Here is a 72,089-nt window from a genome sequence, read left to right on the forward strand (position 1 = left end):
AACAAAATTGAGATCTTTAAAATGTCCCAAAAGAGCTAATAGATTATTTATACTTAGTTAGAATTGTTGCAAATATTTGAAAAAAAATTTCCAGTAGTTATACAAAGTATAGAGCGATTGCTTTTAACGTAAAAGAAATCAGAATGAAAAGAGTTTCATTTAGTTTTGCTTAGAGAAAATCAACTGATCAGTATTGTGCTGAGTATTCTTTTAGTAACACTGTCTGTTGGAAATCAACCAATCAGAACCGAGCCTTTTTTAAAGGTGAACTGTTTATCATTGTTTAAAAACTTTAATCAATAATTGGAAAATATCTATCAAAAATATTCGAGTTTCCTCGAGTTACTTTATTAAATAATAAATAAAATTCTAACTTGATTTTCTCATTGATGAAATAGATGTTGACTCTTAATTTTCCCACAATTTTTTGGACAAATTTATAGTACATAACAGAGTTTTCCGACAAAGTGAAGGTCTCTTCAGAGAAACTTACTCAATCAAAGCCTTTACTTTTGATCCATATATTACGTATCAAAGCTTCAAACTTACGGCTGAATTACACCTAACAAGGAATGAAATTTTTTTATTCTCGAGAATTCGAAATTAATCAGAAAGTTTTAGGATAACATATCAAAAACTCTTTTTATTCCTTACCCGATACCCAAATTTACAAAAACTGACCAGCAAAGCTCTTTTTTCCTTCAATTCGTTAAGGATTTTTAAAGCTCAAAATCCAGCTTGATCCGGTTTGGAATCAGATGTCCAGAGATTTGCTTTGAAAAATGCATCAATTTTGATTTATCATCCCAAATTTAAATCAAATCAAAAAACTTGACTATCTACTCAAAAGTCAGCAACTTCTCATACAAAAAATATCATTAACTTGATGAAAACAATTGTGGAAACGCTACTTGTCCTAATCTTCTTTCTTTTGTTGCTTATACCGGCAATAGTCCTCAATTTTACAGCAAATGACTTTTGGTCATTTATTTTTACTATTGCTTTTTTTATATATTTTTTCATAATTGGAAGATTTAAGTCCCTAAAAGGGTCCTCTGATTACAAACGACAATTAGAACAAAAATGACAATTTTTGTGATTGGAAACGACAACGTGTAAAAAAATCCTAAATTGGAACTTTGTTTCCGATTGGACACGACTTTCATCTGAGAATTCCATAAATTAAAGCTGAAATCTGATTGAACACGACTACAATCCAAATAAGGAAAATTATTTCTGATTGGTTATACCCACACTTTCGAGTTGAAGGTTCCCCTCACTCCTAATTAAAAATCATTTTAAATTCAGCTAAAGTACCGTCAACTGCTTCCTCTCTCAGCACTAAATCATTTAATTTCAACTTTTATACCGTCAGCTACTTCCTCTCTCAGCACAAAATCATTCTTGTTTCTACCCTTTTACTCAAATTGTTGCTCAAAATGATCTTCTCAGTGCAAAACAGCAACCTTATGTACTCTGTTGAATTTTTGCCTGATCTAGTACAAACTCAAGTACAAGAAACAGATTCTGGAGTTTTTGTGGCACGAATAGACATCCCAAACCAAGTCTGGCACATGGTGGAAGTGATGCGAAGGGATTTCAAGGAACATCATATGACGCAAGTACCAATGACAGAGAACCAACTTGGAGAAATGCAAATGATGGAGGAAGTGGTTGAGCATGTGGGAATGAACTACCGCGAGATTTTTGACTCAAGATTTGTGGTTCAACTAGTCGACGACTTCCTCTTTCCTTGGGAGGAAGCAGGATCAGCCGAAAAACCCATCACAATAGATGAAGATGAGGGTTTCTCAGAAACAATGGGGCCTCCAGCTCCACAACAACCACTACAACCTCGTACAGCTCTCCGTTCTATGGAAAACCTCCAGAGCTCTCAATGGCTCTTTGATTAAAAATTTTGTAAATAAAAGTTGCTCGTTATCAACTTCGTTCTTTGCAATTAATTAATTTCTTCAATTTCATTTTAATTATGAGATTAGATGATAGGTTCAGGGTTAAAACGATTAGAACCTAATTTAGTGCTCCGATCTCGCATACATAAAAGTTTGTACACAAGTAGAAAAAACCAGATGGTTTTCACATATTGTCAAGTAAATTGAAACATTTTTTGCCTTTTTTCGAAAACAATAGAGATTTTTTGCATCTGGCCAAAAAACTGAAACGTTTTTGGCATCTTGCCAAAAAAATTGAAACACATCTCGCCTTTTGTCAAAAAAAATGAAACATGCTTCGCATTTTGTCGAAAAAAAGGAAATGTTTTTTCGCATCTTGTCAAAAAAAGTGAAACATTTTTGCATCTTGTTAAAAATAGTGAAACACTTTTTTGCAATTTGTTAAAAAATTTGAAGCGTTCATTGCAACTTCTTGATAATCAGAAGAAATCATGCTCATATTTTGAGTTTTTTTTTCTACGGACTCTTTTGAAAGATGCTGAATCGATAGTTTGTGTGGAAGCTAGTTTCTGGTTAGAACATAAATAGTGACGTTTGAACTTTTTGCGTGACAGTCTTTTCTTTGCAACACTTGGCGATTTTTCTGCTCCTTTCCATTTCAAATTGTGATGAACAGCGCGGTAAAGTTGATTGAGAAGTTCGCCAATTGATCAAATAACATTGAACAAAATCTGTAATTGTACAACTGATATTTTGTTATGTGAAATGAAAAATACCCAATCTTTGTCAAACTTGATCGAAAGGTGAACCAATCAGAAGTATGTGGAAGTAACAATTTTTCAAAGAACAGTAAGAATTGTGGTTAGAGGCACAAAAAACTTTGGTTACTATACATTTTTCGTAAAAATCATTGGAAACGGAAATCATAAGCGATTTTTGACAATAATCTGAATAAAAGCTGGGAAGAGCTTGACACGTAGCTGCAGCCATCTGGAACAATGATTTTTGCTGAGAATTGTGGATTTATATAGGAGCACTAACACCTACACAATTCCATATTTGGAAACTTCACTCAAAAACTTCAAGTATAGTTCTATTTCCTTTTATGATTAATTGAATGACTCATATTGTTTACTTCTATTTTCAATTGATCTCAAAATCGTTTTTCTTATTTCTTTTCATCTGATCAAAAATCACAAAAGTCTCAAAAATCAAACGTGAACTGGGAGATTTGCTTGGTCGTAAAAATCCTACAAGAGGAAATTTTTTCGAACACTGCTTTCAACTATTCAAGAAAAATGAGTTGAGACAACTCGAAAAAAGACGGCAAGTCCAGTGTGGTGAAAACGAAGGAGAAGCAACCTCGGCAATAAGAAATACTGTTAGTCACAATGCTGAATACCTTGGACTCGTTCCTGTATTGAACTTCACTTCTGACGAGGCGTCAACTTTGGATCAGGAGCTTTACAACTGTAACAAAGTGTACGACATAGCAATTTTCATTAGACGACAAGTTTGTGTCACGATCAAGAAGTACAATGTTAACAAACTCCTTGCATTCAGATTTGACTCTTCACTGCAAAAGAGAATGAAGCAGTGAAACAAGCTGCCGATGTCAATTATACTTTGAATAAATTCAAAGAACTGTCCCAAGTTCTGAGAGACATTATGTTTGTTGAGAACTGTAATATACAATAAATTGTGTAATTTGTGTTTTTTGTTTTTTAATTTAAATATTTACCCCCAAAACCCTTTTTTTAGTATTCGCGTTGAGCAGTGTGAAATGGAATATTGGTTTTTCAAGAAATTTAATCTTAAACCTTGACAATAAATTGGGTTTTTTTCATATTGTTCTACAAGAAAAGTCCCAAAAAACTTCACTAACGATTATAGAAGCACAAATTTTACCAAACTTGCAGATATTGGACGTAGACTTTTGAGTGGACGTAGTCATTTTGAGTGGATTCTGCATAATGAAAGAAGAAATATTCACAAAGGTTACAGATCCGATACCAAAAAAACAGAACTTTTAGAATATTGTAGATATGGAAATCAATGGGAAAATAATCGATATTTACATCTACAAAGAGAAGAATATGATAAATTAATTGATAAACTTCATCATTACTAGGTAATGTGGAGACATATAAAAAATCTTGCATCATTATTGACGAATGCACTGTAGAAAATGAACGTACAGAAAATGAATGAAAATCTAAGAATTTTGAGATTATAAAGCAAGATTCTTCGTCAAACACGAAAAGAAAAATTTTATTTTTTCGCACCTGTATTGTTTTGGACCCGGAAATAAATTCGAAAGAAATGGACCAAACTTTTCGTTCGTACGTCTAACTGGATACGGAAATTACTGTATGGATTATTTTTTTGCAAACTACAAAATCTTTAGACTACATGCAGTTCTGCATGACTCAGCTGGACCTGTAAAAACTACTACGAAAAAAGGACCTGGGTATTGTTATGTTGCACCTAGTCTCCCGCGTTCATGCTTTCTTGGTCATGTGACTGGAATAATTTTCCGTTTATAGGTTGAAATATTTGCTCACATACCAAAAAGTTCCTGAGAAAAGAGTTAACAGAATGAGTCAGTTTGTTTTGGATATTGAATGTATTGAAAACAATATAGTGTAAGATTTTGGACATTATAAAGATGGACAAACTGTACGATATTCTTTTCCTCCTCCGAAAAAATTCAAACCAACATCCCAGTCTTCTTGGTGTACAAAACATCTTCATGGAATCAGTTGGAACAGCGGTTACAAAAAATATACTGAAGTAGAAAAAATATTGAAAAATCTAGAAGCAAGAGAAACGGGATTTTTTTTGCTAAAGATTATGAAAAATTTAAGCTTCTGTCTGAATGTTTGGAAACAAATATTATCAAATTGGATGATTACGCTTGCTTAAAAATTCAGTCTTTGATCTTTAAAGATGAAGAAAATGATTGGAGCTGTAGCAACTACCCATTCCGACATGCATAAACTCTTCACTATGCAGAAACAAAAGCATTTGCATAAGTAATTTTGAGATTATAAAGCAAGATTCTTCGTCAAACACGAAAAGAAAAATTTTATTTTTTCGCACCTGTATTGTTTTGGACCCGGAAATAAATTCGAAAGAAATGGACCAAACTTTTCGTTCGTACGTCTAACTGGATACGGAAATTACTGTATGGATTATTTTTTTGCAAACTACAAAATCTTTAGACTACATGCAGTTCTGCATGACTCAGCTGGACCTGTAAAAACTACTACGAAAAAAGGACCTGGGTATTGTTATGTTGCACCTAGTCTCCCGCGTTCATGCTTTCTTGGTCATGTGACTGGAATAATTTTCCGTTTATAGGTTGAAATATTTGCTCACATACCAAAAAGTTCCTGAGAAAAGAGTTAACAGAATGAGTCAGTTTGTTTTGGATATTGAATGTATTGAAAACAATATAGTGTAAGATTTTGGACATTATAAAGATGGACAAACTGTACGATATTCTTTTCCTCCTCCGAAAAAATTCAAACCAACATCCCAGTCTTCTTGGTGTACAAAACATCTTCATGGAATCAGTTGGAACAGCGGTTACAAAAAATATACTGAAGTAGAAAAAATATTGAAAAATCTAGAAGCAAGAGAAACGGGATTTTTTTTGCTAAAGATTATGAAAAATTTAAGCTTCTGTCTGAATTTTTGGAAACAAATATTATCAAATTGGATGATTACGCTTGCCCAAAAATTCAGTCTTTGATCTTTAAAGATGAAGAAAATGATTGGAGCTGTAGCAACTACCCATTCCGACATGCATAAACTCTTCACTATGCAGAAACAAAAGCATTTGCATAAGTAATATGGACTCGATGCTTTTTTAGCAAGTTGTAAATAGTAATAAACGTAATGTACTAACTTTTTTAAACTTAAATTTAAAAAATTGTCAACTTTTTCTTTCTAGAGTTATTATGGTCGATCATTTAGGAAATTTTGTTTTTGATGAAAAAAAATCATGAACAAAATCATGGAAATTGTTTGGACGTACATGTAATAGATCTCTTCTAATTTTTATATGCCAATTTTTCATTATAGTTTTGATGCTAGTATGTGCAATTGTTCGAATTATGTTATCCACAACATGTGAAGAAACGACAGTTGGGGTATTTATCTTATCAAGTACAGTCGGTTATATTCTTTCTTCCCCAAAGCTATGAATAAGTTAATATCTACCAAAAAACGAATTTTTATTTCCTTAGTTGTTCCAAGTGGATCTGGAAAATCTCACCTTATTTTGATTGGTTGAAAATTGGTACTTTTCAAGCAGCATTCGTCAAAATTTTTTACTTTTATCAACGTTATCAACCTCTTTATAGTCTTTATTACGAAGAAAAAACTTTAAATTTGTTTAAGGAAAAGGTTTTGACCTGATCGAATTTCTTCCCAAGAACGGAACTAAGTATCTGCTTTCTTTTGATGGTTCTTGTGAAGAAATTTCAAACTCTAAACAGTTTGTAAAAATGGCCACTGCTGGAAGTCACAGGGGTCTGAACACAATATACATCAAACACAATTTGTTTCATAAAAACAAATTGGGAAGAAATGTAGAAGTACAAAATACGCACATATTCTTGTTCAAGTCACCGAGAGATGTTTTACAAATCGAAACATTAAGTCAACAATTAGGTCTAGGATCTCAATTAAAAGTTATTTTAACAAGAAAAACAAAGCAAAAGACAGAAGAACTTGGATCCTTTTCAAAATCTGAAAAGAAAAGACTAAACATATTGTATTCTAAGGGTAGCGCTACGTACGGTTCTGTTCAAAACTTGAGTAAAGCAAGTGATTTATCCAAAAAAAAAGTAGAACAGTTCTTACAAACCAAGACATCGTATACAAAATTTGGTCCACCAATCAGGCGTTTTCGAAGACTTGAACTTTTTTCAAATATATCAATGAAATTTAGTGTATGGACTTGGCTTTTGTAAAGAAGTTTGCAAGTCAAAACAATGAAGTGAAGTTTTTATTAGTTGCTGTAGACAGTTTTTCGAGGTTTGTCAGAGTTCAAGCAATGAAAACAAAGTATGCCAAAGACACTTTAAAAGTTTTCAAAAAAAGATTTTTCGAAAAAACACTCTTGAAAAACTTTAGGTTAGTAAAGGAACAGAATATGGAGGAGTTTTAAGAAAAATTGCACGGAGAAAGACATTAATGTTTACTCAACATTGAGTGAAACAAAAGCTGCATTTGCCGAGAGCAATTCAGTCTTTAAAAAAATAATACATCGTTACATTGAAGATCACGGTGAAAAATTTGTTCCAAAACTGCAGCAATTTGTTGCTACATTGAACTGTCGCAAAAATCAGTCAATTGGAAAATCTCCGAAAGATGTGGAAAAAAGAGATTTCTATCCATTGTGTATGACAAATCGTTCATGAAAAATACTAAACCAAAATTCAAAATTGGCGGTAGAGTTAAAATTTCGAAAATTGATACTCCGTTCCGAAAAGGATACAAGCCACAGTTTGCAGATGAAATTTTTAAAATTTCGGCAATATCTACAAAAAAATCTCCTACATACATCATCAACGATCTCGAAAAAGAAGAATTTCCGGGAAAATTTTATGAGAAAAGCTGAGAAAATGTTCAAATGAAAGGTAAGTCTTTTTTAAAGTGAATTTGTATTGATTAGTTGTCACGGTTTCTTTTACTATTGAGCTAGTTTCTAATGCTTCTTTTAAATGTAATCCGAATAGTAGCCTTAGTTTTTTTACAAATTTTCTACCGGAACAAATACATCTTAAAAGAGATTGGGATGTTGCTATTTCAGAAATATTGTACCTGTCATTGTACCAAAACGTTACTGAGGGAAAAATTACTTTCATAGATGGGCGAGAAAGCCCCGAGGAAAAAAGAAAGATTCAACCAATGAATTTTGAACCTGGACTGTATCCAAGTAATGTTGATATAGTTGTAGCCATGAATGACAACGTTCGAAGTCGTATAGGAGCCCAAAAATGTGAATAAACGGCATTTAAGTTTCAGTAGATAAAATTACACAAGAATTTGCCATTCATTTACTTGAGGATCAATCAGTGTTTATAAATCAGTGTGCTGATATGAGTAGCATACTTGGTTGTGATTTAGAACAAAGCCAGACAGGGGTTATAATGAAAGGAAAAGGTCCACATTTTCCTCAATTTTCCTACGACATTAAAAGAATACATTCCTTAATGATTTATAGTGATTTTTTAGAATATAAAATAGTAAGCGATACAAGCAGATCGTTAGGTACTTTTTTTGACTCTTAATAAATTTAGGAATTGTTTTAGCCTGAGTCGACAAAGAGTAGGGGCTCAAGTGAAGAAGTGAGTAACCGAAGATCTTCAATGTTTAATACACTTGAAATGGTTAGTTAATTGCAAAACTTAAGTCAGTCATGTGTCGTTTGTAAGGGTTTGACGTTTGAGATCGTTAGACACTTGTATTAAGAGGTGGGAAGACCAAAATTGTTTTAATTCATCCAAGGAAAGCCTTGATGATCGAATGTTTTTAAAATGTTTTGAAAAACAAAGTTAGAATAAATTTTAAAGATCTAAGGATAACCTGGTTTATAGAAAAGTTCAGACAAAACAAGGATATGCCTTGACAAGATTTGAATTAAAAGTTAAAGATTAATAGAAGATTAAGAAGTTAAGAGCAAAATTTTGTTCGAAGTTAAAGATTTAATTGATATTAGTTTTTATTAGTGATTTTGAACTACATTTAGATGAAGAAAAAATGAAGCACGACGGTGAGAGAATGAAGATATGAATCCCTGAGAAGCGAAAAAACTTTCTATCATTGTGATAAAAACTATTTTAATTTTTTATACTAATAAATTTTTTGTATTTTTATTCAATTTATTTTTAATTTGACAACAAGTTCAAAGTTACTGCAAATTTGAAATAAATTGTTTTTGTAGTCTTGGATCTTTTGTATTGGTATTATATAATACTGGTTACACATGAATGAAAAATATATGTCTTGGAAATGAATCCTACTGCTCCTAGTAATTTATTTCATTTGAAAATGTACTGCATTGATGTTCTTGTAGAGAAGTAGTCATTGCAGTCAGCTTTTTTTTGTTTTACTTCGTAGAAACTCGGTCCACTAATTGGGTTTTGACCTGGTGTAAGCTTGAGTAATTGTTGGTTTTGATTAGTTTTATTAGGACGTGGAGGTAATTTTTCAAAAATTCTTAACATTTTGTGTTGTGTTTGGATCTTAGATCTTATGTCTATTTTGAGTTTGCCAAATCTTAAATTGTTAAGGTCTTGTTCGAGACTCATGTCGCAGCAGATGAATTTTCGTCCGGGGTGGCTCACTTATAGAGTAATTTCAGACAAGGTACACCGTCTATTCGTCATGCTATCTTACTTTCGGCCGGATATACTCGTGCAACTTCTTAGTCGAATGCCGATCTAATTTTAACTCTTATATCTCCTACTCTCAATAGACCTAGTGTATACTGGTATTTGCGAGGTAAGATACAAGGAGCTGTTCTGGAGAAGAGCAACTGCTGGCCAAGTTAAATTTATTTTGTTCTGGCTGAAACTATAAATAGTTTGAGCCTTACAAATTATCGTAGGTCTTTGTGATGGATCATGATTGGTTAGTGAGGTTTTTTAAATGAAATAGTTTTATCAATAATACAATTGGATATAAATACTAGTTTTAAACTGTTTCCACCATACCCACGACCTCCGACCACTTTAACATCAGTAAAACCCGACCCCTCTGCATCCCCTTCACTATATCCCCCTTCTATGAAAAACATGCAATAACAAACATTATTCTATTCTTTTTTGACTACGTGTGTTTTTTTTGTACATATCTTATTTCTGGTGCGATACAATTACAAATTGGTATGGACGCAAGCCATGCACTTTTAAGCGTTAAGCAAATTGACCAAAAGTGTCATTTTGAACAAAAGAATGAGCAATCTGATTGGACTTTCAATATGACTGTTTTGTGGTTTGAATCGACTAAACTTAATGAGTGAAGAAATTGACTGTGAACTGTGCAACTGTTCACAATTGGAGCAGATCAAAACTGCACGATCTTCAAACATGTCTGCAGGTTAGCTTATTTTCACTTTGATGACCTTCTGCAGAAAATCAAGCTTGTTTTTCTGAAAAGGCTGTTTGCAAAAGTTTCAAGGAAGACTAAAGATTTCAGAGTGAGGTCTTATTAGACGCCTGGAATTAAAACACTGCCAGCACGCGTCAAAATCCGATGAGCGCTAACTGGCAGCCGACTGATCGCGCTCACTTCAGATTGTTTGCCTCTCTGACTTGTAAACCAGCAAAAAACTAGTTAAAAAATTTTTTTTGGGTTTTTGTCCTCTTAAAACCGTCCAAAAAATGGATAGCACAGGGTGATTCTGAGAAAAACAGAACCAGTTTTGACCGGGTGATTATTTTCCCATTTTTTATCCCTAATATTGTTTGAGAGTTTTTTTGAGGGAATCAGAATTCAGCATTTAAGGAGTTTATCTATATTGCATGGTTTCTTGATTGTTATCCGCACTCAGTAAAAAAAATCGATTATATTACAATTATAATTGTTTTTTCATCAAAATTATAAGCGCCAACTTTCGATGTTTAAACGATTTATAATCCATTTTACTGATAACACTTTTCCAAACAATATAATAAACTATAATCAATTATAATTGATTATAATTTTTCCGAAAATCTCTTATAATCTCTTATTATCTATTTTAATCTATTATAATAGTTAATAATCTTTTTTTCTGTCAAAAATCTCTAAAAGTGAGATGTCTTGTCACTCTTTGGTTCATCTGAACACAAAATTTTACCATGAAACAGAAATTTCGTGAGATCCCTTCATTTTATTTGAAAGAATCCTGCGGAAGGTGAAATATAACTTTTCTATAAAAATCTGGAAACTAAAGCGGTGTGCTGACATTTTGGTGGTAAAACAAACTCAAAATGTGCATCATGAAACAACTATAGTTGAGAAGAAATAAAAAAAGGTCTCAATTTTGATTTGATTTGCAAACAAATAGAACAATTTTCCCATTTTCACATAAACCAAAGTCTACGACAAGCATGAAATATGAGCAACTGAGTCGCAAGGTCGAAGACGATTTGGGCAAACTAAAGAGATTATGATCAAACATAATCGATTAAAATGGATTTTTTTCTGCAAAACAAAAGAATTAGAATTTCGGATACAAATAATCGATTATAATGTATTATAATTGATTTTATTTGCTTTCAAAAAGAGAGATTATACATTACGAGGCCAAACTGTGCACTGGTTAGGAGCACAATTTTGTGTCTGTATATTCCTGGATTCCAGAGACAAGTGTTTATACATGTTAAAATATTGTCGAAACGATCCAAGAAAATGAAAGAACAAAAGAAGAACAAAGGGAGCGTCCTTGTTGCGGAATCCGCTTACAATGCACAAAATTCACAGTTTGGCCTCGTAATGTAGTCAATTATAAATTGATTATAATCGATTTTTCCTCAATTTTTGTAAGAATGGTAACAACATCAGATTATAATCGATTGTTAACGCTTGAAACTGGAAGCAGTTAAAAGAAGATTGCTCCTGCGGTCTTTATGAGGGAGAAATTGTTCTGTTGACCTCACCTCTTTGTGGTTCCCAAAATAGGTTCCCACCTTTATGCGCTTTTAAAATAGACTCTTGAAAGGCTCACTCTATTTTTGGAAAACTTTCAGTCAAAGTCTGGTCAAAGAACTTTTAGTGTTAAAGATTGAGCAGCCGCTTAGCTGGCACACTTCAGGGAGACGGCCGTTGAGCTGCCAAAAGAAAAAAATTATACTTAGAAAAAAAATAGAGCTGCTAGGCTCTATTCTTCAAAAGAAGAAGCATAAAGCGGCTAAGGCCGTACAAACTAAGCCAGAATGGTTTAAGCAAAACTGAAGCAAAAAAAATAACCGCTTACTTTGCAAATAGCACAAAATGTTTTGGCCATGTCCTAGTCGATCAAGGGACGTTATCTTTCAAGAATTTGGCAAGCTTTTTTGAAAAATTATTTTTCTCTTTAGACGATCTTGAGAGAATCTTTCAAGATACTGCTGGTTAACCTTCTTTAAAGAGAGCTTTTTTCAGCAAGATCTAATCTAAATTGATTTTGTGAGAACAAAAAGATGTGCACGCAAAAGCAGCCAATGTAGTTTGAGTAGGAAGTGTAGTGCTGACTTTTGAATATTCAAACAAATGAACAAAAACGAAAACGAGAAAACTCTAACCGTATACTATGAAAACAAAATTGTTTATCGTATTTATGTGGTTGCTACATATAAAACATCTGAAGCTAATTTACTCTTTTTATCACAACAATGACTAAAAATTTGAAAAAAAAATCAACCATTATAGTTGCAAAACTAGATGAATTGAATTAATTCAAATAATCAGAAAACTGAGTTTTCGGAAATCTCATTTCAACATGCATAAATTATAACCAGAACCTGAAAGTTTTCATTACATTAGCGAAAATGATCACATAAATGAACAATTTTAAAACAAGGTCATACTAATTCTACTATCTGAACTTGATTTAAACTCGGAACTATTTGTGAACGTAGTCGACTTGGATCTCAATGGTGTTTTTCTGCCACCCAAAATGAATTATTGTGAAAAATTCATAAACGGTTATCTTAGAAGATTCTTGCAAGATATTCTCAATCTTGTAGGATCTTGAAAAATCACCTCCATCTAGCAAAAAATTACAGGGTAACCTTCACTCGCAAGAATTTTGCAAGAACGAAAACATGGAACTTCTGCATAGTCGGCAGTCGTAGTACAATAGTACAATTAGAACTCAGTTTTTTCAAAAAAAATTTGTTTCTTTTTTTGCACATTGTTTTTGAATCTTTGAAGCTTTTGATTCCCAAAATATTGCTGGAAAACTCAAAAACTAACTTGACTTGACCAATACTAAAATTTTTGCGGCTTATATTTTTTGTAAGCCTGCTCGCTCGTTTTTATTTGCTCGAAATTAAACTGTTTCAAAATTTCTCGTTCGCATCATACCTGAAAAAGTTTAATTTGATATATCACTCGATCCTTTCCGATGATAAATTTTGGACCTGATTTTGCGTGGAAAACAAAAAGAAAAAGCAAAAACTCAAAAAAAAAGAGTTCAAAGTTCCTTCCCGTTTTTTTGAGTGTTCGGAACAAAAAAGAGCTCATCAAAGCAGAGTTAGAAAGTCCGCAAACAAAAAAAAACGAGGATAGTTGGTTACTGTACATGTAGCACAGAATACTCCTATCATAGTCTTTAAATAACTACAAAATAAACTTTTTTTCAAATTAGTTTTCCTGCATTGGGTGATTAAAAAGTCAGATGTAAAACTATACTTTAGGCATATTTGACATCCTTAGAAATACAGGCAAAATAGACAAAAAGTTCAAAAAAGTGACCAGAAAACCAAAAATTTCACATTTTTCTGCAGAAGTTTTTGGTTCACAGAATGGAGCTACAAAACTGCAAAAACTAACTCTACTTGCTTAAAAATAAGCGTTTAGGGCTTAAATTTCTAACAACTAGGTTGTTGTATGCCTGATTGCTCGCTTTATTGGCTCGAAACTAGAAGAAAAATTGAAAACTTCAAACCGGTTTCTCTCCGCTAGAAAAAAAATTAAGAAATTTTTAATGTACTTCGAATCATGATTGAAAGGAAGGGTTTTAATATAATATAGCATTCCACCCAATACGATGATTATTCGTGTTACCTGATTTTGCGTGGAACAAAAACTTAAACACACCCGAATACAAAGTTCCTCCCCATTTTCAACGGGCGGAACAAAAAACTTTACATTATTAAGGAAAGAATCAATTCAAAAAAATTTTATTTTTTTTTCGAATATGAAGACAAAAAATTGATTTTCTGACAATTCAAAAGCTCAGAGAAAAATTTCCATTTCAATCATTAAAAAAAGAGTCTGTCAAAAAAAGAAAGAAACTTTTATTCAGTCTTTAGGATCGAAAAGCGGGCGTTTTACTAAAACCATGTGGAAATGGGGTCGGAGGTTGATGAGGCTCGGTTTAGTTGCATTTTCCGGCTCCGGTTTAGTTCCGGTTTAGAATTCTTCGAGTTCCATTTTCTTACTGCTTGGTACAAAAGCTATTTACGGCAGAAAATTGTTTTGTTACGGTCACTTCGTCTCACAAGTGAAAAGTGAAACAATCAAATGAATCTGAACCAGTCAACTGAAAATGACTTGAGATTTTGCTAAATCGGTATCATAATTTACAAAAAAAAATAAAGCGGGTGTTTACCAAAAATATTATGTTTAGATTAGCAGAAAGATCAATTTTTTGGCAGTTCTATAAGTGTTTGAGTACTCAAATTTTGGTATTTTTGCTCGTGGATAATTTGTGTTAAGCTTGCTCACAATTGTTTGTAATATTTCCATGAGACACAAATCAATGTTTTTCTATGAAAAACATTTTTATCCATTCCTGAAGCTACAATTCCTAGACGGTTGCATTTAATTTTTAGGAAGAGCAGATCCAGACTCTTTGCTGGACTTGTTTTGGGACCCTCTGTCGCAACCGTCCAGGTCTGTGAAACTGTTCCTTGTTATGTGCGGGATCCCACATACTGATCGTTTTGTGCACATCAAGTATGGCGAGAACTTAGAGTCACAATTCAAGGTATGTCATCGAAAAAATTCCATCACAAGTAATGCCAATCTTAGGGTTTTGATGTTAACCGTGAGTCCCAAAAACTTGAGATGAAAAGTTTTGAATATTTGACGTCAAAAATAAAAATATCATGAAAGATGGAAAATTACACAAAATGATAAATTGATTTATACAAACAAACTTCAGATGGGGTGGGTCCTTAAAAGAATTCAACCCTCTCTGCCATTGTAAAATCGGTGTTACTCTGTCGCGACTCGATTGTGTTTTTTTCTCAGCGTCAAGGGATACAAACTTTTTTTTGTTTGACAGTAAAAATCCGCTTCTAGTTTATGCCTAGTGGAACCAGATCTGTACTAGAATTTATCATTAGTTAAAGTTATGATATTTAATCTCTATAAAATATTAATTACTTACCAATCATACTCCATCAAACTAACAACCAACTTATTTGTAAGTGTTGAACCTACTTGTAGTTTCAACACCAGAACAATTTGAATTAAACTTAGAATACAGTTGTGCTCATTCTGGAACTAATTCGCATAAACCGGTGTACACTAGATCTATTGAGACTAGGAGATTAAAGAGTAAGATTAAGGTTGGTATTAGACTAAAAAGTTGCACGAATCTATCCGGCCGAAAATAAGATGGCGTGACGAGCAGACGGTGTACCTTATCTGAACTTACTCTATGAGTATAGTATTCCATACATAACTCATCTGGTGCGATCAAAAGTCTCGAACAGACCTTAACTAACCTAGATTTAGAAAAAATAGATTAGAATTAGACAAATACAACATTTTAAAAATGTTATATGACAAAAACTAGTAGAAATGTCTCTACGACTCAATAGATCAGATCCAATATTCCGAACAATACGAGAACTACCCGGTATTGAAGAAGATCTCGAACAAGAGACGACGTACGACGAGGAAGAAATCTATCAATCGATTTCATGATTGTACGACAAAAATCAGATCAAATTTTTATATTTAGAATACTTCCAGCAGTAAATTTAAATTTTCATTTAGTGACATAAAATTTTGAAAAAAAACATCTTCAATAACCTTTCATGGCGCTAAACCTAATAATTATACAATAACGACCGATAAAAACAACACTAGTAGTTTTCAAGGAGAACTACTCTTGTTATATCAGCTGTAAATTAAAAACATCTTGAAAAAAAATATTTATTGAATATAAAAGTACAAAAATTAGTTAGTATAAAGCATAAATTGTTAGTATAAATAACTCATCTCTTCATCCCAGCTTCATCACCTAAAACATAACAGCAAATCTCAAAAACTAACAATCATCAAAACTAAAAACTTGACTTTTTAACTTAAACTTTTATCATAAGACTATCAAGGCTTATCCTTGTTTTCATTTAAATTAAATTCCGTTAAAATAACAGATCATCAAAGCTTCCCTTGGATCTTTAAATTAAAATTAAATTGTATCTAAATTTTTGATCATCAAGGCTTATCCTTGGATCTAATAGAACAATTTTGTTCTCCCCTCCATATTGATTAGTCTAACGACCTCAAACGTCGATTCACTACCTAACTCTTATGAAAGACCCAGAATTAACAGAATTTTTTTTTTAAATAGCTAACCATTCTAATTAGGATAAACAGTGAAGAACTTCGTTTACTCATCCTTCACTTGATCCCCTTCCTCTTAAATGACCCAGGCTAAAACGCTTAAGCTTAGTAAGTCATAAAATAGTATCTAACGAACTACTTGTGTTCTAATTATACCTGAACCTTGTGCATCAATTTACTATTCTTGAACCCTTGATCACAAGTCACAACCCCTAAGTAAGATTAGGTAAGTCTATCTTAACTTAGAATTATTCACGAGAAAGTAAAAATCAGACTAACGAATCGATATATGCTTTTCTCTCCAACCCTACAAATACGCCCCAAGTTAAGCTAACCACAAAAAATCGTAAGAACTATCAGGTTAAGAAACTAAAAATCACTAACCCCAAAATTGCATCCACCATCCTAAACCTTATGTCAAGAGACAACTTAGGAAACAAACAAACAACTATATCACACAACTGTCTATTTAACGACGAAAGATACGACCTCGTAATCACACCACACAGACAAACAATAGGATACAAAAGAACAAAAATACAAACACTGAGAAACAAAATTATTAACAAACAAAAACAAATTATTAGCAAACGATTTCCAAAACGAAGAAACGCAGTCTCAGAGTCAGAAACAAGCGCAACACAAGAACTCCACAATTCAAAAGACTCAATAAATAAAAACCATCAAATTGACGATCAATTGTATTTTTCTGACTCAGAAACCACGTCACCAGCATCAATAAAAAGAAAACGTAGAATAAAAAATTGTTACACAAACAAACCAATACGTCTGTACAATTGGAATCAACCAATAAGACACATTGAAAATTACACGGTAACAGTGATACAACACAAAAATGATTCGAAATGAAGAAAACCTAGAAGATTCAAGACTCCCATTTTTAATACATCCACAAGCTGAAGCTCAAGGACAGTTACAATTTTGCCAAAGTTTAATCACAACTTTATTCGAAAAAGGAGATAGTCCATGCAGAAAAGAATTTTCCGACGTAAAAGTGAAAAGACAACTTCTTGAACACTATCTCAAAAGCATATGTAGTCTCACATCACAATATGGAATCTACACAAAAGAAATCAATTCACCAAACGCATTTCATGACAAATATCTCATTCAAACTGATGAGGTAGATATTGAATGTTCAAAAATTTTTACAGAATACATAAAAAATATACAACATCAAAACTCACAAAGAGCAAATTCAATATTCACAAAACGATGTATTTTAGCACTAATAGCAATAAAAAAGAGAGCATCGCATCCTTCCTCAATCCGAGAACTAGATTCAGACTTAAGGAAACTGGTAGATAAACTAGAACGAGCAAAAATCACTATGAAATTAGAAACAGAAAACTAAAGCGACAATATGTCAACAACATGCAAACCACTACTTCACAAGTAAATCATATTCTTGACTCCGATACAGAATGATCTGAAAAAATCACTGAAATCTTAAACATCTACGAGAAAAATCCAAATTTCAAAGGTAAACCATGATTTAAAAAATGGTGCAGTTATTGCCGAAGATACGGACACACCATTGCCGAATGCAGACAAAAACAACAAGACAATCAAAACAAACCACAAAAAAATAGAGAACCAAATAAATCATTATATCAGTACATGAAAAAAGATCAAAATTTATCCAACAAAAACGTTTAGCTCGTTTTGTCCGGTTAATTTAAATCAGCACTGTACAATGAAAAAACTTTAACAGTACCTAAAAATCAATGCAGATGAACTTAACACTTTAAATTGAAATAATTGGGAGTCAAATTAAAAATACCATTTGTTAATCTGCTATTCAGAGCAATAATTTTTTGAATGCTTCTAGACATTTATAATATTTTTGGGACACCGTAGCTCGTAGTTTTCTTTTCCGTTATCAAAACGACAGACACTTTGGGACGTTATGACTGGCTTCTTTCTTGCAGAATCACCCAACTCTGTAGATTGGCCATTATTTTTTGGCAGAACGAGAGCCAAATTTGCATCAATGAGGTATTTTTTGATTTTTTTGAGGGCAACTTAAAAAATTTAGAGGGAGACAATTTATCGCCACTACCAGTCCCACATATTTCTTAAAACGGCTCTTTTTCCTACACCCCCCCCCCCCCCCCCCACCTCACACGAGCATCAACTTTATGGTGTAAGTTGTTTTAGAAGGTTAATCATGAGAGACCAAATATGTTTGTCATGGGCCTAATTACTCCGTAAGCCAATTTTCATAACAATCGAATAGGGTGAATAAATTTTTCATTTGTAAGTTTTAGCAGTGGGGGGGGGGGGGGGGGGGGCTAGGAAAAGAGCCCTTAAAACTTCTTGATTAGCCCTTTGAATAGTGTGAAAAATCGAATCTTGTTTTGAATAAATTTTTTAAAAGAAACACCGGCAATTTAAATGTCGAACGATAGCAGTAAATTGATTAGCTTATTCAAACTTTTTTTCAGAAAGTTTCTAGTCTTGGAAGAGTACCAGTTATAAAAAGTGGAGAATTTGTTCTGAGTGAAAGTGCAGCAATCTACGATTACCTGTCTACCAAATTCTCTCATCTGTGTCCTGATTGGCTGTTTCCCAGCCAATTAGAGCAGAGATCACGAGTCAACGAGTACTTGCACTGGCATCACAATAACTTGAGACTCAACAGTGCGTTGCTGTTCCAAGAAACATTTGTGAAGCCGAAATTCAAAGGAATTCCAGCGAGCGAAGAAAAAACTTCACGTTACGAAAAAGGTACGTTTTGCTCTAACTCTCGCAAAAAGATCTACCGATTTGTCGAAGAATTGAAACTTTTTTTAATTCTAAGACAATGAACAATCCAGCTAAATTCTCTGGATTTGAACATGATACTTAGATACTTCGCTACAGCAGAATGTTTCCAATGGGTGCGCCAGAGTACTAAGGAGAGAAAAAGCATACAAAATTGTCATCAATCAATCCAACCAACCCACCCAACCCCTGATTTCAAGCGCTGTACAATTGAGACAATCAAACTACTGTACTTAGAAAACCTTACACGGCATTGATTGGGGGTTATTCTGATGATGGAAGGACCAAATGGTGAAAAAATTTCAACCAATCAGAATCAGTAAAAGTTTCTATTCGCTAAAAAAACTCTTCCAGTTAGCCGAAGTGAAAGTTAGTAAAAAAAAATATTTCTCAATTCTGATTGGCTGAAAATTTTAAGTAAACAATATTCGGCCCCTCCAACTAAAGGGACATCACCGTATTGATTCATCAGTTTTTACCAAATGTTTTGAACAACAACCCAAAAAAGTGTCAGATTTGGTCTAAACGAAGATTAAAATTTATTGAAAGGCGATAAAATATGTCGGCTGTTTCTGTTTGTTTTCAAGTATTGTTGAAGTTTCCGCAGTTCTCTACGGTACAGAAATCTTAACTCTTAGATTATTTTTACCCGGAAATCTTTTCTCAGATTCATTACAATTTATCCAATCAGACTGGTTGAGAGTTTGTGGTTATGATTCTAACGTCACAGTCTTTGGACTTTAGCGCAATTTGACTCGAAAACTTATTCTCAAATAGTTTATTGTTCCGAATTTCGATACGAAAGTAACGGAATATTTGTGCTCGGGGTGGGTTTTTTTTCTTCAGACAAATTTCGACTTCTTAACTAGCCATTTTTGACGAATTTTTTTTTTATATCATTCAAAAGGTATTGTTGCCCTGAGCTTAAATTTGAAAAGATTCTTCACCTGTGATCATTTTTCGTAAAGTTATGGGGGTTTAAAGGTTGGCAATTTGGCCAATTTGGGACAATTAACGCGCAATATATTTCGCGCTATTAAAGCGTAAGCGGAGATTTAATCCGTCTAATAAATCGTTCCAAATTGGTTGAAGGAAGCTTATTTGCCATAATTGATTCGTTACTAGAAGCGAAATTTATCACTTTGTACTTTATGTGGCGTGTAGATAATTTTCACAAAAAATCTCAAATTAAAAAAAAAAAATTCGGTTTATTTTTTTTTACATTAAGTTTTTTCCAGTTATTACTGCTTCATAGACCTTAAAAGGCAGTCGGAACATTCAGGGCTTCTCCCTGATATGAGCAGTCTTGTTTATATTTCAGGTCTGAAAAAAGCTTTGACAGAACTCGGTTCTTATTTCCTTCAAGATAAAACTTTCATCGCGACCGAGTTACGGCCTTCAATTGCGGATATTCATGGAGTTTGTGAATTGATGCAGCTGAGAGCGATTGGCTTCAACTTCACACATGTTTCCACTAAAATTGAATTTTGGATGCAGAAAACGATTGAAAGTTTAAACCCACATTTCGATGAAATACATGAAGAAATACTGAAACTAGGAAAACCTACCAACAAACTTTGAATTATTTCATTTGTCATTGCAATTTATGAAAGAAAAGAACCCATGTGAAGCAGAGGTAGTTTTTAAGATTATCAAGAATTGAAGAAGAAAAAAGACGATACGAATCTAGCTAGGATGCTCGCGATACGAGGAATATCAAAAAGTCTGAATTTTGTTAAGAATCTGCTTCACACTGCATTTATTTTTACTAACACTAGCCACCAATAAAGCAGCTACAGTTTCTATCAAACTGCCAATGTTATACGGCAAAAATTCGACCAAAAAATATTTCTATTGAAATGTTCCGGATTTGAATATCCAACCTGTTGAGTAGAAGTCTCACGCCCTCACATGTGCGCCACGATCTCTTGTAGGTAAACTAGTGACCCAGTTAATTGTGGATCTATCTGTTCTAATACTTTCAATAATATATTGTACAGATACCGAAATGCGTAATCTTCAGAACATCAAAAACAGATTTAACGCTAAACCATAATATTTCTCAGCTTAAGTAGTGGATTAAGCGTTTATTTAAAAGAGAAACAGCTTATTTAAAGGCGAAAGGTTCTGAAAATCAGTCAAAAATTCGAAAACTTGATTTTTTCAAAATCCATAAACTTTTCTCTATGAAAGCTTGGGAGTAACTTCTGCTTTTCACAGCCTGATTTTTGGATTGCAGATTTCCGCACCCTGATATTTTAGATTTAAACCTTAATATCAGGTTTAGCTAGTAGTAGACAAAACTTCGAAAGAAAAACACGATAAAAATTGGAAAAGGAAACATTCCGAAGACAATATCAGCTTTTCTGCGAAAAAACAGGGTAGAAAAGATTACACAGCGAATGTCTAAGCTCCATGCTAGTTTTAATGAACAATGAACCTCAGAATCAGCAGAATAAATTTACAAAGAAAATAACTTTACAAAAACGGGCAAAATTTCATAAATTGGACAACTTCTTAAGCCATATTTTTTTCCAAACTCAAGTCATAGCCGTTTGCGCAGGTAATATTTGCATTACTGCCTTTTTTCTTTGGGTTAGAATCTTAAACATCGATTTGGCAGAGTAGTTTTTGAAAAGTCAAACGAGTTTAAAAGATAACCAAAAGGGCAAAAATGAACTTGTTTGTGGTCATCATTTTTTCTAAACCAAATTTAGGGAATAGCTGCTTCAGAAGGGGAGATCCATTTATTTTTTATTGAAACCCAGGCCGTAGATTGTGAGGTAAAACGAAAAGAGACTATCAAAATATGCAAGCACATAGAAGAGAACCGATTCTCTATTGGTATCATGTGCTCTGAAAGTCGGTACAAAAGTTTTTAAGAAAAATTGAAGTTTTCAACAGCGCCATTAAGCGCTGTTGAAAATGAATAGAATATGATTAAAGTGAAATATACAAAAATTTCATTTGTGACTTAGGTTAGAAAAAAATTGCTTTGTAATACTAAACTACGTTTTGCTTGCAAAAACTCTGAAAGTATTATTAAAGATGAAATTTTGAAAGGAATTTAATCTAACCAATACCATTCAAGTTCACTGTACTTCGCAGCGCCGTTACAAAAATTAACAAGAAAAAAAACTGTGTGCTTTTTTACTTTTATTCAATCGAATGATGGGAAAACTCAAGTTGACCGCGCAATGCAAGTGAAACATTGAATGCATGTTTCAGAACCTTTTCTAATTGATGAAAAAATTTACTCTTTAAATCCAACTTCCTGAAATAAAACATTGCAAACAAACCGTTGAAAAAATTTCAATGAAAGCGAGGAAGCAGAAAAAAACACTAACATTTTTGGATAAACCACAACTGTTCAACACAGAGGCGAAGCTGAGCTTAACACCAATTGTAATACTTGTAATACAAATAAGAATGTTTTGAAAATCAAAAGGAAAAAATTCAAAATTTGTTTTTGTCAATAAAAAATGCAACAAAAGACCAACATATCCGGAAGAAAATTGCCTGCACCATTAGAACTTGAAAAAATTTTGAGAATGCTTCACAGAAGCCAAGTTTTCAAAAAAGCTTTTTCTGCGGAACTAAGCAGACAAAAACAAGCAGACATTCAGTAATCTAATTTAGCCAAAATTATCTATTTTCAAAAAAAAACAGTCTTAACTGAAATCAAACTCCCGGGTTTTGTCGTCTCATGCATGAGGGTGCAGCAACTTGAATAAAGCTGAAACATCAAGCTACGGGAACTCAGCCGTCAAAATAAATAGACGGACGATAATCCGGAAAAGCACAACAACTCTAGTTTACAAAAAAAGGCCGATCGGATTCGAACGGCAAATCTTTGACATCTCGAGCAGTTGTTTTACCTCTACGCCAGATGATTGATTTCATTTGATTTTATAATTACTAAGCGGCAAAAAAGCCGAAAATCTTGAGCAGAAACACTTCATGCCAAAAAGAAATTCAAAAAATTCTCAACTTATGAAAAATGTCAAGTCCTTGTTTCCGTCAGAGTACACACGCGCACAAAACCTTTTTTTGGACGTAACGATGCAAAAAGAGACAACTAAGTTGATGTTTTCAAGCCGAAGCTTATAAAGCCGATAAAAAAGGCAAAAAAAAAACATTTTTTAGTTGAACTTTTAACAAATCCAGCTTGTTAAATTACAAATAACCTGCAAAGCAATATTAGATTCGCCCGGATTTTCAAATTGCTTAAAATAACTGCAGTTAAAAGTGTTGCAGCTAAATTAAACAATTCTTAGATGTGGCAAGTACGCCAACAAAACATAAGCAGACAAAAAAAGGCCGAAGTTTTGCGTTTTCGTTACCAACAGGCTGAACGTTCAAGAGACACTACAGTTTTTCCAATAATTATGAACCAAGGTACCACCAGTTCAATGGTTCCTTCGGAAAAATTGTTTATGGGAAAAAACAGTCTAGTATCCAGTTGCAACACCCTTGCTATCGCAAGGTTAATTAAATTTTAAAAAAATACATACCTAACCTACACATACTCCATTTTGAGGCCAGTCTTATTATTGAGATTTTATGATATTGAACAAATTTGAGAAAACTAGATCAATAGATAAATTTTTTCTGTTGTGAAACCTGACACAGTTGAAGCAGTGCTTCGCACCACTTGCGAATTAACGATAATCAAAGTCCGATAATTGAAATTCTCACTAAAAAATTAATTTAGGGAAAAATCTTATCCTGACCAGTATCGAAAGTATAATCTGTGTCGTCTCAAGTTCAGATTTTACCTCCAAACTGAATGGATGAATGGATCAAATTTGTACCACAAACTTGTTATACTATGCAAGTAAACTGGGCAAATGGTTCAGTGATTTTGTTAAACAAGTTGTTGAGTCAAAATATATATAATTATATATTCCCCTTTATTTATGCTTGCTAATTGAAAGCGTGAAAAATACAACCGTTCACATAACCAAAAAAAATTCAACCAAAGTTATAAGCAAAATGACAAAAATTACATTTACAAAAAATGACAATTTTTCATCGTTAATTTTTAACTTTTTATTCCGGACGACTTAAGAAGGTGGCTTCGATTTTGTGGAAATTTTCAATAGAGCTCAATCTCATATAATACTCAAAGATGGAATCCAAACATTAGGAAAGTGAGGCGACTGTGGTACAGCACCTACTGCATGTGCAGTAACCATATTAACTTCGATGCACACTAAACTTGGAACGCATATCGGTGTGTATAATTATATATATATATATATATATATATATATATATATATATATATATTGTTATTCAGTTATTGTCAAGGTCATGCAGTGTTGATCGCTGGTTAGACTTTAGTTAGTCGTTGAGCTCTGCGTACCAAGATACGGTTATATAGCTGGTTCACGGAATTGTAGTTCATGAATGAAAACAAAGTTTCAGTTTGAATTAAACTCTTGAGACTATATAATTTTCATTTGAGCTTATAGCATTATATCACGTTATCACATGGCGCAGCCAGCAGGATTCATGGCACAGGATAACAGAACGGACATGGGTATCCCAGTGTTCTGGAACTCAGCTAGCTCAGATCCACCGTGGAATTTCAAGATTTGGTTGGATCAATTTATGCTAGCAGTGACGGTCAAAAAAAGTGTGAATCCTGAGATATTACTAGAAGAACCGAAAGAAGTCATTGATGAGCCAATACCCCGCCCTGAAACTCCAGGAGAAAACGAAACTGCTCAGGCAGTACCGGATCGGGAGGCGAGAGATAGACTAAGAAGAGACAGAGAATTACTCGAAAACGAAGAGAGAAGGGAAAGGGGACCCAAAGTAGGACATAATGTGTTTTACAACGAAGTTCAAAAACGAAATACGTCTCGTTTGTTTCTGGCGTTAGGCACAGAAGGAAAGAAGAAAATCGTACAGAAAAATCCACATATTGAAATATCAAAACTTGAATTCAGAGATATGGTGAGATTGGCTAAAGTATCATTTGAAAAGATGAAAAACATTAGGTACGAGAGATACAGATTATTCACCAGGACAGAAGAAACCGGAGAGACTTTGGAGTCTTTTCATGCGGCTTTAACTGCACAAGCAGCAACGGCCGAATTCGGTGGATTAGAGGAAGAATTGGTGCGCGATCTATTTATATCACGAATGAAGAATACTGCACTTCAAGATACATTGACATTTGAAACTTTCGCACCAGATGAAGTACTCAAACGACGTATTAAATTTGAAAAAAGCAAGCAAACGACACAAGCGTTTCACAAATTGGTAGTCGGAAGCTCAACTGGAGGACAATTTTCTGCACCTCAGATTAAAATAAAACAAGAACCAATTGTGGCAGTTGGAAATAAAAATCAGAAATACAGGAGATCGAATCGAGATCAATTTAAAAAGAAATGGAACAATAACTAAGGCTCAAAAACCAGAACTGAAAAAAACCATGTACCAGATGTGGCAGAACAATTGGAGAAGGACATCTGAAAAATTGCCCAGCTATGGTAAAAACATGTAAAAACTGTATTAAGCAAAACCATTTTGCAAAAATGTGTCGATCGAATAAAGTGAACGAGATTGCGGAAGAAAACTCTGGCTCAGATGAAGAGTGCAACTTAATTCACAGTTTTGATTCCTGTGAGGAGTTTGAAGTCATGGTGGTCGAACCTAGATTACATGATTCGCCTGGAAAAATTGGAAAAATAATATCAGGAGCCAAAGACAACAATGTGATAAAAGATACAAGAGATGTTCAAAAAATTGACATTAGAAGAGATCCAAAATCCCACCAAACAAAAGCGTTGAAAGCGTTGGTAAGAACCGACAAACATATTATAAATATGACGATCGATACGGGAAGTCAAGTATCATTTCTGAAATGGACAACGGCAAAACAACTGATGGAGGGAGCTCCAAGAATAAAAATCACCCCAGCTGAAGAACTAAACTTGTCGATACAGTTTGTTGATTATAACAAGCAACCAATTCAAATACTAGGAGCAGTATGTACTAGTATAAGGTCAGTGGGGTGGGAAGTAACAGACGCATCGTTTTTAGTGACAGAACGCCGAGCACGATGTATTCTGGGATTAGATTTACAAGGAAAATTGGGGATACAGACGTCACAGAAGTCTGCACCGTCACAAAAATCCAGGTTTGACGTGCCAGCAGTCGGAAGGTATGAAACATCAATTTTACCAAAAATTCCGGTCCCTATTTGATCGAAAAGGGGAATCAAAAAATCACGTGGTGAACACAAAATTCAAATACCCACTGTGTCTTATTCAAGAAAAAGGTAGGAGGATTCCTATACATATACAAGAAAAAGTGCAAGCGGAATTATCGAAGTTGTTAACAGAAGGTCATATAACAAAACCTGACAAATGCACAAGTGACTGTTTCATTGCTCCGATAGTAATTACCGTAAAGAAGGACGATTCCATTAAATTGGCCTTAGATGCAAAACCCATTAATAGACAACTGTATAACAACAAATATCAGATGCCGAATGTGGACGAATCACTGGATGGCGTAAGCCAATTAGTAACTGTTATTACAGCAGGTACCTTGTATTTCACGGTATTGGATTTGAAACACACTGATAGTCAAATTAGACTAAATGCTGAAACATCTAAGCAGTGTAACTTTAACATAGTGGGTGGGCAGGCAACAGGAACATATAGGTTTCTATTCGGGTTCTATGGATTAGCACACATGCCTTCAGAATTTCAAAAAGCCATCGATCGAACATTAAATCATGCAAAAAACACTTTCTGCTTTCTGGATGACATTCTGATTGTATCAAAGGGGGAAAAACACGAACATGAACAGCTAGTAACCGACGTTTTAAAAAAAATTGGATAATGAAAATTTAGCGTTAAAGTTGGAAAAATGCGCATTCTTTCAACCAGATGTGAACTGGTTAGGTCACAAACTTACTTCAGAAGGAATAACACCAAAAATCACCAAGACGGAGGCAATACTAAAATTGCAACACCCGAAGTCTCTAAAACAATTGAGATCGTTTATGGGTAGTATTAACCATCTTTCTAAATTCATCCCAAACGCTGCGAGCTTAACCGATCAGCTCAGACCATTGTTAAGCGAAGAAAACGAGAAAAAGAAAATGAAAAATGTTAAATTGCCCGTAAAAAAATTTGAATTGGGGGAAAAGCACTCTTTGATTTTCGAAGAAATAAAAAAGGCTGTGACAAAGATCGCACAAACTCATTACTATGACCCCAAAAAAAATACTCGGGTAAAGTGTGACGCAAGTCACAGTGGTCTAGGAGCAACTTTAGAACAGAAAACAGATAACGAATGTACCTATTGCGTTCGATTCACGTTATCTTAACGCTCAAGACAAGAAGTATTCGACAAACGAGTTAGAACTGCTCGCAGTAGTTTGGGCGGTAGATAGATTTAAACACTACCTACTGGGGAAAAATTCATTCTGGCTACAGACCATAAAGCTCTTATATCAGCACTAGGAGAAAATACATCTAACAAAACGTATCAATCCCCACTTACTAGGTGGGTAGATAGACTACTACCATACCAATTTAGAGTGGTACAAATACCAGGTAAAGACATGGGAATTGTGGACTATATGTCAAGAGAGCCAAACGGAGAACCGTGGCCAGAGACATACTTAGATGAAAAATTCGTTCTAGCATCGATTGAATGTTTCCATAAAGCACTCGACTACTTAAGCAGCCGGCTAAACGATACGTTAAACATAAAACAGAATGTAAATATTCTAGAACATTCTGGATTTAGAGATACATTGGATGAATTAAAGGATACGTCATCCAACGGTTGCTATAGCAACCGTGCGGTTCAAAAACGAACACGGCTCGACCGGAACAAAAACGGTCCAAATTCAAGTCTCTCAAATTGTGAGCCAAACACTTTAAGCAAATTTTCTCATTGCAAACAGTCGGTCGACAATACTAGAAAACAAGAATATCTAGAACGAAAAAGTAGAATGGAGAAAAAACCGAAAAAGACAGTGAAAATAGTGGAACGAGAAAGAAATCGAGATTTAATGCTGGAACAAGTGACGGAAACGACATATCGGAGAATGACAACAGTACAACGAAGACACGAATCAGACAGTTCAGAGGATGATATGCCACGTGTTGAATGGCGAAAAATGGATATCGTTAATCAGAGAAGGGATTCAGGACAATCAACTTCATTACCAACACCTTCGGGGACTCCACAATCAGAGCCCAAAAGGCTAACTTCCCTCTGGGATTTAGTTGGGTCAGAACGTGCAGACAAAGTAGTACCGGGGAGTTTGCTGGTGTTAGAAGCGTCAACAGTAATGTCCAGTCCACAGAAGAACATACCAGAAAGAAACAATGTGAAAGTTACCGAAGTGGACCTTACGGCCGACAGCCCAATATCAAGCCCTGAGATTAGTCTAGTTGGAGGACGGAATAGCGATAGGAAATCCAGAGAAGAAGAATTAGACAAGCAGAACAACTAGAAGACAAAAACCTGCACAACCTGTTGAAACTTTTCGACCGAAACCTACTTGCCGAATTAACAACGGATGATACATGGATGGATAGATTAAGGAGAGTGATAGAACGGAAAGATCGCAATTCATTCGAAATGATGGGGCCCTATACGAATTCACTCTGGCATCAAATGGCCGTTGTTGACGATTGTATCATAGTAGATAGGAGATTAGCTGTTCCAGGACAACTGCGTCCTGCAGTGTTGCAGCGAATTCACCGAGGCCACCCAGGACAAGAAGCCATGTGGGACGTATCTCGATACCTGAGGTGGCCACATATGCACAAAGATATTGTGAATATGGCAGAGGAATGTCGTAGCTGTACTCACTATGGTAAGAACGTTAAATATTTCATACCAAAAAATGCGTCAAAACCACTCCCACTGCTCACGCAGCCGGGGCAGGAACTGCAATTAGATTATGCGGGCCCCCTAGAAGATAAAAAGAGGAAGATGATCTACCTGCTTACAGCTATAGATAGATACTCAAAATTTCCTTCAGTAAAAATAACAAAATCAACTGGGGGCAAGTCATCGGTGAAATTTCTGCGTACTTATATTGATACACATGGAATACCTGAATCAATAAGAATTGATCAGTTCTCGGGATTTAAAGGCAAAACGATGAAGAAGTTCTGTACTAAAAATAATATCGAACAAAAATTCTGTCCGGTAGGGGACCACCGGGGATGTGGCCTGGTTGAGCGAACCATTCAAACAATCAAACGAAGACTGGGAGTTATGTTATTGGATGAAAATGTCACATCAAAAAAACTTGCTCTTAGCACGATAATTCGGGATCTCAGGTGGAGTAAGCAAAAAACGACAAAATGCTCTCCATTTGAAGCACACTTTGGACGACTTTCAAAAACAGAATTCAAAATAGTAAGGGACACGTTCAAAAAAATTTCTGATCGTTTAGATAAGGAACACCTGGAGCGTTCAGCCCACACCGCATCACAGTTGAAAAGACGGGTTGACCAGTCACGCAATAACGTCAAAATCGTAAGAAAGAGCCAAAACAGCGGAGAAGTCAGTCCCATGTTCAAGTCAGAATTAGAGTCAGCTAAAGACAGAGACCGGGCGAAAGCTCTGAGGACATTATTAGAAGCGAACGCTCGTTGGAACGCGACCAGGAGAGACACGTCGGCTAGCGATATTAGAAGAAAAGTGGACGAAACGAGTACAATAGACCCAGAATTACGGAAGGAGCTCTTATATTCGTGGGAAAACGGCTTCCTTGAGGATAAACCCGAGAAGGTGGAACCAAGCTCGACTAACCTTTTGAGAAAGGATGAAGGCAGAAAGAGTGGAAAGGCGTTAACAAATCCGTTGAAGGGGAAAGTACAACTAGAAACTCCACACACAGTCAAAACAGCTGCGGGGGCAATTTATAGAAAGAGTGACATTGCTCAAACAAAAATCAACACTAGTGATATGAGAGATAAAAGCCCGAAAAAGGAACAATCTAGACAAAGCCCACATGGAGATGAGCCAAAATCAAAATCAAAGAAAAAAGAAGGCGGGTCACGGAAAAAGAACAGCGACTCCGAAGAAATGCCTGATATACAAAAACGGTCGAACTTGGAAAATGCAGTGGAATTCTACCAAGATAGTCAACAAAATGTAACATCCAAAGAATTAGAAGTGAACGGAGGCCTTAACTTGGGCGTAAAGAGAGCTAAACCCAAGAATGCCGGTCCAGTGCGGGGAAACGCTGGGGGCTCAGAACCAAAAGGTGTTGGGAAAAAGGATAAAAAATCAACATGTCAAGAGGCTAGGAAACCGAAAGCTGCAATAACAGCACGCCAGAGAAACCAGGCGGACGAGGAAGAAATGAATACAATGTCATTTACAGAAAAAGCCTGTACTCTAAGTACATCCACTCCTAGAAAGGAAATGAGGGATAAAAGTAAGGAAATCACCCAAAATAGTTCAGCAGAAAAGATATTGGAGACGTTCCAAAGCCGTGACCTAGCTACAGAAGACTGGAATCTCTTAGCAGATCAGGTTTTGACTAGGGGAGTTCAAAAAGAGGCAGAAACAATTCTAAAAAATGCAGACACGAGCGGCGACGAAGGAAGCAATGCGCCTCCAGGTTTTTCAGATGAATCGGGTGAGACTGAAGTACCGGTTAGACGCAGCGGAAGACAGACGAAAAACAAAGGCCCAATTCGTTTCGGAAATCCTGTTAAACATTCTATCAAATTAATTACGACAGATCAAGATATAACAGATCTTAACAAAGCAGCGCTAGAGGCATACAGATTCAAACTAGCAACGTTCAAAGCGGATGCCAACAAGCCGGTAGAAACGAAATTGGGATTGCTCGAAAAACATCTCTTTTGTCGGAAGTTTGGAAGCGAGGCACTGGATATTACAAAGACTTAAGGAAAAATCAAAGCCGTTGAAAACTAATTAAACTGAGTATTAAATTTCATAGTTTTTTAATTTTTATATGCATACTATATAAAACTTAGTTATTCTAACCTTGGAACGCATATCGGTATCTATAATTATATATATTGTTATTAAGTTATTGTCAAGGTCATGCAGTGTTGATCGCTGGTTAGACTTTAGTTAGTCGTTGAGCTCTGCGTACCAAGATACGGTTATAGAGTTGTTTCACGGAACCGTAGTTCATGAATGAAAACAAAGTTTCAGTTTGAATTAAACTCTTGAGACTATATCATTTTCATTTGAGCTTATAGCATTATATCACGTTATCAAAGCGACAGAATTACAGCCGACCGACCTCGGCACCAGAAATCTATCGAAATTTTTCAGCACCGACTTAAATTATTTGCAAATCTTAGCGTGCAGCTATTTAACATGCAGGCAACACAGAAGTCAACACATAGGCGCCACTTTCCTTACTACAAAATCATTAAAATGAAAAACAAAGTAAAATGTAGTTTGAAAAAGAAACAGATGAAACAAAATTATCATAGAACTCGATGGAAGACACCTAGGGACAGGCACCAGCTATATTTGTCTGAAATTTATATACTGATGCAGTACGAAATGCGCAATTTCAAAAATGGGACTTTTGTAGATAAGCAACTCGGAAGAGTGAAAATTTTGTATTTTCCGAAAGACATTAACATTTCTTTCATGAAAAAAAAAGTAGTCGCCTATTCAGGAAAAAAAACGCGCAACCACTTTCTTTGATCGAACTTTTCATTTCAGATTTGTTAGGTAGCTTATCAGAAAATGCTAAAAACTTTAAAAAAAGGTCCAAATTCAAAAACTTTAGCCCCTTATGCAGAAGAGCTTCGCCGAACATGTAAATTCGATTGAACCCAAAAATCCGTTTGGCGGAGTAGTTCTTGAGAAAGGTCAAAAAATTTCAAAACAACGGTAAAAAAAAGCAAAACTTTGACATTTCAGTGTGTCAAAAAAATGTAGTTGCGTATGCAAAGGGACTTCTCACAACACCTTCTCTGAATTAAACCGAACAGCCCAGATACGGGAGGGTGTTTTCAGTAAAACTCATAAAAGCTCAAACATTATAAAATTAACTTTCCTGAAGACGATAATTTTAGTGTATAAAAAACTGTGAGGAGGCCCTGATGCAAGGAAGCCTCACCTTATCCGTTATCTCCATTGGACCCACAACCTCAGGTTTGGGAAGTCAGTTTTCGAGATGAAAAACTTAAAAAATCGGTCAAAAAGCTTCTTGAACAATAATTTTTGTGAAGAAAGAATCTGTGGGTGGCTTCTTGTGCAGAAAAGATCTACAACCTGTACGTTCGCTTGAGCCCAAAAATCCAGGTTTGGCAGTGTGGTTCTCGTGAAAAGTTTCAAGAAACGGGCAGAAAATCCAAATTTTTGACTTCTCCGAGGGACATAAATTTTTGTCAATTACGTAGTCGCGTAAGCAAAGGAGCTTTTCACAACCCGTTCTCTGGATTGAACCCAACATTTCAGATAAAGTAGGGTTTTTGCGGAAAAATTCATAAAAAATCATCTTTAAAAACACTCAAAAAATTGAACTTTCCGAGGATGATAACTTTCTGTGTAATATATTTTAATAAAAACTCTAATGCAGGAAAGCTTCACTCTACCCATTATCTCCAATGAACCGCCAACTTCAGGTTTCGGAGGTTAGTTTTCGAGAAAATTCGAAAAAGTTCATAAAAGTTCAAAAAAATCAAAAATTTCTCTATTCACACGTCCAAAAACTTATTTGTACAAAAGTTTAGGCGTAGCCGCTAATGAATGGGCTTTCCGCTTTCCATCACCGCTCTATTTACTGAAACAAATACCAGATTTTTTGAAGGCTGTAGACAAAAGGGTAAAAAAAAAGATCAAAGAATAAACCGGTACAAAAAGCTGTAGGCAGTCTCTTTAGGGATACCTTTTTTTGAAAATCGGTTCAAAGGCTTTATCGAAAAAATATTTATTTTCCATAGCGTTCAAAAAAAACCCAATCCAAACATTTTCATAATACCTGCTTTTATCGAACAGGGTATCTAGGTAAAAATGCTGAGCAGGAGATCCTAAATTTTCTGATAGACATTAACATTTCTTTCACGAAAAAAAAATAAAAAAAGTAGTTGCTTGTTCAGGAAAAAAAACGCGCAACCGCTTTCTTTGATCGAACTTATTTTAATCAGAATATGCTAAGAACTTTAAAAAGCGGTCCACATTCAAAAACTTTAGCCGCTTATGCCGAAGAGCTTCTCCGAACATGTAAATTCGATTGAACCCAAAAACCCGTTTGGCGGAGTAGTTCTTGAGAAAGGTCAAAAAATTTCAAAACAACGGAAAAAAAACTTTGACATTTCAGTGTGTCAAAAAAAATGTAGTTGCGTATGCAGAGGGACTTCTCACAACACCTTCTTTGAATTAAACCGAACATCCCAGATACGGGTGGGTGTTTTCAGTAAAATTCATAGAAGGACCCACAACCTCAGGTTTGGGAATTCAGTTTTCGAGATGAAAAAATTAAAAAATCGGTCAAAAAGTTTCTTGAACAATAACTTTTGTGTAGAAAAAATCTTTGGGTGCCTTCTTGTGCAGAAGCTGTGGGTGGCTTCTTGTGCTGTGGGTGGCTTCTTTTTTGAAAATCGATTCAAAGGTTTTATGGAAAAATTATTTATTTTCCATAACGTTCAAAAAAATAAAAAAACCCAATCCAAACATTTTCATAATACATGCTTTTATCGAACAGGCCATCTAGGTTAACATGCCAAGCAAGACATCTGAAATTCAAATTGAAAATTGAACAATTTTACGAAGCGAAAACAAGGCCTGCAATCTATGTGCAGGCACCAGTTGCGCCGAAGAAAAAACTCATTTTGTAAAAAACTAAGTTCCATGTCCAACTTAAACTAAACTGTACTAACACACATCACAAGTAGTTAATAGTAGCTTAGTACCCATCCAGCTAGTACCAACCCATAAATGATTCAACTGATTTTGTTAACTAGTTGTTAACCCGAAAAAAAGTCTACCATCCAATTTCATAACGCTTGCTACTCTCAAGCCTAAAAATTTGTTTGAAATACGACGAAATTGTATATAATAGAAAAACCATTTCATCAACTTTGAGAATAAAGTTGTTAACGGGAAAAAGTCTTGTACACGGTTGCAACACCCTTACTTATCGCAACCCTAAAAAAATAAAATCCAATTTCAAAACTAGAAGCCGACCTTTTTCATGACTTTTACATTTTTGAAGTTCGGTAGATTTCTCCTTCATTCTAGCAAATGAATTGGAATTAAACCTAAGAAATCAAGTCATATCGCAATAAAAATTAACTCGAGCACATCCGAACTATTGCAACCAATAAAAAAGCCAATTAAATCAAACTGTGCTTTCTGCGGGTATTAATGCACCTATTGCAATAAACTTGATGCTTTTGTGACGATACTTAAAGTCGTTTCAACTTAATCAAAGCTTTTTTCATAAGAAAAGCCGATTCTATTGTATTGATTATTGTATCGATTATTGAAGAAATGGAAGCGCGATTCGGTTTTTAAAAATTAAATTCATAGTAAATCTAGATATCAGCATCTCAACCTTGGACGGCTTCGTTTCGTTAGTGTACACCAGATAAAACCAGATGAGAAGATTCAAAAAGAGAGTTCGAAAAGGGGATCGGAACAGTTTTGAAAAGCTACTGAGACTTTCATTTCAGTCTAATTGCATTTTTTCTTCTGCTGTAGCTGAATTTGCTGTCGATTCCTTCTGTGCTTCTTCTTGCTTCCATCTGGCGTACTCTACGAACTCGTCCAAAAGGGTAGGCCACGCACCTTCCGTGTCGTATTCCTCGAAACTTCCGATCTGGTTCACAAAGTCTAAAGTCACATTCCACGTATCTTCCGGAATCGTGTTGCGCTTCCTGCCATCTAAAAAAACAAGCTAATATTGAAACAACGATTGCAAAAAGACAAATTAAAATGCACTTTCACGTCTCTTGCAGATTAAATAGAGAAAAGTATCACCATATTCACAAAAAATTTTAAAGGAAGCAACCTCGAAACGTTTGAAAAAATTTCATCTGAGAAAAACAAGAAAACTGGTTCAAAACATTAAAAACCAACACTTTTCTGCTTGTTTGGATATAAAGTGTAAAAAGCACAGTTAGCACCACAGGATAAATAAGTGCACTCCGAACTACGAAACAAACTTTCTAATGACAAGGTCCCAAAAGCTTGTCTTTGCTCTAGTTTATTTCATGGATGTTGGTCTTGAATTTCGCTTTGAATAGCACAATATGATACTTGGCTTCAACTTAAAGCGTCATTCAAGTAAAATGCATGAAAAAACTGCTGGCGTTAAAATTCTAATTCATTCGTTCTGGTACTCTTTGTTTAAATTAAAGCGCTTTCAAAAACATACCAAGTGTTGCAAAAAATAAACTGTTGTTTGCAAATATCTATAAAAACTTGAAATTTTGCATTGCAAACGATAATTCAGTTTTTCAACGAAAACTAAAAAAAAAAAAAAAGCTGAACACACAATTTAAGCTCCAAACAAACCACATTCTTCTCGCATATCTAAAGAAATCAACTCAAAAACACCCGCTTGCTGTGCAAGTAGCACAGAAAACTCCGACCACAATCATAGAAAAACTCAAAAAAAAAACTTCTTTTCTTCAAATTAGTTTCGTTTTTTTTGCGAGTGGTACGGGTAGAAAGTAAGCAAATTAGACATAATCGACAACAGTTCTCTTCGAAAAGTGAAAAAGCAAAAACCTACCATAAAAGATTTTGTAATTTTTTGCAAAATAATTAAATTTTTTCTAGAAAAATTTAATGAACAAGAAAGCGCTAATTCAAGCTTTCAAAAAATTTTCCTTTTTTTCATATAACGAAGGTTACTCGATTGCTTTTCTCACTGGAAATTGGACAAAACTCAAACACTTGAAACTAGTTCCCCAGAGGGATGGGGCGGGAGTGATTGGGCGGTCCCCCCCTCTCAGGAATTCGAACCCTGCCGACACAAAGGGTCCTCCTCTTGTGATATTTTGATATATCCATTTTTGGTGACGGGCCCTAAATTTATTGTAAAGGCGCCTTAGGCGCCAATATATACTAATTTTGAGGGGGGCGCGTTTTTGGCCTGTTTTTTTTGCCAAAATTGGTCAAAATGGGAATTACGTGGATTATTTATGAGTGATTATTTTCACGATGATTACCTGAGTTAGCGTGGAGTCACGAAAAAATTTCACATTCTTTCACATTCCCGGTCTTAAACTTGATGTTGTTTTGATATAAATAAATCGAGCTCGGCTAGAACTTTTTATTTATTAACTTAACGTTTTTTGCTGTTGTCAGCTTTGTTTCAGTTCTTTTTTTTGCTTGACTTATCAGAACTTTTCAACCTCCGCCGTTCTACCCGAGCACCTATTGAAGGCTTACTTTTAACGGGAAAAAATAGAGAACAAATACAGCTGCCAGGTCAATAACAAATAGACTCAGGCTTTTCTATAATTTTAGCACGCAAATGAAGGTTAAGTTTGGTCATGAAAATAGTTGACGATAAGGACTACCTGAAATGGTTTCAAAAATCTATATTTGTTTATATCTTAGGCAAATAGGATATTTAGAATTTGCTGCTTTAAAAATGTTTCGCCCTATTATACTTAATACTTTCTTCTAAAACTTTTTTCAAGGTTACCACTCTCGATGAGCTGAAAAGCTCTTTAATAACCCTGCAGGCAATTTGTAAGTTTTGTCAACAAGTTTTTGCGATAGTAGAACACGACGAAAATCAGATCTAAAGGCAATAAGAAAAATTAGTAATACGCCTCGAATAAGTAAAAACTCGGCTACATCTAGGGTTCGAAACCAGCGACCTAGAGACTATGTCTCACACGCCAACCACTCAGCCGCGGACGCTTAACAGGCATCAAACAATAGCCACAAGTAAAGAAGAGAACAGATGCTATGGAATTTTCAATGCTACAAGGAAATTTCCAAATAAGTGAACACTTTTAATGAGCACTTTTATTTGCAAGTTAGGTACGGAAAAAAGAAGGTTCGTAATAATACTTTACGCCGATTACGAGTTTAAACACAACCTCTAAGCCAATGTGTTATCTGATACCAAAAAACTGGCTTTCAGAAGAAAAAAGTTCCCTTCCTAATTTGATCATGCTTTAAGCAAGTTCATCAAAAATTATGTGGTGCCCAGTTGCAATAACAATGTTGAAGTTTAATTGAGGCTGATATAAATTTTGATTTAATTATTTAATATGACTACCCTTTAGACGAAATCATCCCAGTTTGAGAATTTTCAACATGGTAGCTTTCCTTCGTGTAAATTAAAATTAGCGCAACCTTATTCAGAAAATAACTAACGTGCACCAGATAAAAACTCTTTCCAGAGGTTGAGAAAAATGAATCCCCCCTCTCAAGAATTCGAACCCTGCGGACACAAAGGGTCCTACCCTTGTGCTATTTTGAGATATCCATTTTTGGTGACGGGCCCTAAATTTATTGTAAAGGCACCTTTGGCGCCAATATATACTAATTTTGAGGAGGGGGGCGCTTTTTTGGCCTGCTTTTTTGCCAATTTTGCCTTTGGCGCAGAAAAATTGGTAAAAATGGGAATTACGTGGATTATTTATGTGTGATTAATTTCATGATGATTACCTGAGTTAGCGTGGAGTCACGAAAAAAACTTCACATTCCAGGTCTTAAGCTTGATGTTGTTTTGATATAAATAAATCGAGCTCGGCTAGAACTTTTTATTTATTAACTTAACGTTTTTTGCTGTTGACAGCTTTGTTTCAATTCTTTTTTTGCTTGACTTATCATAACTTTTCAACCTCCGCCGTTCTACCCGAGCACCTACTGAAGGCTTACTTTTATCGGGAAAAAATAGAGAACAAATACAGCTGCCAGGTCAATAACAAATAGACTCAGGCTTTTCTATAATTTTAGCACGCAAATGAAGGTTAAGTTTGGTCATGAAAATAGTTGACGATAAGGACTACCTGAAATGGTTTCAAAAATCTATATTTGTTTATATCTTAGGCAAATAGGATATTTAGAATTTGCTGCTTTAAAAATGTTTCGCCCTATTATACTTAATACTTTCTTCTAAAACTTTTTTCAAGGTTACCACTCTCGATGAGCTGAAAAGCTCTTTAATAACCCTGCAGGCAATTTGTAAGTTTTGTCAACAAGTTTTTGCGATAGTAGAACACGACGAAAATCAGATCTAAAGGCAATAAGAAAAATTAGTAATACGCCTCGAATAAGTAAAAACTCGGCTACATCTAGGGTTCGAAACCAGCGACCTAGAGACTATGTCTCACACGCCAACCACTCAGCCGCGGACGCTTAACAGGCATCAAACAATAGCCACAAGTAAAGAAGAGAACAGATGCTATGGAATTTTCAATGCTACAAGGAAATTTCCAAATAAGTGAACACTTTTAATGAGCACTTTTATTTGCAAGTTAGGTACGGAAAAAAGAAGGTTCGTAATAATACTTTACGCCGATTACGAGTTTAAACACAACCTCTAAGCCAATGTGTTATCTGATACCAAAAAACTGGCTTTCAGAAGAAAAAAGTTCCCTTCCTAATTTGATCATGCTTTAAGAAAGTTCATCAAAAATTATGTGGTGCCCAGTTGCAATAACAATGTTGAAGTTTAATTGAGGCTGATATAAATTTTGATTTAATTATTTAATATGACTACCCTTTAGACGAAATCATCCCAGTTTGAGAATTTTCAACATGGTAGCTTTCCTTCGTGTAAATTAAAATTAGCGCAACCTTATTCAGAAAATAACTAACGTGCACCAGATAAAAACTCTTTCCAGAGGTTGAGAAAAATGAATCCCCCCTCTCAAGAATTCGAACCCTGCGGACACAAAGGGTCCTACCCTTGTGCTATTTTGAGATATCCATTTTTGGTGACGGGCCCTAAATTTATTGTAAAGGCACCTTTGGCGCCAATATATACTAATTTTGAGGAGGGGGGCGCTTTTTTGGCCTGCTTTTTTGCCAATTTTGCCTTTGGCGCAGAAAAATTGGTAAAAATGGGAATTACGTGGATTATTTATGTGTGATTAATTTCATGATGATTACCTGAGTTAGCGTGGAGTCACGAAAAAAACTTCACATTCCAGGTCTTAAGCTTGATGTTGTTTTGATATAAATAAATCGAGCTCGGCTAGAACTTTTTATTTATTAACTTAACGTTTTTTGCTGTTGACAGCTTTGTTTCAATTCTTTTTTTGCTTGACTTATCATAACTTTTCAACCTCCGCCGTTCTACCCGAGCACCTACTGAAGGCTTACTTTTATCGGGAAAAAATAGAGAACAAATACAGCTGCCAGGTCAATAACAAATAGACTCAGGCTTTTCTATAAATTTAGCACGCAAATGAAGGTTAAGTTTGGTCATGAAAATAGTTGACGATAAGGACTACCTGAAATGGTTTCAAAAATCTATATTTGTTTATATCTTAGGCAAATAGGATATTTAGAATTTGCTGCTTTAAAAATGTTTCGCCCTATTATACTTAATACTTTCTTCTAAAACTTTTTTCAAGGTTACCACTCTCGATGAGCTGAAAAGCTCTTTAATAACCCTGCAGGCAATTTGTAAGTTTTGTCAACAAGTTTTTGCGATAGTAGAACACGACGAAAATCAGATCTAAAGGCAATAAGAAAAATTAGTAATACGCCTCGAATAAGTAAAAACTCGGCTACATCTAGGGTTCGAAACCAGCGACCTAGAGACTATGTCTCACACGCCAACCACTCAGCCGCGGACGCTTAACAGGCATCAAACAATAGCCACAAGTAAAGAAGAGAACAGATGCTATGGAATTTTCAATGCTACAAGGAAATTTCCAAATAAGTGAACACTTTTAATGAGCACTTTTATTTGCAAGTTAGGTACGGAAAAAAGAAGGTTCGTAATAATACTTTACGCCGATTACGAGTTTAAACACAACCTCTAAGCCAATGTGTTATCTGATACCAAAAAACTGGCTTTCAGAAGAAAAAAGTTCCCTTCCTAATTTGATCATGCTTTAAACAAGTTCATCAAAAATTATGTGGTGCCCAGTTGCAATAACAATGTTGAAGTTTAATTGAGGCTGATATAAATTTTGATTTAATTATTTAATATGACTACCCTTTAGACGAAATCATCCCAGTTCGAGAATTTTCAACATGGTAGCTTTCCTTCGTGTAAATTAAAATTAGCGCAATCTTATTCAGAAAATAACTAACGTGCACCAGATAAAAACTCTTTCCAGAGGTTGAGAAAAATGAATCCCCCCTCTCAAGAATTCGAACCCTGCGGACACAAAGGGTCCTACCCTTGTGCTATTTTGAGATATCCATTTTTGGTGACGGGCCCTAAATTTATTGTAAAGGCACCTTTGGCGCCAATATATACTAATTTTGAGGAGGGGGGCGCTTTTTTGGCCTGCATTTTTGCCAATTTTGCCTTTGGCGCAGAAAAATTGGTAAAAATGGGAATTACGTGGATTATTTATGTGTGATTAATTTCATGATGATTACCTGAGTTAGCGTGGAGTCACGAAAAAAACTTCACATTCCAGGTCTTAAGCTTGATGTTGTTTTGATATAAATAAATCGAGCTCGGCTAGAACTTTTTATTTATTAACTTAACGTTTTTTGCTGTTGACAGCTTTGTTTCAATTCTTTTTTTGCTTGACTTATCATAACTTTTCAACCTCCGCCGTTCTACCCGAGCACCTACTGAAGGCTTACTTTTATCGGGAAAAAATAGAGAACAAATACAGCTGCCAGGTCAATAACAAATAGACTCAGGCTTTTCTATAATTTTAGCTCGCAAATGAAGGTTAAATTTGGTCATGAAAATAGTTGACGATAAGGACTACCTGAAATGGTTTCAAAAATCTATATTTGTTTATATCTTAGGCAATTAGGATATTTACAATTTGCTGCTTTAAAAATGTTTCGCCCTATTATACTTAATACCTTCTTCTATAACTTTTTTCAAGGTTACCACTCTCGATGAGCTTGAAAAGCTCTTTGATAACCCTGCAGGCATTTTGTAAATTTTGTCATCAAGTTTTTGCGATAGTAGAACACGACGAAAATCAGATCTAAAGGCAATAAGAAAAATTAGTAATACGCCTCGAATAAGTAAAAACTCGGCTACATCTAGGGTTCGAAACCAGCGACCTAGAGACTATGTCTCACACGCCAACCACTCAGCCGCGGACGCTTAACAGGCATCAAACAATAGCCACAAGTAAAGAAGAGAACAGATGCTATGGAATTTTCAATGCTACAAGGAAATTTCCAAATAAGTGAACACTTTTAATGAGCACTTTTATTTGCAAGTTAGGTACGGAAAAAAGAAGGTTCGTAATAATACTTTACGCCGATTACGAGTTTAAACACAACCTCTAAGCCAATGTGTTATCTGATACCAAAAAACTGGCTTTCAGAAGAAAAAAGTTCCCTTCCTAATTTGATCATGCTTTAAACAAGTTCATCAAAAATTATGTGGTGCCCAGTTGCAATAACAATGTTGAAGTTTAATTGAGGCTGATATAAATTTTGATTTAATTATTTAATATGACTACCCTTTAGACGAAATCAGCCCAGTTTGAGATTTTTCAACATGGTAATTTTCCTTCGTGTAAATCAAAATTAGCGCAACCTTATTCAGAATATAACTAACCTGCACCAGATAAAAACTCTTTCCAGAGGTTGAGAAAAATGAATTTGTTTTCGAGAAGAAGAGTCCAGTAGGCGGCAGCTGTGTCGATATCCAAATTCTTCTTTCCTTCGTCTTTTGCATAGCCGAATGTGTAGCGGTATAGCTGCCTAAAGCCGACCCAAAATTCAATCCCAACTTGCAAAATTTATTTTCCTATCTTTTCAAGTCCATTGTTCCCAGAAAAGCTTCTACACACAGAATACGAAGCAGACTTACACACACAAAAGCTTCGTCACTTGCGATCAGTGATTTGTACAAATTGAGTGATTTAAGACAAGCTATATGAAAAAACTCTCATACGATATATGCTTACACAATTATACGGGAGTTTGGGCTCAAGCGATTCCGAAAAATGAGTTTTGTGTGCATGCAATGCAGTTGGCTCTAAAAACTTTCAAATCTCTTTTTTTCGAATTTCGTTTTCTTTTAAATCTCACGTTTACTTATAAATCTCTTGCAATTAAAAAAAAACATTAAGCTCAAATTTCACAAAAAGAAACTTATCTCTTTCTATGAGCGAAACAAACGAAGAAACATTTTTGACAGCAGAACTTTTCATGAGGAATAACAATTTTGCATATCGAAGCCGATTACAAATTTTCTATAAATTTTAAATTGTATGTAGTTTCATAATTTGTCGGACAATTTCAAATGTATCCATTCTCATCATTGCTTACAAATTGATCAACTGAGTTTGCGTTTTTTATTCAGGCTCAGCACAATGACTCAGCCACAACATTTCGAAAAAAGTTTTACAAAATGAATTTGGCAATAAAATTGAAAAGTTGCTAACTATTTGCTAAATTGATTATCGAAGAAATGGACACGAGCATGGAACATGACCTGAAAGCGCCAATCAACAAACAGATAACACTTTTTTTCATCGAATCATCTACAATTCATTGAATGAAACATACAACCAAATAGAAATTCAATTCCAATTCTCGAGTTTTCACTAAAAGAAGCAATGCCTAAACTCTACTCACTTGAAGCCAACGCTGTTGGTGTTTTTAACTTCGTTCATCATCTGGGGAATAGTGGATCTAAGCTTTTCTATACTATCACTTCCAAGTTCATACATTCCCTCAACAAATTCTTGCTTTGTGAAGACACACTGGCGCTTGGCCTTGAATTTCCAGGCCAAAACTAAAACTGGTAGGGAAGTAGGGTCCAATTTGAGGTCACCGCAAAAACGTATAATTTCCTCGGCAAACATTGTTTCTGGTCTATCTGGGTTTGCGTAATGTCTGAACAAATTTTCAATTGCTCTTCTGTCTGCCTGAAGAAAAATTTAAATCACAATTATGACATCATCACCATCGTTCATTCTTACTATCTTGCTCTTTTACGATCTTCCCTTATTTGCATTGTCCCTGAATTTGATTTTCACAATTGAAAACTTTGTTTTTGCAATGAGTTATTTTTACTATAAGCAATCAATTGTTCGAAAATTAGCTACAAATAAAATGGAATCCTTTGCTAAAAATTGACACCAGAATTTCCTCAACTGCTATAAGAACAAAAACGAAATTTGGAGAATACCTGAAGCCACTAATAAGAGCAGACTCACCAAATCCAATAATTACTTTGTAACTTGGCAATAATAACGTAGCAGTATTTAGACAACCGCGTATTCCTACTCGTCAGTAGGCAGACAAATACTGTATAAACCAATCAAAACTGAGATGAGAAAGCAAACTTTCGAAATAAATAATTATTACTAGCGTGTAACGCACCTTCGGTGCTTCAAATTTATGACAACTCTCAAAACCGCAGATATTAGAAATAATATTTGCATCCTTTGAATATACTCTGACAGCACCCAAATACAGTATTGGTAATTTCAAATTTTGTAAAGCTATTCAAGTTTTTTTAATTCAAAATTTGAAAAACCATGCAATTTTGTGAATTTTTTTAATATCTAAATTCGTTGAAAACTTTGAAATGACAGAAAAACGCCAATTCTCTGAAACTAAAAGCAATGGAGCAGTCGCATTTGGACCCAAGAATTGCAACTTCTGAGAGTACTCACAGTACCCAACAACAGGGTTGGGAACTTCAAACTTTGAAGAACTTCAAGTTTAAATTCTCTAATTTTTTTTAAAGTGACATATCTCCAGAACTACAAAAATTTGAGCACTCACATTTGGAGGCAAAAGTTTCAACCCCTGAGAGTACTCTGACAGCCCCAAACATCAGATTAGGAATTCCAAACTTTGAAGAAAAAAAATTAAATTTAAGTTTTCTGAAAACTTTTTAGAAAAAAAAAACACAAAAAACGTCATATCTCGAAAACTAACAGGATTTAAGCACTCATAGATACAGGAAAAACTCGCAACCCCAAGAAGTGCCCTGACAAAACATCAATATAGAGATGCGAATTTTAAATTTTTATATCTAAGTACTTTGAACATTTAAAAAAAAGACATTACAAACGTCACATCTCGGAAACTAAAAGCATTTGAGCATTTTGCAACATGAAATCTTGAGAGTACCCTAACAGTACCCAACTACAAGATTGAAAATGTCAAACCTTTTTAAAGTTATTTATATTAAATTTTCAAAAAACGTAAGTTTTCTGAGAAAACATAAAATACGTCATATCTCGAAAACTACAAGGATTTGAGAAGTCATATTCAGAGGCAAGATTAGCAACCCCTGTGATTACCCTCACATTTACCAAATCATGATTGATTTTTCAAAATTTTTGAATTTTTTCAAATCTAAGTTTTTTGAAGAACTACAAGGATTTGAGAACTGAGATTTGGAGGCAAGATTCGCAGCCCCTCAGAGTACCCTGGCAACACCCAACTACAGTGATGAGAAATTCAAATTTAGTAAAATTTTCTAAATTTAAGGTTTCTAGAGATTATTGAAAAATCTCAAAAACTGCCGTATTTCGTCATTACAAGGCCATACTGTGCACTGGATAGGCGCACAATTTTGTGTCTGTATGTTCCTGGATTCCAGAGACAAGTCTTTAAACAGGTAAAAATTTTGTCGGAACGATCGAAGGAAAATAAAGAACAAAAGAAGAACAAAGGGAGCGTCCTTGTTGAGAAATCCGCTAACAATGCACAGTTTGGCCTCGTAATGGTGTACTAAAAGGATTTGGTTATTAATATATCGAGGCCAAAATCGCAACACCTGGGGAAGCCCTGACAGCATTCCAATATTGGGTTGCTAATTTCAAACTTGGTGAAATAAACACTGAATTCAAACTCGAAAAAAATATTAACCAATGCAATATACGATATTGCTTAAACGTAAAAAAAAATCTTAAACATGCAAAAAAAGTTGAAAAGGCTGAAACATGGCGAGATAGTGAAGCCCGCATTTAAATATCTAATAGATAGATTTCTTAGTTTTTCCTTGTCTCGATTCTGATTGGTTACTACAGTATTTGTCTGCTTACTGAAGAGTAGGAATACGTGGTTGTCTAAATACAGACCGCACTACCTTGGCAATTAACTGCTTATCCAATACATTTAACCACAGTAGCATGCAAAGTTTTTCTGATCCCGAACCTTACACAGTGCATAGAAATATGTAGCAGACATCTATTAAGAAAACGTTCATTCAGAATCACTTATTCAGAAACAATGCTCTTTATATGCTCACCCTCTGATAACCACTGGCAGCTGGGGCTCTCCTGTGAATCTGAAGAGTATAAAAATTGTCCATAGCTTCGTCTAATTTCCAGTTGTTTTTCCTGAGAATCTCTCTGGCTTCCTTTGGATCCACTTGAGTGACACCTTGGAACTGTCTCACCAGATTGTCCTTTTCAGAGTTTTTCACTCTGTTATACATCACTGTGCGCTGAAAAAGATGCAACAACTTTGAAAGAATACGCTGGGAAATTTTTACTGTAGTATGACTTATTTATTAACTTATAGGTCGGAAAACGAAATTATGTTAGCGTATTGTTATTATCCCGTTGTTTGCAGCGAGTCCGCCAAGATCTCGCCGAGTTCAAGGAACATTACGACCTCCGACGTTGTGACATTCGACCAGAATGGACGAAAATGCAGTTTCGAATTCGTGGCCGCTGACCTGGAGGATTAACGATTTTAGCAGATTAGCGACGTTATTTGAGTGATTAGACGAATCGTGAAGGTAGGAAAATTCTGAAAATTTTAATTTTCAAGAATTCGAATTGTGACTGAGAAATGATTGAAACGGCCATTTTGGAGAAAAACGAGAAAAACACAACAACAATAGTTGCAGTAGAAACGACTACGATAGAAATAACGACAGATAACTGGAAATTGTCAGAAACCGCTCCGAGTTGTAACGATTGTGTCGCTACAATCGTTACAGAGCAATTCACGCGAACGGGGAAGGGTGTTGGAACAGCGTGTCCAGCCTTCCGGAAGGAAATAAGAGTGTTATTTCCCCGGATTCCAGAATCCGGAGGGGTCTCGGGCGGAGAACTCAAACTGTTTTATACAAACTTTTAGCTTACTGGTTATGTCCTGAATTGAAATTAATTAACATCCAGATTCATTTTCAGATAATGAGAAGCTAGGAGTTGAGGGGAAGGGTTGATCCATCTTCGATGGAGATGATGATTTTTATCTACTAAACAAAAACAATAGTAATAGAATTAGGGTGAATTCCCATAGGTTCCATTATTCATAGGTTCCAAAATAAAAAAATCTGTTGCAAAAATTCAAAAATTTATCTTCTTGAATTCTGATTGGTTGAAATTTGAGCCAACGAATTTATGGATCGATTGTTTACTGTTTAACCAGCATAAACTCAAGCTGCAGAATAGTGACCGCCGCAGCCGCGCCAACGTGTTGCGAGCTTGCCACCAAAGGGTAGGACTCTATACGAAATTTAGAGCCGGTTATCGCCGCGAAGCGGCGACGCGCGCATAGCGCGCCCACCGGCGACGTTAAACCGAGACTCGGCTAATTTAGTCTTTTGACCAATTGAAAAGATTTGGAACTTATGCGACTGCTTTTTTATTTTGGAACCTATGGGACTGATTTTTTATTTCCGAACCTATGAATACGCACCATAATTAGTAGTAGCCCTGTTCTTAGGAGTGACCTCGTGGTCTGGGTATACTGAGACCCAGCCATGAGCTCACTATTCTTGCATATAATTGAGTTAATTTGAGTGTTTTGACCGAAGCCAGAAGCAGTAACGTTTTTGTCGACCCGATGATAGGAAAACCACCAAAAGAACTGGCTTTGGCAGAGACGGTGAAAAGCATGTTTAGACGCTAGCCAGTCGTTTGAGAAACTAGCTTTATCTTCCGTCGATATGAACTTCCGGGCGAATGTTACACGTCCTAAGCCACAAGTTCATTGGGGCCAGGTTTGTTTTGGGGACATTTAAATAGGTATAACTGCGTTATAGTGTGGGAGCAGGAAGGGACAGTTTGGAGCAGCCTTTTCGGATTTATGCGGAGAGCTTGTTCAAGTAACGTTGCGACATCCGACGGCTGAAGCCACAAGTTATTGGGGTCGGGTTTGTTATATTTTGGGGGCAGTTATATTTTTGGTGCTAGGCAGTAGAAGAAAGGGACAGTTCGGAGCAGGCTATTCCGATTTACGGAAAATTTGTTATATGTGCCAGTCGGTCATATTTCTTCTCTTTTTTAAAGGTAAACAGAAGGTCAAAAGTATCATAGTAACCGAGGTTACAGTCAGTAGTCCCTTCATTACGTATTCCAGTCAAAATCCTTGGAATTTTCAAGATATGGAAGTGATAAAAGAAGATGACAAGTGTTTAAGTCCTTTTCAATTAAAAATGATACGGGTTACGTTTCTTCAATAAGAACACGCAACTCGGCACGAGAAAACATAATATAAAAGTGTTCGAAATAAACAATTTCGTCGAAAGTTATTTTGTCATTTAGTGTTCCGAGTACGCAAGCGGCGTTCGCAATCTGTATTGCCAGGGAGATTTTCTGTTTTAAAAAAGCGCATATCGGTTCCTCAGTGCATATGCTTAGGTTCTTAGGCTTGCTCAAAAATAAATTCTGTGCTGGGGCCGGCCGCGCCCTGAATCTCAAAAGCTAGCGGTTGAAAAAGATATCCATCATCTACAAGATCTTTATACTTGTCATTTTTTCGCTCTTCCGCTTCAGCGGCAGCCGTACCAGGGTTACAAACAGACCCAGCATTAATCCTACAAGGAGCTAAGGAGTCTACTACCGTTGCATCCCACAAGAGCTGCTTACCAACAGCCCATGGAACCAGCGTCAAACAGTCTGGTTGGTCCTGTAGAGGTGTCGTGATTCTAAAAGAGACGGATGGTGAGTAGAAGATAAACTCCGCTTTATAAGGGCCTTCAGGTTTGAATGCCTACAGAGTCTCCCTGCACTTTTGAGGCAAGAAAAACCATGCCAACCACCCTCGGTAACGTCTTTTCCGCACACGCATTTATGCCGTTCGCAAATTTTTGAGGCCTAATCGAAGTCCTATCGCAATTCTGAGTTGTTGGATTGACAGTTTTATCAATGACGGGATGACGATCAACTATTGGGAGCCAAATATATCTTGGAATGCGTTGAATTTTTTTACGTCCATTGGCTCGAGTCGTAAAATTAACTCTGCAATTTCAATGTCCAAAATTGGCTCCGTCCATTTTTTTGGATTCCATTTTCCGGAGCCATTTCAATTTTTCCAAGTTCGAACAACAGTTTAAGTGCATTATCATAGGTTCCATCCACATGCTCCAAACCAAAGATTTCGCTCAAGGCATCTTTTCCTCCTTCTGCTGAAGCTAAGAAAGCGGGTAAAGCGAGTAGACGAGCGGAAGAAAGGCCCAAGCCATCTTTGGCTGCCGGGAGAACTGCTTGTAGAAACTGGTTATCATCCAATTTCACGTTAGTGACTTTGCATAGCGAATTTCTGAGTAATTTGTCGTAGCGTTTCGAATATTCATTTTGAAAAAACAAGGGCTCGTACGCAAAAAATATAGGAATTTTGGCATGCTAAAGCAATTTTTCAGGAGGTAAAAACCATAATGGGCGTCTATTTTGTCAATGACATCCGATATTTTTTCAAGCTCCTTAATTTTTTCGAGGAGATCCTAAAATGAGGAGTTCTTCTTTTGTTTTAATGTTTATTTTGGGGCAAATTTTTCGAAATTGTTTTAAAATTGAATTATATTGTGTACTCGTAGTCGGTCTCAAAAAACAAAGTTCGCACTTCTCAGTGTTCAAGCTCAGGCCGTAAATTTGTTCCGATTTCAGAAAGTTTTTAAGGTCCCGGAGAACTACCTTATAGTCGTCGGCAGGGATTGCAATATATTGAATGATCAGATATTGAATATTGAGACGATGTCAATATTGAATTTTTAATATTGAGATATTGAAGGCTAGATATTGATATTGATATTGAATTTTTTGTAGATATTGAGAAAAACGGATTTTGTATCATTGCTTGAAACGTGACGTTTTAACACATACACATAAAACAAATGGTGATAAAAAGTCTTAAAAGAGCCTCAAGCATTAAAATTAAACAAATTAAACAAAAAATTTCTATCATCTAAATACCAGATGTTAATTTTTGACTCCAACTGTTTGACTAGTGTCTGAATTGTTTCCGCAAATAGGGGTTGGGCTTCAGGATCACCTGGCTGAGTTCCGTCTTCTGACATTATGACAGAGCTTCCGTAAAAAAGGTAACTAGGTTTACTATACGCGCAATGGGTGTAATTATACAATTCGGGGCGATTTGAATAAACATGATTCGTCATTGTTTCTCTATTTAGAGAGTTAAAGGCATTCATAAAATCTAGTTTTAAAAGAACAGTGCATTTTGGATTGTCGTCGCGTTCAATTAGGTTTCGAAACGAGTGTGCAGCTATTTCTGATTCTCGTTTGGTACCGCATCCTACCTGTACGTTTCCGCAAAAATTTTGTCACTCGGAGCGGGCCTTGCTTTTAGCGCATTTAGACGCGATACGTCTCTGCGTGTTGCCTATGGCAATCGGTCTCAACACTCCGTCTATCTTTATGAGGGCGATAAGCTTTGCGCCAAAAAAAGAAAGGTCCTAGGGGTTCGGGTATTTTGCCATCTCCAATGAGGTTTATCAGCTTAATAAGCGATTTCAGAAAATCAAGTCCTGCACTGCCATTCGATTTACTAAAAAGATCTTTAAAAATTTGAGGAACTATTTTATCAGGACCTGCTGCTGATCCGTTCGGAACGGACCTTATCGCTTTGTGTAAGTCAAAATCGATTACGAAAACACTATTCAAATTTTCTGGATTTGTAGCTGCAAATTTGGCTCGCTGAGGGTGCATCGACATTAATTTTTGATAGTTATCAGTTGAAAAAGGAGCAATTTTGTCATCCGAAGCAGCAAGTATTATTCCTCCCTTTCCATTTCCTTCATCGAGCTTACTACTTATTAGCTTTATTCTCTGCTCGAGGTCACTCAGAGGCGGGCTTGAAACTTGGGGATGGGGTTTTGGAAGTGCCACGTCATTTGCTCGAACTTTTTTATTTACAAAGAGCTCATGCTTTTGGTCTGTTTGCGTCCAATTCTTTTCTGTTGCTCCAAAAAAAAGAACGACGTTAACAAAGTTAGCCATTTTGCAACATCTTCTTCATTGTAGACGATGTCATTTATTTTGTCCGAAACACTTTCCGCCAAGGGAACACGCGAGTCTTTTGGTACTCTCTTGAGTACTCGGACATTTGAGATGGCCGTAATAACAAAATTTTCTAGCGCTAAATCATTACCTATTGTTGCTTTATTAACAAATTTTACATCAGCGCATAACGGACATTGAAACTATTGGGTTTTCTTAGAGTTACTAAGAGAAATATTTACATAACTGATATGATACCAACTAGAACAACGATCACTTCTAATCCAATTCATCAGTCCTGAAGGTTTTAAGCAAACTTTGCTTGTACACTCTTTCTTGTTTTTCCTCATCTTGACGCAGCAAAAAGGTAAAAAAAGTATTTTGACTGGACTTTAGGGGACTAAACTAACCCATGATAAGCGGTTAGTAGAAATTTTAAAAATCAGAAAAAAAAGACAATTAAATTAATTTAAATTTTAAAATCGAATTATAAAAATCAAAAATAAGGAACAATCTCACCCGAGCTCAGTAGGTCCGGCGGTGCACCACCAGACTTTTCAAGCCAGTTCCAGTTTCCCACCTCCTCACAGAAAGCCACTTGACAGAACTGTCTCTAAAATCCATCAGAGGGCGCTCCACAAACAGGCACAAACATTAAACATAACAAATCTACTTGTAAGTTTATCACAACAATTAGGCTAAAAGTATCTGGACGTTCATATTTGGAAATTGACCTTGAGAAAACGTTTAGTCTTGATTTTGGGGTGATATACAGTTTTTCAAAATTCGAATTGAGCATGTCATGCTCAAGTTTCTTGCGACAACTGAAAATATCAGAAAAAAGTCAGAAGATTCGAACTACAATTGCTGGAAAGTAGTCAAAATTAGAAGCGGTAAATTGCTATTCGCAATTTCCAATACATAATTCGAACGAGATTAGAGCTGTCTTATCTTGGCAGAAGACAGAAAGTAATCGCAAGTGGAGAGAAAACAAATAAAAGTGGACCAGAGTGAACCTACGGTGGAAAGGTGGACAACCGAAGTTGCCCAATGGTCCAGACCTAAAACTTATTTCTCCAGCTGAAACTTATTCATTACAAACTTCTCGAGTTAAACTTAATCACCCAATCAATTCTAGAGTTGCTTTATAGTTTAGTTACTCAATTCTAGAGGTCGTCTCGGTTTGTGAGTACCTAATTTATTTTTCTTGAGTGTGTTTTATTTTGTTATGTTGAGTTAGGGAGAGTTCTTAGATTGATCCATCTGAAATGGATCAAAGGTCCACTGTCTAAAAAAAAGTAACTTTACGTAAGGTTCCGGCCCTGTTTTTAACGGCGTTTGCGTATTTTAGGTATTTTGAGACCTGAGTATGGGGGCGTTCTTATTTTCTAGAGCGGGGGGTGGGGTATTTTGGTAGTGGCCGTTAAGTTGTAACAAAAGTTTTTGTCCCATGTCGCAAGTAAACCGAATTGGCTCCGACCGCTTGAGGCAGAAAAACACAAGAGATAGTGTCCCTGACTCTTGAGCCAATGGTTATAGGGCCTATTTTTCTTTAACCTCATATGTGACTTAAGTAGGCGACTGTTACAGAGTGTTTTTATGGCGCTCCTGGGTGTTTTTACGATATCAAGACTACAGGATCAAACCCACTTGACACAGCTCCGGGCTACATGCCCATTCTAGAGTACCGGTGGTTTTGTTCAACGGTAACGTATTCGACTTTTGGTTGTACCGCGTTAACTTTTCATGAAAACATGAGAAAATTTCCCGGTGCGCTTTCCGAAACGAGGCCTAGCTAACCGAGTTAGGGGGGTCACTAGGGTGACAAAAAACAAATAAACGAGAAAATGCGAAACAAAAAACCAAAAAAAAATTAGAAATAGGAACAAAAAACTACAAAACATAAAAAGGACAGTGGCTTTGACTTCCAGATTAGGTGAATGAAACCTTTATATTAATTAAATTAGTATACCCATACTGTTTTCCAATAAGACCGATCGTCTCGATCAAATCAGCAACGTTGTACAGGTGCCCAATTGTGGGGCGTTGTAAGGTGTTCAGATAGCTTGTGATATCAGCGGACCACTGGGAGACTTGACTGGAAGAGGTGACCAGCGAAGTGGGAAAGTGTGACCAACCGGCAGGTGATCAGCCAGCAGTGTGATTAAAGCAGAACAGAGCAAACGGAAGAAGGTTTACAGAAGTTCTTTTTGGTCAAACGCGTTAAAATCCATTTTACATTATAGAAAATAGGTGTAAAATTGAATAAGCGAATACCCACTGTTTTGAGGATTTTTTTTTACATGAGCAGAGCTTGGAAACAGGTTCTACGGGTTTCTCTCGAGGGGTTTAGCACCCATCGCGCTTAGCGTAATTTTCGGCTTAAGTGGGGAGCTAGATAGGGGGAGGTTAAAAGGGGGGCTGGTTAAGATAGAGGTTGGTGGTTGAAAATTGTAAAAAGCGGGGACGCATTATAGTAACTATACAATCGATATCGTCGATTTAGTTACATTAGTAGACCCAGAGTCTGGAATGATCCATCTTTAGACTCAGAACAAGAGTTGCAACGCGATATATCCAAACTTAAGATCGAATTAAGGTAGGTAACCTGGTCGGATGGGGTAGGGGGATCGTAAATAGACCGTTTTTGGAACCCAAAAAGAGAATACCCCATAAGACCGTTAGTAGGGGGAGGAAAAACGCGTGACAATCAGGTACCAGAAATTTTTTTTACCAAAAGACTACTTTGGTCGCATATTAATTTTGGATGTACTCACCGTTTTTTCTATATTTTTTCAATTTTCTCAGTTAAATTTTTACGTTTTCGGATCAAATATAATTGGTTTTTAATGAATCAGAGGTCATAAGGCACTTGCTAACAAGTCGTGTTTCGACTTGCGTCGGATTAATAAAGGGAAGGTAATTTCAGAGTATTTAGTAGGTAAAATTTTGATTGACAGGATTGGGTTTTGGTGAATTTTTAGTACTAGAGCTCTAGAGGTTGTACTGGGATAGTGATAGGAAATTCCAATACTCGACACAAGGTACAGAGGATTTCATCAATCAGATGAAGAAACACTTGGGCTACGAGGTTGGAAGAAGTGCAAAGAGTCTAGCCGGTGGTCTTGGGATAGTGATCTAAGTGTCCCAACACTCGGTTTTGGGATAGTGATCTAAGTGTCCCAACACAAAAGAACTAGATTTCCGATTGTCCCAACATTTGAGCGAAGCCTCCCAGGAGGAATTAGAAAAAGTCCTGGGACAGTACAAAGTGTCCCGACACTCGAGCGAAGTCTCCTAGGAGGGTTCAGAAAAGTCCTGGGACAGTACGAAGAGTCGCAACACTTAAAGCGAAGTGTCCTAGGATGGTTCGGAAAAGTCCTGGGACAGTACGAAGTGTCCCAACACTTAAAGCGAAGTGTCCTAGGAGGGTTCAGAAAAGTCCTGGGACAGTACGAAGTGTCCCAACACTTGATCGAAGGGCCGGGCTAGGAGGGTTCAGAAAAGCTCTGGGACAGTAACGAAGTGTCCCAAAACTTAAGCGAATGGTCCTGGGAGAGTTCACAAAAGTCTTGGGACAGCAACGAAGTAAACCAACACTTGAGCGAAGGGTCCTAGGAGGGCTCAGAATAGTCCTGGGACAGAAACAAACAAACCAACACTTGAGCGAAGGGTCCTAGGAGGGTTCAGAAAGATACTAGGACCGCACCAAAGTATACCAAGACCCAATCGAAGTATCCCAACACTTGAGCGAAGGGTCCTAAGAGAATAACAAGAAATCCTGGGAAAGTATTAAAGCATCCCAAAACTAGAACGAAGGGTTCTAAGCACTGAAAATGATTTAGATTCAAAACTGATTTAGACTAGTTCGACTGATTTTAGTTTTTAATACTTTATGAAATATTTCTTTATATTTTCAATCGGATTTTACAAAAGGGACTTGTAAATATTAAAATTGTAAATAAAAAAATGTATTTAAGAATCATGAAACGAAATAGGGTATCGATAGTTGAAAGAAGAGCAACAGGACTAAAACAAAATCAAACCTCGTCCAACGGAAAGCAACCCTACCAAATCCGAAAGTAATGAGAAAAAATATTTCAGTGAACATGGTTAACAGAAGAAGCGTAAAAGAACGTAAGGCCAAGGAGAAAGCAATAGATGAACCAACTGTACCGGCTAGAGAAACCGATCTTGAGACACCAGATTGACATTGTAGACGAGTTCTCACCAAATGAGTTCTCACTAAATGACATTGTAGACGAAACAACAAGCAACACGGCGGACACGATAAAAGACGATTCCCAAACAAAAAGAACCTCGTTCACAGAGAAGATTGCAGCGATGGTCGGGATGAAACTAAAAGAGAAAGAAGAAGTAATGCAGACGACCGGGAAATGCAAAACGTTTGGAACAGTTTCCGCAATTACAACAGAAACCAAGCAAGACGAAGAGCAGGTCACACATGGAGCAACGGCTAACCAGGAAAAAACAATTTCACTTGAGCTGGGCGACTTGATGGCTAAGTTGGAGCAAATCGACAAGAAACTGAATTACAGCGAGAAGGACCGCCAAGAGCTAAAAAGAAAAATACGACACAACAAGAATGAGAAAGTAGATAACTGCTTTAGCTTGGCAAGGGCGACGGACGAGAAGCTACAGCAGATGTCAGACAAGAGAGAGGCTACCGATAAAGAGCCAGAGAAACATATCAAGAAGGATATGGAAGAAATTAAGAAACGGTATTACACCGTGAACGAGAAGCTATGGAATCTAGATACCAGAATGGATACAATGGGCAAAAAACAAGCTGAAAGTTCTTGTGCCATACAGTCCAAACTGGATGCTCTCTTGAAAAATTCATAAGCCCAAGAAAAATTAGTGGTGGCCCACCCAGGAGCGCCATAAAAACACTATGAAACAGTCGCCTACTTGAGTCACAAATGAGGATAAGGAAATATAGGCCCTATATTTTTCTACAAAGGTGACTACGGCAAACATTTCCGCTTTGGGTGCTCCGTATTCATCTCTGTATCACTTAAGATTTTGCTCCGGTAAGCTATCGGTCTCAACACTGTCTTTCCGTTCCACTCCTGTTCTTGGTGGAGTATTCCAGAGATCGCTTTCACCGATGCATCCGTGTCCAGCACGTACACTCCCTTTTCGGTGGGCATCCCCAGAACTGGCAGTTCGCACAACTCTGTTTTTATTTTTGAAATGACTCCTCTGCTGCGTGATTCCGAGTGAACTTCTTACCCTTATGCCTAATGAGTTGTTGCATTGGATATACTTGGTTCGCATAGCCCTTGATGAACTCCCTGTCGTAGTTTGCGAAACCCAAGAAGCTCATCAACTGGTGTTCTGTTTTTGGCAATTTCCAAGTCAGTACTGCCTCTACCGCATCTGGGTCTGGTCTAATACCATGCTCGTCCACCATTCTTCCCAGGTATTTAATCGGGTCCCTGATAATCTCACACTTCGATGGCTTGCATTTTTGTCCTGCTCTCTTCATACAAGTAAATACCTCTTCCATTTGTTCAATGTGGTCATCCAGTATAGGTGTTGCAATCACCATGTCATCTACGTAGCACATTACTAAATTGCCATACTTCTGTATTATGCTTGTCAGCTTGTATTAAGCCTTTTTTTCATTTGCCATTATCAAACTTACCGGTTTAATTCCGTACTTCCTTTCCGAGTTTCGAATCCTGAACATCGCATTGTTAAGATCAATTGTTACATCTGAAAGTTTCTGCCTAAAATGAATTGATCAGACTCATTTAGATTCTTCACCACCAAAAAACTCATTCCAGTAGAAAAATACAGAGCACACCAGGGTAGCGAGCCATTGAAGTTACGAGTCGACAACAGAGCACTCAGTTGGTTTAAAACGTATTCAATGGACCAGAGCTACATTGAGAGATGGATAGTGCGCTTGGATGGCTACGACATGATTATTGAATAAGGGACAAACATCAAAACGCCGACAGTTTGAGCAAAAACACGGGGTTTTACGAGAGACAGGAGCAAAAGGAGGCCGACACGCCGGAAATCAAAGAGGGCTTCTCATTTATGGACAAGGAGACGTATGACAGTCTTCCACTCACGAGGTGGCTTGACAAGTCAGGGAAACCAATAGTGGACCATCCCGAGCTACCGGCAGAACATGAGACGAAAAAAATTCTCAAGAGAGAAACAGGGACGCCAATGGAAATGATGCTCAAGTCGAAGATAATGAGGGAAATACTAGAAGCAAAAGGCTCTGACCTCGATGAAGTGGAGACAAGAAGGGTGACGATAGGAGAAGATCTGAGGAGACTACTCGAGAAACTAGCCGACGATAAACCGGTAGCCCGGTACAATGATAAAGACAAACCGGAAGTCACCATATTGAAAAGAGGGGAAGCGGCTCAAGGCGAGGACTCAACAATAAGGCAACCTGACGACAAAGAAGTTATGCGGACATTGGTCGAGAAGATCCCAGAGGACATACTAAGACAGACTACGCTTCGGAAGAAGAAAGTGACTTTCAAGAAGGAAGCCGAACACCTAGGACCAGATCAAAAGTCCGGGGAGTGGTCGAAATCAGAAAGAGACAGTGAGGAAGAGAATTTGTCCGGGGAGTCGGAAGAATGGGAGGATGACTCGGAGAAGAGTTGTGATGATCAAGACAAACTTTGCATGATATTAGCAGAAGAGAAAATGAGGCACCAAGACAGGGAGCTACAAAAAGACTCTTCCAACATAGAGCAACCGGATGTGTACGGCGGAGAGGTGCCTGAGAAGATAGCCGTGTCAAGGAAACCATTCAGGGAACTATCGTGCAACTAAAATGTCAGGACGAACCTGGAACCGGATGATAACAGGGAGGTCTTGAGAAGGATAATTTGCGTTCAGCTAAAAGACGACATCCACAGTCCCGGAGAACTGAATTGTCAAATGATGGTATTGAAGGAATACGTCAAAGCGAGATACAGACTATCGGATCTGATACAAGCCCAGAAGAATGACAAGATGAAGAAAAACCTCTCCAAATGGATCCGGACGGGAGACAAGGAGAAAGGTGACCTGGAGGAAGATAGTTACAAGATCTTGAGCCAGTTCTACAAGAAAAGAAGGGACTTACTATATCACACAGCTGATGGTGTGGTAGCCTGTAGGAGGAAAGATGAGGAGAAGATACTACACAAGCATAATCTCATCATATTACCACAGCTATACCAAACGGAAGTGTTGTTCAGATCGCACGACCAAATTGGACATCAGGGGATAGACAAGGAACAACAAAAAATACTACACAGGTTTGAATGGCCGGGGTTGAGAAAGGCTTGCGAAAGGTGGGTGAAAGCATGTTTGTCGTGCTTGCAAGCGAAGTACCCTAGAAAAATGAAGTTCCCACTTAAGTCCGTGAAAAACTCGGAATTTAACGAGGTCGTGCAGATAGACCATCAGAAGATCTGCATGACCGAAACGGGATGCAATCAGATACTGGTAATTATAGACCACTTCAAGAAACTGGCAGAAGCGGTGCCATGTCACACGACCTCAGCGGAAGAAATTTGTGATCATTTGATAACGCACTGGACATCACGAGATGGTTGTCCGATGACATTCGAGTCGGACAAAGGGAAAGCCTTCGAAGACCTTCCTAACAAAAGAACTAATGAGGAGATCCCATATTGCTCAAGCACATTCAACAACCTACCATCCTCAAACGAACGGAGAAGCAGAGCAAAACTCTGTTGAACATGTCCAAGGTATATTTCTCGAGATATATGACAGATTGGAATAAATATCTGCCACAATTGGTAGGGGCGTATAACAGCACGCAGCACTCAACAACAGGGATCAGTCCTTTCATCATATTGATTGGCAGGGAGAGAGCAATGCCCCTGACATTCTTCTATACGGAACACGAAGGCAAAAAGACGTCGCCGCGTCTTGAACGAGCTCTGTAGAAGGAAAACGACGCAGGCACAAATGAGACAGCGGAAGAAGTACGATGAAAAAGTACTTCAGGCAAAACCGTATGCTGTGGGACAATACGTCTGGGTGTTCCAGAATGTCATACCCCCAAAAGGGACTGAGAAGTTGCTGAAGAAATAGAGAGGATCGTTTATGATAACAGAGGTACACCAGCAGAGCCGGTTCTATCGCTTGAGTACAGGGCAAGCGGCGCACTACGAAAATCTGAAACCTCACGTCCCATCTCCGGAAGACTGGTGTGTACCACAGAACATGAAAGGACCAGAGGATCTACTGGTAGAACCAGCATGTGAGGTGAACGAGAAAGTCACCAGAGAAAAGAATGACGGCAACGAGGACGTGAGCATGGATGATAACGAGAAGATAGAGGTGGATTCGGACGAAGGGTCTTTCGCGGAGGAAAAAGGGAATGATCCAGAGCAGAAAGAGGTACCAACGTGGCAGAACCAGACCAACTGATGATCACAGGGACGAGGAAAGGCGATCTCAAACGGACAGGAATGAGATACAATAGGTATGGTGACGACTTCTTGATTGACAAGATATAACCAGATGAGATAAGCGAGGATTTGGTGAACCTGGGCGAGTGGGTAGCCGATGAAGAGTTGCAGATCAGCAACGACAGCGAGCATTCCTTCCAAGAAGACTACTCGTTACCGGAACGAGAAGTAGACCTGGAACAACGCGAGATAGAAAGAAGGGAACATACAAATCTGAGGGTACTGGAATGGATGCATAATCTTGAGACTGACGAAAGGGAGGCGAAAAACATCCAACAAGTCGACGTGTCGGCAATGAAACATATGAAGACAGGAAATCCACTAACTGGTTGGACAGCCACCGACCGGCAACTAGAAGTACCACCGGATAACTTGAACCCAGCACCATCGACGGGGACGTCGATAAATATTTTTGTCCGGGGAGTGGGGGTAGGACTTACCCAAACCAAAAACTTGATGATAAAGAAGCTCAGGAAGGTAAGAGAGACTAATGGGTTGGAACTGGATCAGGAGGAAGCTGAGCCTACCATAGGAAAAAAAATCAAGACAAAATTCGACATACCGAATGAATATTTAGAGAACATCCTGATCACAGACAGCAACTTCATTTTGTCAGATAGGACTAGTGCGATGTGTATAACAGCGGACAAGGGCTTCAACACGAGACTGGAAGCAGACTTCAAAAGAGAATATCAAAACGTGGAGTTTCTATTCAGGCAGAGGCCAGGGTTGGGAGGAATTGCTGCGCTTCCTCCTTCAGTTTCACAAGTTCCTGGTAAATATCTGTGTTTTTTGGTGACGAGGGTCAATGAGAGGAACACGATAGACTCCGAGCATGTGATGTTGGCACTAACGAGGTTGAGGGACTTCATGGTCGAAAGAGGAATACGAGAGGTCTCAATGCCGGTCTACGATCCAAACAGGGGCAGGTTGAACCCTAGGGAATTATACTCCATCCTGCACGTGGTCTTTGCAGAAACGGAGATAGTGGTGCACCTACACAATAAGTACTACATTAGTATCGTCTGAGCTTTGAATGGACATGGATGTCTTGAGTTGGGAGGCACGGGGTTCTAGAGCTAGGTAAAAGGGGCACGAGTCAGGTAGATGAATTTTAATGTAAATGGCATGAAACTTAAAATCTGAAGAGTTAATGGTGCTAAAACATAAAGTGAATATGCATTCACTTTATGAATATGCAACTAAAATGAATCATTTTAGTGGAGTTGTTGGGATAATGTCTTGAAGGTATTATTGGGGAAGGTTTAGGCTAGGCATGAGCAAAAGCATCTTGGTCTAAAAAGTGAATTCTATTTTCAGATTGATTTGCAAATTGAATTAACAATCAAGCTACACGTACTCGAACAAAAACAGCAAAAATCTTAACGGTTCTTCACTAGCAGTACTAGAGGAGGATATTTCTTGAGTTTAACTGGGAAGGTATTTCTTGAGTTTAACTGGGAAGGTATTTCTTGAGTTTAACTGGGAAGGTATTTCTTGAGTTTGTTGACACGTGAGATCTCTCGAAAAGAAGCAACGATGACAGATCGTTTCTAGAAGTCTATGGCAGCAGCGCTCAAAAGACCTACCCTCGATGAGCTATACAAGCGCTTGAGGGACGTCGATTAAACACAAGTGGATGAAAGATTGGCGGTAAAGTTAGATGCCATCCTGCAACTGGAAGCACAAGGCGAATGCAGGGAGTCAGCGACTGAAGCTGTGTTGATGATGGAAGGTGGATGGAGGCCTGAGAGGGCATGACCTTGCGAGAAACCCTGGCTTGAGCAGCAGCAGGGAATATCGTTCGGGAGAGTTTCCCTTTCCGACCAGACCGCCAGCAGGAGCAGGGACTCAGTCTGCAAGTAAACCACCGTCGAAGTTCCGCTCGCAACAAACGGAAGAGTCATATCCGGATCTCGGCAGCATGAGGAGAGAGTTGAAAAGGGCCCAAAGGGAACGGGACAAGGCCATTCTGGATAGGGACCAGGCGGCTCTTGAAAGGGATCAAGCCAGGCTTGATCGCGAGCAAGCAACACTTGAGCGAGATAAGACGATTCTGGACCGGGATCTGCTGATGGCAGAACGAGTGCAAGAGCAGAGGCTACAAGAAAGTGTAGCCAATTGTGATCAAATAAACCAGAACTAGAGCGGCAGCAAGCGGTCGCAAGTGGGAAGGAGAAAAAGAGGACTACGACTGAACCGGCTGTCGCGAGATCGTGACCAGAGTCGCGGATGGAGGTAGACGAAGCTCCTCCTGCGGGCGGTCGTTTCAACCTGGACTGCGCGGCCCAAGAGCACACGAATGAGGCTCTGCAAGATTGGACGAGTCCCGAGCCAGCTCCTTCCTTGCGCAATCTAGAGGCAAAACCAGTTAGGCCTTTATGGAAATTTCGCTGCCGGGAGTGACGCCTAGTTCAACCAGCAGTAGTTAAACCGGGACGGGCACGTCGCGCCTCAGGGAGTTGCAAAAGAGGTCGCAGTGAAAGGCTCGAGAGAATTCAGCAGGAGAAGAGCGACCTCCCACCTGGAGAGACGACCCAGTGAGGAGTGTAATAATCGCAAGCTACAAGAAGAACACAGACAGTGCCTATCATAGACATAACCGGATGGATTAGACAGCGGCGCAACCTTGAGCTGAGTATTTCACACAGCCCAGGATACCCGAGGGTGCAGTCCACTTGATTATAGGGGACAACCTGATACGAGTGTTGACACGAATCCAGGCGCATTGGCAGGTGGGGATCTTGAGTTTTTCTGGTGCCGCAGCATCCCAGATGTTGGTGTCCCTAGAAATGCTGGAGATGATGAAGATGTACACGGTCACACTGATGTTAGGAACCAATGACGTGTCCAGATGCGAGCAGAGTAAAGTGATGAGGCTACAGGAGAACAAGAGTTGCGTTCTTGAGGAATTGAGGATCTAACTAGATCCAGCCCTACTCACTATTTGCAACGTCCCTTACAACATGATGGCTGATCAGAACGCGAGGGAGATGAACGACAGGGTACGCAACCTCAATGAAATTATCAGGCAAATACAGCAGAGAAGCGTACTCCCCGTGAGACTACTCGACGTGTCAAGCATGATGGAACACTCCCTTCCGGATGATGCGTCTTCGGATGGCATCCACTTTGATAGGCCCAGGGGGTATGGAATGGCTGAACGGTGTCTTTCAAAGGCACATAAGCCTTTAGGAGTCAGACCTGCTGGAGACGGGCCAGTTCACCTTTGGTCCAACCCCAATACCTCCCTTTTTCACTGCTAGGCCCTTGTCGATCGTTTGGGAGGAAGGACCGACTCGAGAGAAAGCTCAAGGAGCAGCAGGAGTAGGCAACTAGGAGCCAAGCCGATGGAAGGAGACGAGGAGGAATCATCCACACCCCAGAGCTCGGTAGCGTCCTCGTGGGGTGGTGGTGGACAACAAGAAGACAGAGAGACCGGGAGAGGCGAGCAAAGCCCGATATCTGGAGAGAATAAAGGATCCAGACCTGGAAGATCTGGCATGCAGACAAGAGTTGGCGGAGGTTCTGGGGCTCAGGAATGTGTCGCATGAGGACTTGAGCAGACATCACTGTGTGGATGGGTTAAAGACCCACGAAGCGCATTTCTCGAGAGCCAAGACACTGGAAACCGCAGATCTATCGGGAATACCGCAAAAATCGATAATGGGCCCAGTCCATTACAGGCCCGTCAAGCAGCTAGGGAGTCCAGGTCTAACCGTGGAGCCTCCCAATCATCGAACGGGCATAGCCAGAATCAAAGTGGCACTTCCTGCACAGCTAAGGATGGTCGAAAAACTTCTTGAGCCAAAGAGCATGAGGATCCCAGACACAGGATACCTGGGCCCAAAGCTCGCCGAAGACCCCAGATATGGTAGATCCTGTGGGACTTCACAGCTAGCAAAAACCTTGGCCGTGTACGATCGATCAGATCCCGGAGCAGCGAGAGCGATCATCATGGCAGGATCGGACTTCGAGGGCACGTCGCCGAAGTTATTTTGGCCAGAAACCCTAGTGTGCCTGCTGCCTGGAGCGGAACTGAACTAACTGTTGACCCTGTTGATGGCTATAAAATCGGAGACACCCTGCCAGCCAGAGCTGTTGCTGTTCGCTGGGATGAATGACCACCTGCATGCGATAGGATTTCTAGAGCATTTGAAAGGCGTGGAACCAACCCCCAAGAAGATCTGGGAAGCAATTCAGATGCTGTTTGCAGCAATGAACGAGGTGGAGGAGTTGGTAGCTTCTCGATTTGGACCAAAGACGAGAGTGGTGTTCACGTCATCGCCAGGTTACGCGAGCATGCCACTAGCATTAGAGTTTGTGTATGCAATTTTGATCCTGATAGCAGAGGGCAATGCGTGGCGGATGCTTATGGCCGCTCCGAATCGCGAGTTGGAGCCAATAAACTTAAGAATTCTTAAGTCTGAACCAGCAGCGGCATAGGCTGATGTATCTCATGCTCTGAGGGGATTTTATGAGTTAGCAGACATCTTGATTGTGCTGGATGAGATTCTCTGCCTTGAGGTGTCGAATCTTGCCCGACAGCTGAAGATTAACCCGGAGATTGGGGACGATCACCCAGCGATGACCCATCTAACAGCCAGCCTGTGGTTGCGGAGTATGAATCTGACAATCACGAGCTCCACCAGCAGTGCGAGAGGACCAAATAATGAAAGAATGTGGCAGCGGCCGAGAAACAGTTAGAGTCGATAGCGATCGCTTAACACAAGAAAGAGGGAGGTGGCCGTTTCTGACCCCGAGACTTGAGAATGCGACGGACAAGACGAGGGAGAGTGCTCCACCCCTCATCAAACAAATATGGAATTTTCCTGAGGAGCAGCTAGAGGTGGCAGAAGATAGGGAGATGACGGTGGGAAGATTTGTCACAGCAGCTAATGAAGTCACTGGTGGAGGTTTCTGGCTGGATCATGCGAAGGGCGAGCTGAAGACCAGGAGGGACCACGAGATCTTGAGATTCTTGAGCCCATGCTGAGAAAAGAAGGATCTGAAAGAGGTGTTCTACGCAGGAAACACCATCTTTGATGCGTTCGTGCAGGAACTCTTGAGTAAGCCCATCAAGCTCTTGCTGGCTTTGTATCTGGTGTACCCCAGGTACCTGTTCAATATGGGGCCGGCGTACATTTTCAGTAGGGACGTAGGAACGCTCCGCATTGATGGGTATCTGACGCTGGTACTCTTGACGCATGGGCAACTGACGGCGTTTCATCGGTTGATGAAGTATGGGGAGGTAAGGAAGGCTCACCCGAGTATGGAGACCTATTCGTACAAGTGTGCTGCCGGACTGAAGACATTGCTTCTGGAGTACCTGCTGATGCAAAAATGATACTTAACGGGCGAGAAAGGAAACCCCAAGACGGGAGAAGATTTGAGAGAGGCGAATTGTGGCATACCCCTTCTGACTGACTTGTGTTTGGCCATGAGATCTGACCCAGTGGGGATGATCAGAGGCTTGGGGGAGGTGGTGACCTGCGTCTACAGGCTAGCGGTGACATATGCATTCCCGGACCCACACGTGATCAGCATTCAAGATGGGACGGCACTCAACTGGTGCAGACAAGAAAACTTGAGAGCGCAGATGAGTGAGACGGTGCATTTTGGAAAAGTCAAGGATCCCGAACTAGTGGTGTGCAATTTCAGGGAACAACTGCAGTGCAGAATGCGAGGAAATAGTGAGAGTCCCATCGAGGTCTGTCCCAAGTTTTGGAACCTGAATCCAGTGACGAGGGACAAGTGGGAAGTCTTGAGAATCCCGGCGTGGACGAGGAGTTTCGAAATCACGAAAAAGGAATTGGAAACGATGCTAGAACGGGATGTTCTACTCGCTGCCGTCCCCGAGTTCCCGACGGTGAGAAGGAAAACCCTGGGAATGAAAAGTACCTGAAGTGAAGTCCCTTCACTACACGCGAGAGCCACGGTACAAAGACAACAGAGAGAATTCACGAGCGACTGGTATCCTTTGTTCATTGGATACTCGGCGGCGGTGTCTTTCCACACGTGTAAGATTAAGATAAATTCGTGGACTACACAAGTGAAGAAGATGCGAGGCTCGATGCCCCCTAAGTTTGAGGTCCGAATTGTCTTGAGAACACTTGAGGAGGCTGGACTCGAGAATAAACTGCCAATTTATGACGATGGAAGGATGATCGTGGAGGAGGGTCATATGGCTCTGAAGGGCGATATGATGTTTGCCACGAGAAAATACCGAGCGCCTTATGGTCTGGAGGAGTTGGACTTGAGGCAAGAACAGAAAGGCTAAATCTAGACGGAAAAGTCAGGTAGATGAATTTTAATGTAAATGGCATGATAATTAAATCTGAAGAAATAATGGTGTTAAAACATAAAGTGAATATGCATGTTTTTAACATCTAAATTGAATCATTCTAGATGGGACGGCACTCAACTGGTGCAGACAAGAAAATTGAGAGCGCAGATGAGTGAGACGGTGCATTTTGGAAAAGTCAAGGATCCCGAGCTAGTGGTGTGCAATTTCAGGGAACAACTGCAGTGCAGAATGCGAGGAAATAGTGAGAGTCCCATCGAGGTCTGTCCCAAGTTTTGGAACCTGAATCCAGTGACGAGGGACAAGTGGGAAGTCTTGAGAATCCCGGCGTGGACGAGGAGTTTCGAAATCACGAAAAAGGAATTGGAAACGATGCTAGAACGGGATGTTCTACTCGCTGCCGTCCCCGAGTTCCCGACGGCGAGATAAAAAACCCTGGAAATGAAAAGCCCCTGAAGTGAAGTACCTTCACTACACGCGAGAGCCACGGTACAAAGACAGCAGAGAGAATTCACGAGCGACTGGTATCCTTTGTTCATTGGATACTCGGCGGCGGTGTCTTTCCACACGTGTAAGATTAAGATAAATTCGTGGACTACACAAGCGAAGAAGATGCGAGGCTCGATGCCCCCTAAGTTTGAGGTCCGAGTAGTCTTGAGAACAGTTGAGGAGGCTGGACTCGAGAATAAACTGCCAATTTATGACGATGGAAGGATGATCGTGGAGGAGGGTCATATGCCTCTGAAGGGCGATATGATGTTTGCCACGAGAAAATACCGAGCGCCTTACGGTCTGGAGGATTTGGATTTGAGGCAAGAACGGAAAAGGATAAGTCTAGACGGAAAAGTCAGGTAGATGAATTTTAATGTAAATGGCATGACAATTAAAATCTGAAGAAATAATGGTGCTAAAACATAAAGTGAAGATGCATGTTTTTAACATCTAAGTTGAATCATTTTAGTGGAGTTGTTAGGATAATGTCTTAAAGGTATTAATGGGGGAGGTTTAGGTTAGGCATGAGCAAAAGCATCTTGGTCTAAAAAGTGAATTCTGTTTTCAGATTGATTTGCAAATTGAATTAACAATGAAGCTACACGTACTCGAACAAAAACAGCAATGATCTTTACGGTTCTTCACTAGCAGTACTATAAGAGGATATTTCTTGAGTTTAACTGGGAAGGTATTTCTTGAGTTTAACTGGGAAAATATTTGTTGAGTTTAACTGGGAAGGTATTTCTTGGGTTTGTTGACACGTGAGATCACTCGAAAAGAACGCAAGCATGAAGTATGCATTCCCGGACGTATGCTAGCGGTGACGTATGCATTCCCGGACGCACACGTGATCAGCATTCTAGATGGGACGGCACTCAACTGGCGCAAGAAAACTTCAGAAGAAAACTTCAGAGCGCAGATGAGTGAGACGGTGCATTTTGGAAAAGTCAAGGATCCCGAGCTATTGGTGTGCAATTGCAGGGAACAACTGCAGTGCAGAATGCGAGGAAATAGTGAGAGTCCCATTGAGGTCTGTCCCAAGTTTTGGAACCTGAATCCAGTGACGAGGAACAAGTGGGAAGTCTTGAGAATCCCGGCGTGGACGATGAGTTTTGAATTCGCGAAAAAGGAATTGGAAACGACACTAGAATGGGCTGTCCTACTCGCTGCCGTCCTCGAGTTCCCGACGGTGAGAAGAAAAACCCTGGAAATGGAAAGCCCCTGAAGTGAAGTTCCTTCACTACACGCGAGAGCCACGGTACAAAGACAACAGAGAGAATTCACGAACGACTGGGATCCTTTGTTCATTGGATAATCGGCGGCGGTGTATTTCCACACGTGTAAGATTAAGATAAATTCGTGGACTACACAAGCGAAGAAGATGCGATGCTCGATGTCCCCTAAGTTTGAGGTCCGAGTCGTCTTGAGAACACTTGAGGAGGCTGGACTCGAGAATAAACTGCCAATTTATGACGATGGAAGGATGATCGTGGAGGAGGGTCATATGGCTGAAGGGCCATATGATGTTTGCCACGAGAAAATACCGAGCGCTTTATGGTCTGGAGCAGTTGGAGTTGAGGCAAGAACGGAAAAAGCTAAATGCGGCAGGACCACTATATGTATCCCTCGCTGAGTATAAGACAGCAGACACGACGACACCTTCACCCCTGTCTGTGGGAACCGCAGGAGACAGAAGAAACCTTCCAGTGGAGAACAGATTCACTGCCGCGCTAGAGAGGAACCAGCCAAAGCCAGGAGAGGGGGAGAGCATGGAGGAAGCTGGAGAGGAAGTGGAGGTGGGGAACACGCCAGACGGAGGGGCAACGAACAGAGAGTTTAGCCCTGGCACCACACATGAGCTACTACAAGAACTGAGTGGGGACGACTGGGCAAACACCGCCACTCCACCTTTGGGATCTCCCGTGAATAATCTTGAGCCGCCACTAACGAGTGAACCATCCAACATGGGTATGGTGCTCCTAACCGATGAAGCAATGGAGGAGAATACCTTTGAAGGCAATAAAGACATGTTCTTGAGCACGTTGGACGAGCAGGCGTGGCAAAGTTTCCTGGACGAGTTCAAGCAGAGCGTGGAAAACAAGGTTGAAGTATATGACTTCAAGGAAGAGGTGTGGAGCACGGTAGTGAATTTTGGAGAAACAGTCCTGATCGGCACTGGACTGGACAAGAAAAGGAGGAAAGGGCTACTGGAGAAGATGATTGGCCTAAGGAAGCAGAAGCAGGACGCCGGGGCCAACCCATGTAAAGATAGCTCTACTATAACAAAAAAACGGATGATAAAAAAAGTGTCCAGGTGGATGATAAAAATAAGACTAGTAATACGACTAAAAATACTAATATTCTTAAGGCTAGAGAAGGGAGAGGCAAGAGTCGGAGACGAGGGACCTGGACAAGGAAGTTGAGTCAGTGATGGTGATGACAACGCCCCCGAGTAAGGGAAAAAGGTCTAGGAAGAGAAAACGGCAGACCAAGGCGAGTCCTTCGGCGGATGCGGTTTTGGTGAAAAATCTAAAAGAGACAGCTCCCATGATTCTAGCGCGAGGGAAAACAGCGGCCTACAACAGCGGCTCAGCACCCAGGAGGCTAACCGAAGTGCTGCGGGAAATGGAAGCCTCGACGACTTCGGGAACAGAGGATGACTTCAAACCCCTGAAGACAAACTTGAAGAGGGGTTCGACGAGTGGGCAGACGTGGGAAGTGGACATCAGCAAGGAGTGGCTTTCGACGGAACATCAGGCCATTGGGAAGCAAGTGACGTGCGATCCTCTCGAGAGAAATGCGATGAGAAATACCGCTCGGCCTTGGTGGATAGCTCTGGAGACCACGAAATAACTGGAGAGTTGCCTGAAGGAGCTTTATCGCTTGGTACCCGCAAGCGGCGGCATTGGGCTACCCAGCAGAAGGCCGAAATTAACAAGCTAGAATTGGGAAACCAGTTGCGGCGGTCTTGGGAGAACCTGCTGCTTGAGTTTTGAAGATGCAATGAGAGCACCGTCATCAGCATTGCATTGATCAGCACCGTCATCAGCATTGCTAGAATTAGGAAACCAGTTGGGGCGGTCTTGGGAGAACCTGCTGCTTGAGTTTTGAAGATGCAATGAGAGCACCGTTATCAGCATTGATGGCGAATCCTTCTGTCCGCAAGGCAGGACAGTTGATGTTCTCGTGGAGTTTTGCGGGAGTGGCTTTGGAGGCGTTGACCTCGCACGACAAACTGAAACTGGGCGAAAAGAGTCTTCAGGTGTAACAAATGCTGGTGCAACATATTGCTCGAGACAACTCGGGATTAAGCCTAGCGAGAAGAAAAGATGCCACTTGTTTCTTGAGGTGGATCATGTCAGTGATAACCGACTCTACTGTGCAAATGTGCCATCGAAAAGCGATGGGAAGAAAAACCATGGAAAAGAGAGTCTCCACTGTTATCCTGAATGTATACCAGAGTACTGGAATTGAAAAAGAAGAGAGCTCGAGACAGTCTCTAGAGAGCCATGGGAAGCTCGAAGAAATACAAAGGTTCTACAACAAGAAAGTCGAGGAGGGGCATGACGTACATCGTAACTTGGCCCGAGCAGAAGAATATGCGAAACCCACAAAACGTGGAGAATATCAATATTTGTCTGGAGTGATGGGAATAGCTTACAACCCTTTCTTGGTTTCGGAGGCCGGAAACGCCTACATGAATTTTGAGGTGGCGAAATTGTTAAAGTTCTGGACGGAAAAAACCATTGAGATTGATCCGACGGGAAAGAGCAAGCCTAGGTCTGTTACTTGAAAAGATTCCAGGAGTAATCAGCGTGCCGCAATCGAACAAGGGGGCTGAACTAAAGATGGGAAAGGGAAATGACATGTTGGTCACTAATTTGGAAACTATTCGGAAGTTGCTGAGATGCTCTTGGTGCCCTCATCCCCACGCGAGTCTGATTGAAGAAATCACGGAGCGAGTGAGACTGTCACCAGCGGAGGATGAAGATTTGGGGAATCTGAACGTGGTGCACAAACTAATCTTACCTCATCGAAAGGAATCGGAAAAAACAACGAGCAAGCTAGAAAAGCTACTAAAGAAGATGGAACGGGGTAGTTGTCTGGGTAGGTCTGTGGAGTTGGAGAACTTTCCTGTGATGGACGATCCTGCGTCAGATTATAATCTTTTCAGAAGGAGGAACTAGCCACGTGGTTTGGTGACATCGCGGAGAAAGAAAAGACTGAGGTGCAGATAGTGGCTGAATGCTATGCGAGCACCACTGTGAACATAGCGTCGGCCTTGGGATTCTTCTCGAGGATGTGCAGTTTGCAATCACTGGAGAAGCTAGAATCCGAACACCAATTGGTGACGGCATTGAGCGTGGAGTCTTGGCCTGGAGTGTTGCAAATGGTCCAAAAGCACATCAGAGGATGGAAGTATGGTCTTGAGGCGGAGATGAGGTTTCCCGTGAGTGAAGCTTACGGTTTGCCGACGAATGCGAAACCTCTGGTGGGATCGGTAATGGCAATCTGTGTGGAAGCCACTACATATTACATATGGCGATATCGGAGGCATCCAGTCAGAGGGTATTAATTGAGAAAGCCTTCTCGATACCCAAGTGTGTACGCCTGACTCGAATGTCGCATCACTCACACAGACTGATGAGGGAGATCTTGGGAGCTGTGCCAGAGGATCAAAGAGAGAAGTTGAGTGAGGTCTAGGGGGAGGAACTCTTGAGCTTAGAAAGCGAAAACACGAGTGATTTCGAGAGACAGAACAAGATCGGGAAACCAATGAATAGGAAGAAAATGACGTAACACATGAGAAGATGATGGAGTTTGAACCTCTGAGTGGTGGAAACTTCCGGAGAACGCAACCTCCGGTGTATCAACCTGACACACGGGGAAAGCCCATGCCACTGCTTGGCACAGACGGTGTGGTATCCGGAGCATTCGAACATCTGCTTGATATGGGACGTGGAAGAAATTCGGTCATTCGTGGTAAGCTCGATGCTGGCGTTGCGATGGATCGAGGAAAACGTGACGAAATATCGAGAGTCGAGGGCACCAATAGCGGAATCAATACATGCCATTGATAACAACCGGAGGTTTGAGTTTTTGAGACTGTGTGCAAAGTATTCTCTTAACCTATGGAGGCGAGGCACGTGTGAAGTCGCATAAGATTCTTCCCATGGTTTCCAGCGACGTTGACGTCTTGGTTATACACGGTGACGAAGGATCACATGAAGAAACATCAGAAGGAGTGTCGACAGTTCCTGGCCGAGATAGGGCCGGAAGCTTTCAAGAGACCCTTGTTTACCCATCGCAATGCCATAAACACGGGTTGGAAAAGAGTTGGTAGAGTGTCTCGAGATAACACCATATCGAGGGAATCGATATTAGAGCAAACCAATGCGAGTAAACATGAAAGAACCCGTGGAGCTAGAACCGATGAAGAAAATCGACGCAATGAAGAGGTTCTCAAACAAGGAACTGAGGCTCTCGAAGTAATCTATGGGAACACTGCCAAAATCCAGTGAAAACTGTTGACCAATCAGGAAGAAATCGTACAGTTACGTATCAGGAGTCATAGGAATAGCGTACAACTCTTTCCTGAATGAAGACATGCGCGATTGCTTCTTCGATTACCAAGCAGTGTTGCTAATATTCTGGACGTTAAGGATTGCAACGATAAGAAGCGCTGCTAATCAGCAGACCAGGCTGGGACTAGTCTTGGAAGAAAAGGTGACTGCACCTTCAGTGCCAAAATCTGACAATCGAGTGGAGTTTGGATTGGGATTCTCAGACGAATTGCTGAGAACGAGTTTGATGGTGGTGTGGGAACTGATGAAACCATCATGGTTTCCGAGTCCCAACGCCGATTCGATATTACGAGCGACACAAGATGTGCAGAGGGAACTGAATTCAGACTGTAACTTTCGTGACATGAACATCATCTATAATTTGATGACAACAGCCTCTAAGAGCAACGGAGAAGACAAGGTAGAGTTGCCTGGCTGGGAACCAGAGGGTTGTGTCAAACCTGGTAGCTGTCTGGCAGAAGTCTGAGGACTGGAAGGTCATATCTGTGGAGGTCTGGATTGCGTAAAGACCCTGGAGAAGCAACACATGATATTGTTTGGGAACATTGTGATGAAGGCGAAAACAGAAACGGAACTGATTGCAGATTGCCATGGATGACCGGAGGTGAATCTAGCGACTGCACTAAGATTCTACAGCAATTTTGGTTCTTTAGAGTTACTATTGAATCTAGAACAAAAGCATGAGATGGTCACGGCCATTAGTGTAGAAGTGTTTCCAGGAATTTTGCAGACCGAACAAAAGCACATAGGAAAGTGGAGGGAAGCGATCGAGACGGAAATGAACATCCGGCACAGTAAAACTTATCGCAGATCATCGGGAGAACGATATTTGGTGGGATCGACATTGGCTTCAATGTGCAAAAGCAAATACCCAGTGCATTTTGTAGCGGTGGATCTGAAACATACGAGAACGATCGTGGATCAAGCCTTCTCAGTGCCAAAATGCG

At 38.6% G+C, this 72,089-nt stretch overlaps 2 protein-coding genes across 2 annotated transcripts; one reads left to right on the forward strand and one right to left on the reverse strand.

Annotated features, from left to right (window-relative positions):
* Positions 1-9,887: 9,887 nt before the first annotated feature.
* LOC134847983 (uncharacterized) lies at positions 9,888-20,680 on the forward strand. The gene is made up of 4 exons (XM_063865301.1): positions 9,888-10,028; positions 14,453-14,607; positions 18,668-18,950; positions 20,308-20,680. Exons 1-4 carry the CDS (start codon positions 9,944-9,946, stop codon positions 20,565-20,567), a joined length of 783 nt encoding a protein of 260 aa, XP_063721371.1. The 5' UTR covers positions 9,888-9,943; the 3' UTR covers positions 20,568-20,680.
* Positions 20,681-34,493: 13,813 nt separating this feature from the next.
* LOC134847744 (DCN1-like protein 1) lies at positions 34,494-45,554 on the reverse strand. Its single transcript, XM_063864942.1, has 4 exons — positions 45,334-45,554; positions 42,699-42,991; positions 41,674-41,819; positions 34,494-34,868 (listed from the first exon to the last, which is right to left on the reverse strand). Exons 1-4 carry the CDS (start codon positions 45,520-45,522, stop codon positions 34,654-34,656), a joined length of 843 nt encoding a protein of 280 aa, XP_063721012.1. The 5' UTR covers positions 45,523-45,554; the 3' UTR covers positions 34,494-34,653.
* Between the last annotated feature and the right edge of the window lie 26,535 nt (positions 45,555-72,089).

The sequence above is a fragment of the Symsagittifera roscoffensis genome, chromosome 6, assembly GCF_963678635.1.
Source record: "Symsagittifera roscoffensis chromosome 6, txSymRosc1.1, whole genome shotgun sequence".
NCBI lineage: Eukaryota > Metazoa > Xenacoelomorpha > Acoela > Convolutidae > Symsagittifera > Symsagittifera roscoffensis.

Excerpts from the sequence above, each read along its gene's own strand:
- LOC134847744 (XM_063864942.1), bottom strand. The coding sequence starts at position 45,522 with ATGTATAACAGAGTGAAAAACTCTGAAAAGGACAATCTGGTGAGACAG. Across the intron at positions 42,992-45,333 it reads CTGCCAGTGGTTATCAGAGG|GCAGACAGAAGAGCAATTGA; the intron begins GTGAGCATATAA and ends ATTTTTCTTCAG. Across the intron at positions 41,820-42,698 it reads ACCAACAGCGTTGGCTTCAA|GCAGCTATACCGCTACACAT; the intron begins GTGAGTAGAGTT and ends GGTCGGCTTTAG.
- LOC134847983 (XM_063865301.1), top strand. The coding sequence starts at position 9,944 with ATGAGTGAAGAAATTGACTGTGAACTGTGCAACTGTTCACAATTGGAG. Across the intron at positions 10,029-14,452 it reads ATCTTCAAACATGTCTGCAG|GAAGAGCAGATCCAGACTCT; the intron begins GTTAGCTTATTT and ends TTTAATTTTTAG. Across the intron at positions 18,951-20,307 it reads AACTTCACGTTACGAAAAAG|GTCTGAAAAAAGCTTTGACA; the intron begins GTACGTTTTGCT and ends TTTATATTTCAG.